Here is a 55,495-nt window from a genome sequence, read left to right on the forward strand (position 1 = left end):
TAGAAGATATCAGAAAATTATCAAAATTTAGTTAGCAAATATTATTATCCTTTTCATAAACATGTTAAGAAATTGAATGTTTAATGGTGTTGACAAGATAAATCGATCCAACCCACAAAAGTATAACTAAATTGGACAAGATCAAAGATCATGGTTTACTCAGATTTGTAAGCATCCTGACTGAGGCCTAAACATATCAACGAAGACCTCCGTATGTATGGACTTCTTTTATTGTTTTTCAATTTTTTTTTCAAATAATATAATTATTATTATTATATTTGTATAAATAAGTTTAAGATATGCATATTTAACTATTATAATTATATATAACATGTAAGTGTGATATAGAAATAAAAAATTGAAAAATGTAAAAAAAAAAAAATCATATTATTATATGGTAATATATATTAAAAACAATATATCTAGACATTTTTCATATTGAAATGGATAATAAGAGTTAAATTGGTCCATGATTATGGATTAAAGAAATTATTTTATATAATGTTTGGATAAATAAATGATTTAAATGAGTATTTGTTGTGATTAATGTAACAATCTTTTCCGTTGCCCTTCACCATCTCTCATTCTTGACTGTTCGTTTCTTTCATCCATGGAATGATAGTTTCTGAGATTATGTTTGACCAATGCAAAAATGTTCTAGTGATAAAAAACTTGTCTATGGGCTAAAGTCTTACTCAATTAGACTCACAACACCAAATGATAAAACTATTATATTATTATGTTTTATCAATGCAAACATGCATCTTAATGAATAAATTTAGTGACATAAAATTTACATGTGGACTAAAGTCTTACTCAATTAGGTTCATCTAACCAAAAGATAAAACTATTATACTATGTTCCTTTTCTATATTTCTGTTCAAACTTTGAGAAATATAATCCAATATTTCATCCTAATTAATGATATAGATATTAGAAAATTCATGTAGGTAAAATTTCATGATATCACATATAAATTAATGTTTATTACGTGAGTATAAATATCAATCAATAATTCATTAAAATATATCCACCGTTCAAACCTTTAAATAAATATTTACATCAAAATTATTTATAACACAATAATAATATACAAGATATAATTTATATATTAAATACAAAAATTGATAGTACGTACAAAAATTTATATGGATAAAAATTCATCACATCACATAATGTTTAGTACATGAATATAAATATTTATCAATAATTCATTAAAATATATCCACCATTCAAATATTTAAATAAATATTTACATCAACATTATTTATAATGCAATAATAATATTCATTATATAAATTAAATATACTATAATTTAAACATATAATTCATATATTAAGTACAAAATTTGATAGTACGTACAAAAACAAATAGGAGATTGTTTTCTTTGATTTAGTACTTTAATCAAAAGGATTTAAAAAAAAATCATATGTCAAAATTTTTAATGAACCGGTACAGTAATTCAAATAAAAGGATTATTTGATCATCAAACCATAAAATTTTTGCCGTTAACATATGGATATAAACAAAATTATATACTCCTCATTTTTTTTTATTTTGACAAAATAAAAGGTACATTTTTAGTTAATCTTCCACCTCAAAATAATCAACATACCCACTGTCTAGAAAATATGGTGTCAATTGTCATAAGCAAGTGACAACGTTCCACATTATATCAGTACACAAAACAAATATTACATTCCTTATAGCGATTCCGATAAATTCTTGAAGGGCCACAATGTCGGTGATCCAATATTTTTTGTACTTATTACAACAACGACCAATAATGGTTAGTGTCACCTCATGACGACATCTTCAACATCAATAATATTAGGTTTGACATCAAACACAAAGAAAAAACACAATAAAGAATCCAAAAGGATAACCACGATAGATTCAAAACAAGGCAGAGGTATTGAACCTTGCTCTGATACAAATGTAAAAGTAATATGGAAAAGAAATAAGGACTAACATTTAGTCATTGCCATTGTCACGATAATCCTTTGATGTGTTTTTTTCGTTTCAAACCCTCACTTTCTAAACTTTGATGGTATAATGCAGAAGAGAGAAGATTTGATAACTAAAAGAACAAAACACATGTGAAGTTTATAAAGTTCTATGCCCATCATAGAAGAGATGCCATAATAAATTGTTCCCAATTATATGGGATTACAATATAAAAAATTATGCAACAATTATGAATTGATTGACAAATAGACCACATCTATGGAATTAATTGACCATGTCAATATCTCATATTATCCCACATATCACATATTTGAAAATTTTCCAACAAGTTATACATTGTATATTCTTCACTTTTTTGTATCGTCTATTCTTTGAATTTTGAGAGAGTTTACTTAACAATTAAGCTCATCTTATTTTATTAAATAGTCTATTGTTTACATTTTTCTACATTCTTTAAACAATGTTTCTCTTAAAATTAAATTTAAATTTCTAATTTTGATTAACTCAATCATTACTTAAAATAATTACATACAATGTATTTTATTTCAAATATATATAAATAGCTTAAATACATTTCTATTATAAAAACAACCAAAATATTATTATTTAATTTTATAAATAAATTTTTTATGTTAAATTGTATTTATATTTTTATAATCTCAAATTAATGTAATAAATATCTTATAATTTTTAAAATTCATATACATTACATGTGGACAATTTATGTAACAAACTCTATAGTGAAAATAAAACAACATTAAGGATTATAATTCTAGATTATGATAAAAATGTCAGTACAACTACAAAAAGCCCATTATCATTTTGATATTATTATTGTAACATCCCAAAAATAGAGAGAAATTTTATCTCTAACGATCATACATTAATGATTCTTGAGAAAAGATTGATCACATGAATACAGAAGACATACATAAACAAATTTCATAGATGTAGGAATAGTCCACATCTAAAAATTTTCATTATAGAAGAAAAAAAGAAGAAATTCAATACAAAATTTAATGTTGTCATAAATAGACTAGATACACAACATGAAATCGCTATTATACATAAGACCAAACACTCATATACTTTGTCTCTCCTTAAGAGTCTATCATTACTATAACCTGCAAGTTTGTTTGCTCACATCATAAAAGAGATCATCGCAAAATAAGTGTAAACAACCAACAAATAAGGAGGGTAAACTAATGCTAACATGAACATACATAAATACTTTATAACCCAATATCTCAACCAACCAAAACATAGCATTTAATGATCCAGTCATCAAACCATTCATAAATACATAAGCATAATATAATACTAGACTCGATATCCAAAATTATTCATTAACTCGGACTCCAAAAGTCATGCACATGTCACTTAATGAAATTAAAACCCTTAAAATGTCAAATGTTACATACAAGTAATAGAACTTGGTTTGCCCCTCTTCGTGATAGTGTAAATTCTCTATAGTTTCAAAGAAAAGAGGTCCTCGATCTTAGAACTAGCTATATGAACCTCCTTTTCACCACTTAGATCCCCTTCCTCTACACGAGTTTGTGAGTCTAGTAAAGTATAAGAATGACTTCAAGGAAAGTTCAGACCATTCTAGGAGGCCTGCATCAGGCGCCAGTTGTTGGCAAAAGCAATACAAGTCTAAATGCTGAAGCAAGATTTTGATGATGATAAAAGAAGCCTGAAAGTCATCTGGAAGTCAATATGAAGAACATGTGTTGTTGTGTTTAAAGCTATCTTGTAAAGTGTAATTAGAATAGTTAGAATCAATATTGTACAAGGAAATTCTGGTATTTCTCGAAAAATCAAAGTGATAATCGATTATCCTGGTCAGTTGGGTGCGACTGTTCATCTTTTTGACCTAATTTCTGGAACCCCTATTTAAGGAACCTCAGAGTTACTTCTCACTCACCTTTTTGAGAAGCTAGAGTGCTAATGTTGTGACTGCAAGAGAGTTCTCTGAGTGTTCTCAATAGAAGCTTTGAAAAACCTAGTATGGGTAGAGCGATAACTTTTCCTGAGAGGTGTTCTAGGAGATTGAGTGTTGCTGGTGTTGCTAGGAGATTGAAGTGGTTAAAGGCAAAAAGCAAAAGGAAGAAGAAGATTCGGATGACGATGAAAATCTTAGTCTTATGATTAAGAAGTTTACAAAATTCATGAAAGCCAAAGGTAAAAATCAATTCAAGAGCAACAAGAAGGATAATCAAGGATCATCCTCAAATTTCAAATGTTACGGATGTGGAGAATTTGGACACGTCAAGGCTGATTTCCCAAATTCAAAGAAAAGTGAAGAAAAGAAGGGCAAAAAATTCTTTAAAAAGAAGGCATACATAGCATGGGAAAATAATGCCTCAAGCTCAACAAATTCCAGCGATTCTGAAAATGAAGAAGCAAATCTATGTTTGATGACTAATCACTATGATTCTGATAGTGAGGTAAATTCTACTTGCTATGAAAATGACTATGATGATTTGTATGATGCTTTTCAACAATTACTTGTTAAATCTAGTAAATTGGATACTGCTCATAAAAAGTTAAAAACTGATTTTAATTTGAAAAATCTCTTGAAGAAGAATAATTTTTGAAAAATAAAATTTCAATATAAGAAAATAAAGAAAAAGAAACTGTTGAATGTGCTTCATGTAAAAGTTACATGTTTGACATATGTATTTTGGAAAAACATCTTGAAGATGCCTTAGAGAATAAAAACTGTGAAAAGTTTGATCTCAAGAAATATCCAAATAAGACCAAGCATGCTCATAATCATAATTCTAAAAATAAAACTAAGAGAACTTGTAGAGTTTGGGTAGAAAAAGGAACATATCATTCTATGAATACATATGCATGTACTGCTACGTGTTTTTATTGCATGAAAAAGGGTCATACTTCAAACAAATGCAATATTAAACATTTTGGTGTTCCTAATGGGAAGTATAACTGGGTGCCTGTTCATAAGTAGATATTTTTTTTCTAACCCCAAGGACCCAAACTAGTTGTTGGGGACCTAAATGAATTCTTTCCTTATTTTGCATATGACTTCTAAATCCAGAAGATCAATGTGGTATCTTGACAGTGGTTGTTCAAGACACAATACTGGAGACAAAAAGAAGTTTAAGAACTTTAAAAGAAAGGAACAAGGTTTTGTCACTTATGGGGATAACAAGGGAAAAATACTTGGAACATGTGATGTGGATGGAGGAAATACTTTAGAGATCAAGGATGTACTATATGTGGAAGGACTAAAGCACAATCTTCTCAGTATAAGCCAATTATGTGATAAAGGACTCAAAGTAATATTTGAGAGTGACTAATGCACTATTCATCAAAAGGACTCCAAAGAAGTAACCTTAAAAGGTATGAGACACAATAACATTTACTTGATTGATCTTGATAATGCATCATCTAGTGATATAACTTGTTTGGTTGTTAAAGAAGAAAATCCTTGGTTATGGCATAAACGAGCTGCTCATATTAACATGCAACAATTAAACAAACTAATTTCTAAAGAATTAGTAGTTGGATTGCCAAAAATAAAGTTTGAAAAAGATAAACTATGTGATGCATGTCAAAAAGGAAAAAAAGTAAAATCTTCATTTCATTCAAAAAATGTGATTTCTACATCAAAACCTTTATAACTTTTGCATATGGATTTGTTTGGTCCTTCAAGGACAAAAAGTTTTGGAGAAAATTAATATGCTCTTGTTGTTGTTGATGATTACTCAAGATATACATGGACCTTCTTTCTCACACTAAAAAGTGAGGCATTTAAAGTTTTTAAGAAATTTGCAAAAGTAGTTCAAAATGAAAAAGATTTGAAAATTAAAGTTTTAAGAAGTGATCATGGTGGAGAATTTCAAAATGAATTGTTTGAAAACTTTTGTGAAGAAAACGGAATTATGCATAATTTTTCTGCACCTAGAACTCCTCAACAAAATGGAGTTGTAGAAAGGAAAAATAGATCTTTAGAAGAATTAGCTCGCACAATGTTGAACGAATATGATGTGCCTAAATATTTTTGGGCTGATGCTGTGAGCACAGCATGTTATGTATTAAATAGAATGCTCATTAGACCAATTTTAAAAATTACCCCCTATGAATTGTTTAAAGGAAGAAAGCCTAATGTAGCACATTTAAAAATATTTGGATGCAAATGCTTTGTTCTAAATAACGGAAAAGAAAATTTGGGTAAATTTGATTCTAAAGCCGATGAAGCTATTTTCTTAGGATATTCATTAACTAGTAAAGCCTACAGAATTTTCAATAGAAGAACCTTGAATGTGGAAGAATCTATGCATGTATTTTTTGATGAAATTGTGGACCTTGAGGAAAACCCTCTTGAGTCAAATAAAACAAATGCAGGTGATGAAGAATATTTTAAAGAAGCTCTTGATGAGATGTATCTAAATGAAAATACATTGACTGAAGATCTTGCCAAAAGCTGGAAATCACCTAGAGCATTGTCTCTGGAAAATGTCATTGGAGATATATCAAAGGGAGTAGTTACTAGAAATATGTCAAATTTCTGCATGACTGTTGCTTTTGTTTCACAGATAGAACCTAAAAGTGTAGAAGAAGCTCTTCAAGATGATCAATGGTGTATAGCAATGCAAGAAGAGCTTAATCAATTTGAAAGGAATGAAGTTTGGGAACTCATTCCTAGGGATGATTCACACCAAGTCATAGGAACAAAATGAGTGTTCAGAAACAAGCTGGATGAAGATGGAAACATCACTAAAAACAAAGCCAGACTTGTAGCAAAGGGATACAGACAAGAAGAAGGTATAGACTATGATGAGACATATGCTCTGGTTGCAAGGTTAGAAGCTATACGTTTACTTCTTGCCTATGCTTCTCTCATGAAATTTAAACTATATCAGATGGATGTCAAAAAGTGCTTTCCTAAATGGATTTATAAAAGAAAATGTGTATGTTGAACAACCACCTGGCTTTGAAGACTATAAGTTTCCTAATCACATTTATAAATTAAAGAAAGCATTGTATGGATTAAAACAAGCACCTAGATCTTGGTATGAACAATTAAGTACATTTTTGTTAGAAAATGATTTTGAAAGAGGTAAAATTGATTTAACTCTGTTTATTAAAAGAGTAAATGAGCATATTTTGCTAGTTCAGATTTATGTAGATGACATAATATTTGGGTCTACTGATAGTTCACTATGTAAAGGCTTTGCAAGCATAATACAGGGAGAATTTGAAATGTCAATGATGGGAGAATTGACATTCTTTCTGGGTCTACAAATTAAGCAAATGGAAAATGGAACTTTCATTTCTCAATCTAAGGAAGCAAGTACTCCTATGGGAACCTCCCGCTACTTAGACAAAGATGAATCAGGAATAGAGGTAAATTAGACTATGTTTAGAGGCATGATAGGTTCTTTGTTGTATCTTACTGCAAGTAGGCCTGAGATTATGCAATCTGTATGTGTGTGTGCTCGTTTTCAAGCCAATCCAAAAGAATCACATCTTACTGTTGTGAAAAGAATTTTAAAATACTTAAAAGGAACTGCATGTTTTGGACTTTGGTATCCTTCAGGAGCATCTCCTAATTTGATAGGCTATTCAGATGCTGATTATGGTGGTTGTAAAATAGATAGAAAAAGTACCAGTGGTACTTGTCACCTCTTAGGAAGTTCATTAGTCTCTTGGCACTCTAAGAAACAAGCTTGTGTGGCTTTGTCAACTACAGAGGCTGAATACATAGCAACGGGAAACTGTTGTGCTCAAATTCTTTGGATGAAACAACAATTAGAAGACTATAATATCTTTCTAAACCATATACCTCTGAAATGTGATAATACTAGTGCTATTAACTTAACCAAAAATCCTATAATGCACTCTAGGACAAAGCACATTGAAATAAGGCATCATTTCCTAAGAGATCACATTAATAAAGGGAATTGTGAGATACAATACGTAGATACAAAGCATCAATTAGCTGATATCTTTACCAAACCTTTAGCTAAAGATAGATTTTATGAACTAAGAAGAGAGTTAGGCATATTAGAGATCTCTTAAATTACCAAAAACTCAATTTCTTTAAAAAATCCGAAAAATAGCGTCAATAATCGATTATAAGTGTCAATAATCGATTATCAGTCACTCTTAAAATATTCCAAAACATTCTGGAATAATCGATTATTTGGGGCAATAATCGATTATCCTTAATTCTGAGCCAAAATAAAAAACTCTCTGGAATAATCGATTATCACTTAGGATAATCGATTATCAGCTCATCAGGATTTATATTTTTCCCAGATTTTGAACCAATAATTGATTATCACCTTCTGATAATCGATTATTACACGTCGTTGGACCAAATAAATCCAAAAACTAGTCGTTGCAACGGCTAGATTTGCATTAAAATTCGTGTATATGGCCGTTGGAGACACTTCTCTATAAATATTAGCCATTTTGGTCGCTAGAACACTCTTCTCTCACCTTCCGCGCTCAAGAACCTCTCATTTTCTCAAAATTCTCAAAAACTCTCCAAGCTTCCCTCTCCTTTACCTCAACAATGGCTGAACCCTCTCGTAGGAAGATTCCTACCCGCAGAAGGACTGCATCTCGTGCCTCTCAACCTTCAACTGCACCTAGGACTACTTCCATTGAAGGATGGATTTCAGATGAAGATAGAAGATCGAAATTCATCACATTATGGAAAGACAAACCCCTTATCACTCCGAAATTCATCCAGTCTCAATGGTTTATCAATCGCCATTTCACAATTCCTACTTTTCTTGCTGAACAAGGAGTCAAATTCTTCACAGAGATGCATGGCACCTACTACCCTTATTTGGTACGATCTTTCTACTTCAATTACAAATTCAGAGATGGCGTGAGTTTTACAAAGGTGAAAGGTGTTGACATAATTCTGGATGATGATATTTGGGAAAATGTTGCTCAATTTCCCATTCATGATGGCACATCTCCAATCCTTACTGCTGGTATTGAAGGGTTCAACAGAATATTCGCTTATAGATCCTTTATGCGACGACCAGATCAAGAAATAGGTCGCCAATTGCTAGCAGGACCCCTCAAAGTTGATGAGCGTCTACTTCACTATCTTATTGTTTGGATTTTATGTCCACGTGGTACAAATCACGCACGATGTAGTGAAGCAGATCTTATGATCATCTATGCTATGCTCAATTACATTCCTATCCATTGGCCAAGCATCATCCTTGACACCATGCTCAAAGCCAAGATATTGCCTCAATATCCACTCCCATATTCCTTGCTCATCTCTCGTATTTGTGAGTACAAAGGGGTAAACGTCTTTGATGAACAATCTCATAAAACCACTGAGGCAAACAAAATTGCAGAAAACTCCTTGAAGCAGATGAAATTTATTCCTTTTGGGAATACCTACATTCACAAGGATGATATGCCTTCCTCAGACAATGAAGAAGAAGATAATCCTCCCACTGCTCCTATTCCTCCTGTTGACACAAATATTGGAGCATCCAGTGGTGTTGGTGGCTCATCCTCTTCTTTAGAGGATCACATTTTAAACCTAAACCAGAGACTTGAAGAATTCTTTCTTCTCTCCACTCGCCGACATGAAGAAGTCACTAACTTAATTAGAGGACTAGATTCTAGGATTTCTAATTTAGAACATAAGTTTGATAAATATGATGAAGATGATGACATGAGTCAAGACTTTTAAAAGTCTACATCATAGTTATTTTTTTATTGCTATTGTAAAATGTTTTCCAGTTTATTATTTCTTAATAAAAGTCTACTTTTATTGTTTACAATTGTCTAATTGAGGGGGAGCTTCTCTATTAAAATTTTTTTCATATGATCAAAACAGGGGAGAAAAAGTTTAAAAGTTTAAACCAAACAATGCTACTAACAATTCTACTTGTAAGATATTTTGATTGCAGATACTTTAAACATATTGTTTTGATCATCATCAAAAAGGGGGAGATTGTTGGCAAAAGCAATACAAGTCTAAATGTTGAAGCAAGATTTTGATGATGATAAAAGAAGCCTGAAAGCCATCTGGAAGTCAATATGAAGAACATGTATTGTTGTGTTTAAAGTTATCTTGTAAAGTGTAATTAGAATAGTTAGAATCAATATTGTACAAGGAAATTCTGGTATTTCTCGAAAAATTAAAGTGATAATCGATTATCACTTAGGATAATCGATTATCCTGAGCTGAAGCATTTTTTTCAAGAAAGCACTGGAATAATCGATTATCACCTCTGATAATCGATTATTTGTTCAAAAGTTTGTTTTTCATAAAACACACTGGAATAATCGATTATCACTAGTGATAATCAATTATCTTGGTCAGTTGGGCGTGACTGTTCAACTTTTTGACCTAATTTCTGGAACCTCTATTTAAGGAACCTCAGAGTTACTTCTCACTCACCTTTTTGAGAAGCTAGAGTGCTAGTGTTGTGACTGTAAGAGAGTTCTCTGAGTGTTGTCAATAGAAGCTTTGAAAAACCTAGTGTGGGTAGAGTGATAACTTTTCCTGAGAGGTGTTCTAGGAGATTCAGTGCTGTTGTTGTTGCTAGGAAAGCTAAGGTCAAGGTTCTCTGTGTGATTCAGAGAAAGGTGTTCATCTCTTTCATCTCTTGTGTGATCAAGAGAGGTGTTTTCTTTCCTTACTCTTTTACTATCTGATTGTAAATCTGTTATTTATTAGTGATTTAGTTAATCTCGTTTTTGAGAGATTAACAACTGGACGTAGGGTCTTTTGATCCGAATCAGTATAAATACTTTTGTTCAATCTTCTTCTCTATCTCTTTATTTCATCTATTATTGTGTTTAAAGAAATCAATATTTGATTTAATCAATAAATTTTGTAAAAATTTTAAAGTATTAATTTTATTACTCAAAACCAATTCACCCCCCTCTTGGTTTTTGTCCAAACGCTTAAACATTCCGCTGCGCTATACCAACACCAGATACATGGGGTCGGGGGTTGCTTCTGCTGATATGAAAATTTGCCCTATTTCAACTTTATTTCTTGAAGGAAAATGGATCTTTGGCAGTTTGGGACGTGATTCTCACTTTTGGAGGTCTGCTAGAGCTTGTGGGAACCATCCCTTCTTCCTCCTTGTATCTTCATCTTCTTCCATCTTCCATTTCCTAATCTTAGGCTCTCCATGACAATGGAGAGCTAAACCTATTTTGTTGAGGGTAGATGTAACCACTAAACTCTCTTATATTTTGAAAATGCTTTGAATATATATATGCCTATTCCATTAAATGCTAGTATTCTTATTTCCTTGCTTAAAGTTTGCTTTGTTTGATCACCCATTGCATGATACTTGGTTCATTGGGTGTTGGAAAATATCTTTTGAAACCTAGAAATGAAACAAGATACCTAATGGAGCTTGTGTCTAAAAATACAGCTTAATCCATTGGTTGTCTTAAACCTAAGTTCATAAAGCAGGTTTGTTTGTTAAGGGCTTAAGGAATTGACTCTCAATATGGAAACATATGTTAATTCTACTAAGGGATTAGAGTAGACTTGTGGGTTGCAATTAGTATATTAATGGAGAGGGGGTGAGTTTTTATATGCATAAGAGTGAAGTTGGTGAAATCTAACCCTAACAATAACATTCCTATAATTTCTTGTCTTTTCCACTATCTAAGTGTCTTAACTATCAAAGTTCACCTTTCACTTGTTTATACACAAATTTACTTTCTTGCAAAAACTAAAATTATGGATTTATTCTTTATTTTAAAGTAGTTATTAATTGTGTGATTATTTGGTACACGAGTCTCTTGTCAAATAATATCCTAGTCTTACCGGTTACTACTTAATGCAATGAAAAACTATTTTGTTTCTATATACGGATGTAATCAGTGGACAACGTCTTTTGAATATCCTCAAGGCATATAATGACAATTTTCAACTCATAAAGTCTAATACATTTATAAGGATATATATATATATATATATATATATATAATTAAATGTGTTAGGGCCATTATAGTATTAGCTAAAATATTAAAGTGATCTAATTAGTCAAATTTAGGGCTAAGAGCACACACACACACATTCTAATTTGATGAGGGACCAATAAAAAAATAACCAACAAAGGTTACATAAAGGGTTATGGCTCGATCTGTAAGCATGTACGTTATATTCCTCTTTCGTTCTCTTCATCCACATCAGAAGAGAAAATCAAGAGGGAACCTTCAGGTGTTTTACGATTGGAAGATCAAATACTAATTTCATCTCCGTTGTTCTCAATGGCCAATCCAATATGCTTCTGTATATCGTTCTTTGAGGTTGTGGGAATTATTCTTTTGATTAAAGAGTTTTGTTGCTCTTTTATGATTAACATTATTTGATTCATATTATAATAGAGGACTTGTACAACACCTCAAGTTATACAAAACTTGCGTTGAATGCTAAGATCACAATTTTGACAATATTTATTACACTATTTGACACATTTTTGCTTCAATGTTAATTAATAAATATGATTGAAACGTTAAATAAAGTTAATAAAATTTGATTAAAAGAACTAAATTCATACATTTCTAAAGTTGAAAGACTTTATTGGGCCAAAAGAAACTAAAAATATATTTAACACTAAAAATAAAGACAAAATAGTTAATTGTATTCTTTTGCCGTCATGTGTGCATTAAGTCATGTGGACCAATTGATTTACTTTTTTTAGCTTGCTTAAGTTGATAAAAAATAACATGTTTACTCTTGAAGAAGAAATATTGAAAAAATAAATAAATAAACACGCAAAAAAGAATGAAATGTTGGTAAAATTTTGTCTTCTAAATTGCATAAAAAAACGAGGAAAGTGAATAAATATAACAGTTTACTTCATTAAATATATAAGTATAAAATAATATTTTCAAAGATACTCAATTTGTAAATAAATATTTAAAATAAATATAAAAATAATAAATGAATAAAATTAACTAACTTAAATTTTAGGTTTAAACATTATTTTGATCTTTTTATTTTTCGGTTCTTACCATGTATTTTTAGTTTTTTTTTTCAATCAAGTTCTAATGTTTATTAAGCTTATTGAATTAAGTCTTTTTTTTCCGTCGTTTAAATGGTTAACGACATGTGAACAATATATGTCATGTATTAGTTGGTGAAATTTTTGTTATTTTTTAATTTTTTCTTAATTTTAAAAATGATTGTTCGTTTGGATTGTGTCACATGATAGTGACAGTGTCACATGACAATGTCAGTGCTTTATATTCAGTTTAGTCCTAATTTTCTTTTAAAATAAAATAGTTTTTGTAAGACTTACTTTCTGTCTTAAAAACATTTTGGACCTAGTGTTATTAAATGGCCTAGGGTCAGCCCATTTCTTACCCCCAAGACCCCCCTTCCAGCCATTCACTTCCTATTCTGTCTTCTTTTTCAAACAGTTCACCTTCCTTCTTGGTGGATGTCCTTGGTGGAGAAGTGGAAGGAGATCCATGGAGAATGCTTAGGATGAGTGGAGAGGCAGCGGAATTGGAGAAGGAGATGAAGCTTGCTCTCGAAAATGGAAGATTGGTGAAGATGAAGAGAAGAATTGGAGCTATGATATGCAAGGTGGCTAAAGGAAATGAAGGAGAAGGATAGCCAAGTTTGCTCTCAAATAAGAGTGCTCAGAAATAGCCATTGTACTCATTGCAATTTTGTGCCAAATTAGGGAATAAATTCCACTTCTAATGAAGGAAAACTCAAAGCAATATAGAGTACACAATTAAGCAATCAATTAGAATAACAAAGAGCACTTAAAAACAGAGAAAAACACATAAAACAACAATGAAATAGTGGATATCAAAAACTACAGTTCCAAAAAATGGAAACATCAGCCTCATCATTCACGATTTATCATTTTTTTATATTGAACATTTTTATATGCTTTTTTTTCGTTTGGATGTTAGCTAAATGAGGCAAAAATCAGATTGAAATTTGGTGCACGCAGTTACTAACGATAAATCAAAAACAAAGACTGTGCGTTCAGTGATTTAATGGAAAATAGAGGAAAACTGGAGCATAAATGCTCTCTGAAATTATGTAAGATGTTCTATGGAAATTCAAGGTGAATGAACTTGATTATGATCTAAAATCAAGTATGAATCATAGAAGAACATCTTAAGCACTCAAAAGCACAATCCAATCAGTGAAATGGAAGAAAAATAGTGAGACAATTGCCTTACACATCCACAAGCATCACTTGAAGTTCATAGCTCATTTTGTGTGATGTAGGACTTGGTTCTCATCAAGCAAGTACAAAATTCAGTAATATGAACGAAAATAAAAATGAATTAAAGTGCTTAAACATGACTTTAGACAAAACACAATATAATGAACTAAAAATTAAAAGATGCATTGATTAAAATGAAGAAAAACAGTAATGAATCAAAGAACAAGTGTTGGAAAACAGAAAATGGAACCTAAAAACACATTTACACCAATGAAGCAAGGAGTACTACAAGATGAATCAATGGGGATTCATGTAGTCTCAATGTTAAACGATGGAAAACAATAAGAACTGAAAAAAACAACAACAAAATTTGAAGAAGGCAATGGAGAAGAAGAGAACAACATGGAAATTAAAGAAAAACACAAATATGGACCAAGAACCTTACCCAAACCAAGAGATGGATGCAGAAAAGACTTGGATGGCTCTAGATACCAATTGATGGATGTCCTTGGTGGAGAAGTAGAAGGAGATCCATGGCGAATGCTTAAGATGAGTGGAGAGGTAGCGGAATTGGAGAAGGAGATGAGGTTTGCTCTCAAAAATGGAGAATTGGTGAAGATGAAGAGAAGAATTGGAGCTATGATATGGAAGGTGGCTAGAGGAAATGAAGGAGAAGGATAGCCAAGTGTGCTCTCAAATAAGAGTAGAAGGAGTGGAGTGCTCTCAACAACTATGCTTCTACTTTGCAAATTCAAGAGTAACCCTTACATGTGCATAGGAAGCTATCATTTATAGTAGATTAGCTTCCTTAATGCAATTCAAATTAAGCACAAATGTAATGGAGATGTAGCTTGAAGAGTAAGCTGAATTCTTGGTCGTGTGATATAGGTGATGAGGTATGATGGCGCCAAGTGGCATGTCACACACTCCTTGCCATTGTCACACTCTCCTTGTTGTGGTCATGCTTTGCTTGCTTATCTCCATATTTAGAACATTACCAAGGATTCTCGACCAAGAAGGAAATTGGGCTTGGCCCAATTTTATGCACCATGTAATCACAAGTGTTCTAGCTTATTTATTGAAAGCAAAGCTTAAACAATGGCCCAATTTAAATCTAGACTACGTCTTCCATGCATCAAGTCATATTTTGGAGATTTCATTTGCCCATGTGAATAAAGTGAAAAGCCCATGATTGACTTGATCATCTTATGAGAGGTCCATGTGGATCTTCTTCATATGCTTCTAGTGATTGGGCCTCTAGGTAGGCTTGGGCTTGTTGATGCATTTGGGCCTTGAGCCTGATTTGGGCCTAGGCGTTGGCCCAAGCTATAAGCCTCGTTGGGATCACATCACTTCTCCCCCTCCTGAAACAGAAGCTTTGTTAGGGCTTGAGCTACGACCTCCTCCGAGCTTATTGAACGCTTCTCCTCCATGTAAGTTGAACTAAACCTCCATCCCTTTATCTGTTTTGTTTCTGTTTCGAAGTTTTGGCATGATTTTGTCTATGGTCATGGCCTCATTGTTCCTTTCTTGATCATGGTTGTCAGTTCCTTAAGTAGTAGTCATGTTGTGGTGCTCTACTGTTGGAGCTTGTTTGGCTGAGTTAATCTTTGTCTAAGGTAAGGGAAGCTAGGACTTTAAAACTTTTTTTAAGTGTCTTGTATGTTTTTTGTCTTGAATCGTGCTTAAAATGATGGTTTGATGTTCGTGGTTGTGTTTTTTAGTATTGTTGTTTGTTTTTTTTTTTTTTTTGCATGCTAAAACCAGTGAAAACGTGTTATTTTAGCTTAAGCGAGAATTTTTAGCTTAAGCGAGATCAGTCTAGCTTAAGCGAGAATTTCTAACTTAAGCGAGATCAGAGTAACTTAAGCGAGAATTTCTAGCTTAAGCAAGAATAGTAGAATTCCACTTTGCTCTCTGTTCGAATTTTAGCTTAAGCGAGAATTTCTAGCTTAAGCGAGATCAGTCTAGCTTAAGCGAGGATTTTTAGCTTAAGCGAGACAAGTTTAGCTTAAGCGAGACCAGTATAGCTTAAGCGAGATCAGTCTAGCTTAAGCGAGAATTGCTGCAGAATTTTAATTCCTTATTTTAACTTGTGATTGACTGAGTTAATGTTAAAAATATGATGTATGAAGATATACATGAATGATATAACATCATTTCCCAAAATGCAGGAAATTTAAAATTTTTTATTATGTCAACAATAAACCAACAACCATAATTATAAACACTATTATAATATCCAAAAGTTGTGTAATAAAAGAATTACAATTTATTTCAAAATCATAAAATATAAAACTCCCAGGCTATCCCCGCTTCGTAGCTAAGCCTCACCAGATCCACTTGCAACAACATCATCTGCTAACGTGTACCGCGCACACGATCATTGCCAAACACAAACAGATAGGGTGAGCTTAACAGAATAAACATATATATATATACATATATAAAACACTTATATATTTATATCATACAATCAGACCAGAATTCCCTCCTTTGATTCCTTACCACATGGCCACAACCATGTTATTCGTGCTCTACATCTTCGAGTGAGTACCTCAAGGTGTCTTGCTGCTCTACCTATCAGCCACAATCGATAGAGCACGTGCGGAAAATCATGCTATGGATCACACACCGTAACGCAGGTGGAGTTCCCAAATATGAACATAGTTCGTAATGTCCCAAGACTACCAAACTCGTTAGCTAATTACTCAGGAGGGAAATCTATCTAGACCCATCCGTATTGGCCACAACCAGCACACTCACACTGGTAACACTCGCCAACCCGAGCTCAACTCAGAGGTTCCTCGTGTTCATCCGCCATCTTGAGCTTAACTCGAGGGATGTCATTCTGAGCTCAACTCGAGGAATGCTACATGCTTAACCCCTATCCCGAGCTCAACTCAAAGGATACGTTCTGAGCTCAACTCAAGGAACACCAGCAAACCCACTGTTGAAGTATCACTAAGCCTTATAGATCACGAAACCAAACAGCAAAACACCTCATTCTACTGCCACCAGATCGCCTAGCGCTGCTCATGAGGCACCAGGCGCTACCGCTTCCAGATCGCCTGGCGGGGGACGCATATCGTCAAGCGCATAGTGCCTCAGAATCACCAACACTTGCAGACACCGCCTGGCGGGACCTCCCCTCACCGCCAAGCGCATAAGCTCCGAGATCCCACTGTTATCCTTACTATCGCTTGGCGGTCCAGCCCCTACCGCCAGGCACTATACCAGTATCTCGAGTTGTACCGGTTTAAACCTTTCATACTTGATTTTAAAATTCTTTAATTCTTCCAAGGTCCACTACATGATTACCAATTCTGTTGTTTCCTAGATTTCCGAACTTGCTTTTCTTGTACCTTACTATCACAATTACTCAATTCTGAATTTCACTCTCTAGATCATACACACTCTTCCAAATTAACTAAAGAACAACTATGTTACCCTACTTTAGGCTAAAGGCACAATCCCTCCTAAACTTACTACCATTTCTCTTTGCTGCCTCAATCCAAAGCACTAACACAGATCATTTAATAATAGAACTCTAAGTAATTCTTCCAAACTAGCACCACACTATTCTCCCTTCCTTAATATTAAACATACTCTATGTTAATCTAATTATCAATTAGTCCAAAATACTTTAAGTCAACCCTCAACTTGGCTAATTATTCTTATAAGGACCTATACCAATTGTTGTGATATCCTAGACTTCAGCCACAATCTCATTATAATTAATTCCTTCAGCATTACTAAACCATTCCAATTCTCCCTAGTGTAACCCATACATCAATCACCCTAGGTCTCTGTTCAATCACGTTTCCTAATACTAACTTAGTATTACTTTAGTTTCCACAGACCCAGTGCCTCATATGCACCTTCCAGCCACGCAGATTACTTATCCTGCGTTGGCGCCTGGCGGCTCATTATGTACCGCTAGGCGGTGCATAGCATTTTGGGAATTTCCCAGAATTTTCTAGCACCCTCGAAACCCCAACAACTCCCAACCTCACATCTTTGTGTTTTTCATCCAATTCTCAATTGAAATCACTCATCATCATAAGGATTCACATTCCACTTACATTATTGACATTTTCCAGTACAATTAACCTACGAATTTTCCTCAGAACAACAATCCCAATTTTTCCAACCCTAAGAGCATCCCTCCATTGTTCCATTCAATTACGCTCTCTATGACATGAAATCAATTGTCGTTTGACATTAAAACATCATTTAACAATTAAACTTAGTTTTACCTCCGATCAGAATCAACCCAAATCACACAGAACATCAAAATTGAAATAAAAAGGCTTGCGTCGCCTGGCGGGTGTTCATCACCGCCAGGCAGTTCAACAAAAACCCAGAAACTGGGTGAATCAACCACGCGTCGCCTGGCGATCGGGATTTTACCGCCAAGCAGTTCCGCTTTAGAAACGCAAAATTATGCAGGAATTGATGTGTTGCCTGACGGTGGTTCATCACCCCCTAGGTGGTTTCTGGAAAATTCCAGAAATTCGAAAATTACATGAACAAACATAGTATACACATCCAATTTATCATACATCACATGCAATTAACATCAAGAATAGGATTAACAGAGCCTAACTCCCTTAACCTGCAATTTCCTTGCTTAAACTTGACTATTCTTCACTCTTCTTTGCTCCCCAAATGGTTTGCCTTGGTCCTTTCCTAATTCTATACTTCACTCTAAACACCAATTCCACTCTAAATTCTCATTCTTAAAGTTGCAGATCAATGGTAGCTCACAAAACCTTTCTCTCACTCCCTCATTCCCTATTTAATTGCACCTTAATTGGTTAATTGGTCCAAAACGAAAATAGCTTAATGCATGTGATAATTGCCATTAAATGATTAATTATGGACTATTTTCCAGCCCCTCTTGGCTGCTATTTCAGCTAGGGTTTCCTTTAACTTTTCACATTCAAGCCAAAACTAAATTTAGCAAAAATAAAGTTTAATTTGGCTTCTCCAAGGCTTAAACCCACAACCATGTCAATGCCAAATCAATGCTCAACCATTCAACCAACCAATTCATATTTCATGATGACTAACATAGTTCAACGATTATCTTATCTCTCAAGAGGATCAACATATATTTAAAATAATAATAAATAAATAACACACAATTGCCATACATAAGACTCGAACCCAAGTCCTCTCACACAATTAAGTACTCTCAACCACTTGAGCTAGTACTTTTTCACGTCACATCAATCAATATTTAATGCCATAAAGGCTCTGGTTACCCGCATTTATTAATTATTTATTTATTTAATTAATTAATTTTCATGGGTCTTACATTTCCCTCACCTTAAAAGTTTTCATCCTCAAAAAAGAGAACTTACCAGGGAATAGGTGAGGATAAGATTTCCTCATGAGATCCTCCATCTCCCATGTCATCTCCGGGGTTGCCTCGTCCCAGAGAACCTTCACAGTTCGAATATCCTTCCCTCTGAGTTGTTTAACTTGAGAATCCAAGATTCTCACTGGTCCGACTCCAATCGTCAGGTTTTCCCACACCTGAACATCGTCTTCCTCTAGCACATGAGTAGGATTCGCAATGTACTTCCTCAACTGCGATATATGGAAGACATTGTGTAGATTCGCCAGATGTGGTGGCAAGGCAATCCCGTACGCTGTAGGTCCAATTCTCCTCGTGATCTGGTATGGACCGATGAATCGAGGAGTCAACTTCCTCGACTTGAGTGCTCTCCCAATACCTATTGTAGGCGTAACCCTGAGGAACACGTGGTCACCTGCCTCAAACTCAAGCGGCCTCCTCCTCTTATCTGCATAGGATTTCTGCCGACTCTAAGTTGCATGCATCCTATCTTGTATCACCTTCACTTTCTTAGTGGTTTGCTGCAGAAATTCTAGTCCAAGGTATGGGATGATAATTATTCTGAGATATTTATGGCAACCTTAATTAACTTTTGACTTTAATTAGTAAAATTATGGAAGATGTTGAATGAAGATGAGTTTTACTGAAGTTTGTAACAATGCTACATGTTTCTTCACGGCTAACACTAGCGAAGAAGGCTTACACAGTTGAGAAATATTAATTTTTTTACAAAATTATAAAAACTAATATTGTAAATTTTTTAGCTTTATGTCAAGTACAATATTTTTTATATTATTCAATAGTTATTCCGTATTAAGATACTACTAACTGCTATGCTGACTATGTTAAAAATTAAAAAAATTATAAAAAAATTAAATTAAATCAATTTATTTTTAAATTATAAATAATTTATTATTTATTATTATTATTATTATTTTTATATATAATTTTTTTATATATTGTAACGTCCCATTTAATAAAGAAGCTTATTTAAATGAAACATCACTTAGAATATAATATAAAAAGCAATGACATGGAGTATAGGGTCACTCCTTACAAATATCCAAAATACTCGAGACAAAACTAAGACACACCACGATGCCATTAACAAAAGAAGAGAACAAGAATAAACTTTTGACAGTTATCCAGAATACATTCTCATAGAGCAAGATAGTACATAGGCCACAGTGCCTTGAAGAGTACTTGGAGTAGGGAGTCCAACCCAAGATTAGCTATGCAGCGGAGTTTCCATCACCCTGATGACCACCAGGGGTTCCCACATCTGCTCACATCAATAAATTGATGATCATCACGAAAGGGGAAAACCACACACAGAACACACAAGCAAACAGAAAGGGTAAGCTAGAGTAAAAAGGTTTTATCATACATTTGAGCATGCAATTTAAAAGTCAAGAATACATGAATTAACTAAGCATGCAATAACAACCCATAAGACTTTAAGACTCAATTATCCGGATACATATAATCAGTCAGATTCACTGGATGCTTGCACTTGTGGTGGCCTCTACTGCTCTGCATAGCCATTGCCAATGGGTTTCACCCTATCACACACAAGGTTAGCCTTCAAGCATCTAAGGTCATTATCCTGCCAAAGACTAGGGTCTCCTGCTACCACTACAAGAAAATTACATATTAGCGAGGGAATAATCCCTAGTGAATCCCTAGCTAATCTCTCGCAAACCGATTCAGCGAGGGATTAGCGAGGAAATAGCGAAGACACTATGCCGTAGCTAAAATAGAGGTAGCTAAATAGCTAGAGAACCACTTTGTCGCTAATCCCTAGCTAATGCCTAGCATATCGGTTGTAGCTAAATCCTAGCTAATCCCTAGAAAATCGGTTGTAGCTAATCATTGGCTAATCCCTAGCAAATTGGTTGTAGCTAATTCCTAGCTAATCCCTAGCAAATTGGTTGTAGCTAAACCCTAGCTAATCTTTAGCAAATCGATTGTAGCTAATTCCTAGCTAATCCCTAGCAAATTGGTTGTAGCTAATCCTTGGCTAATCCCTAGCAAATCGATTGTAGCTAATTCCTAGCTAATCCCTAGCAAATTGGTTGTAGCTAAATCCTAGCTAATCCCTAGCAAATCTATTGTAGCTAATCCCTAGCTAATCCATAGCAAATCGGTTGTAGCTAATTCCTAGTTAATCCCTAGCAAAGTTGTTATAGCTAATCCCTAGCTAATCCCTAGCAAATTGATTGTAGCTATTCCCTAGCTAATCCCTAGCAAATAGGTTGTAGCTAATCCCCCGCTAATCCCTAGCAAACTAGTTGTAGCTATTCCCTAGCTAATCCCTAGCAAACTTATTCCTAAATCCCAGTTGAAGCATGTACTAACAATATATGATGGGCTGCCAAATATGGTTTAATTGAGGAATTTCCTTTGCAGTAGTTGGATAAAGAGGTAGAACATCGCTGAGGTGGTGAGATTCCTAAATCATAGCCAAAAGCTGCACATGCATTGGCCTTATTCACTTTAGTCCAACGTTTAATTTGTCACCAAATTCTTAAAATAATTGATGATAAACTTAGAGTAACTTTTAAGAACTACTCTAGATTTGCTGCTATAAGAACTATAGAGCAAGATAATCATCAAATTTCAAGCAAGACCAAATATCAATTACGGAGGTCTGAAAATGATAATTTAAAAAGAGGACAAAATAACCACTAAATAACCACAACTAAAACTAACTCATCTCTAAACTAAACTACCTTTAACAAACTTTCTATTTCAAGGAACAATCATATAGTGTTGCAAATTAATCACTGCACCTAAATCATGTCTATTAAGCAAACTCAAGGGAATGTTGTTAAGGGTATTGATATATGCATATGTTTTACAGCATTTGACCACAAAGACCGAAACTAAAAAATCAATCATTGCAAGCATCTATAATGGATGATATTACCAAACAAAAAACAAGCATCAGAAAATATTATAAAATATTTCATTAGATTCATATCTAATAATATCTAATAATAATCACAATATACATAAACACAATCCATACACTATAGTTTTGGAGGATGAAAAGCAAATGCAGACCCTTACTCAGCTGCTATCTGTGGCTACTTCAACTAACTGATGGGTGAGGCAGTCTTTTCGCAATTTCCTGTCAAAACCAAGGTTTTAATGGTTAAGCCTAATTGGGAATGCACAAAACCATGTATCATAATATTAACAATCATATCTAAAAAAATAACAGGTTGTACACAAATGATGAACAAAACATCAGATCAAGTTAAGACATCATCATAAATAGAGCAATCCACCAAAACAAAAGGGAGAAAAACTGTCTATAGGTCAGAGATTGCAAGTACTTTAGAAAAACACATCAATTTTTTTTTTTATTAATAGTGTTGTTATTTTCATTTCAATGCAAACTGAACTTTTTATCTTTTCTTAATATCTTCAGTTTATAGTTAGCAGAGGTTGTGATCCTTTTCATATATAGGAGGCTACCTAGAAGTTAGTGCTTTCTGGAAAGATTGTTGAACTTCTCTACAAATACCAATCTTGTGTAACCTCAAAATATAACCCTGGCCATTTTATTATGGTTTCTCTAACCTAAAATATTTTTTAGTAGTTAACTTAACTCCCTTATGTATTCCAAGACCAAGATATTACCTTTGATGGAAAAGATGCAATCTTGGATTTTTGTAGGACGAAATTCCTATTTCAAGATCATCTTTAGCCCCTCCAATAGGTCTATATGAGTTTGCTACAACTACAACTATCTTCAGGCAGCAAGAACATCAGGGGGGAGCTTGCTAGTGGCATAATCAACAATGTCCTAAGAGACCAAAGATCAAAGTTAAAGCTGAAAATTCACTACTAGCATAGCCTCTGGAAAATCCTAAAGATCTACAAGTCAATATCAAACAGTATTCCTATACTTCCTAACACTTGATCATTACTTAAGCATTGTTGCCCCTACAACAAAATTAAACAGGTTAGACTTCAGATCAGATGACCAGCACCAAAACAAGATCACATATATTATTTTGGCACCTTATACTCAATCCAAAGAGACATTCATTCTCAAAAGTAATTGCTTGGGCCATATTCCCCTGTTTGGGCAGATTTTGCAGGTCTATATTCAAGTCATTTTTCTGAAAGCAAGTATCCAAGTCAATTTGTTGATCTTAAAATATGAAAGTACTTTTATCAGTAAACATAAGAACTACCAGAGATTATCTAAGTATAGAGCATTCAAGGTAGATTACCTCAGCAACCACAGCTTCATTCTCAATAGGATTCATTGAGCAGGTTGAATAAACCATTCTTCCACCAATTTTGAGTAAAGATATACCTGAGAATATGAATATTTGGTGATAATATTGTAGGTTGTTACCTCAGCAATGAAATTATGACTAGAAGAAGCTGAGAGTGTTGGCACTATGTCAGAACCATTTACAATGGAAGTGATAAAGGGTTTTCCTAACTCAGCCAACTCCAATGTCACACAGGCAGCTGCAAAAATTACAATTATGAAACCATATTGAATTAGTTACTGGACTGAACATATATGTGAATTAGAGAGTTTGTATACCTAAGCCAAACGTGACACAAGTTGGCCTTGTCGAAGACAACTCTTCCATTTCTCTAAGCTTATGAGTCAATAATGCAGCAGTACCACCACCCAGCGAGTGTCCAACAATCTATATGAAAATATTTTTATTATTATTATTATTATGATGATGAGAAACATGGTAAATAACACTAACTAATAAATACCTTGATTTTGAAGTGGGGGTATTGACGAAGAGCTTCAAGTAGTACAGGAATGCAATGTTTGCTAATCCAATCAGCCACAACAACCATACCACGATGTGCATGTCCTGAAACCATGTTGTGATCGAAGGAGACATAAGCACACAGTGTATCTATGAGAGTGTCTTTTATGCTACGCGTTCCACGGATGAACACCAACAAACATTTCGATTCTTGATCACGTATAACAGTGAAAGCAGGCTTCAGAAACTGACATGCAAAATTCATTTTCAGTTCAAATGCCCAAACAAAAACTCATCTAATTAATCAACGTACCCTAGATGTTCTCTCGCTATAGAGCACATCATCCTCGTGGAATTCAGCAGCACATAGAAGTGCTGGAAAGCGTTTGATGCGGCTGCAAATCATGGAAAGCGTTCTCTCCCTATTACTATCACTGCTCGTGATATGTAATTCCTACTCTGTTTATTAAAATGTACAAGAGTAGAAATACGTACTTAATTTTCTAAATCAAATTCTTACCAGAACTTTTCTTTCCTGAAACACTGTCATCAAAAAAACCTGGTGGAAGCACTAACGAAGATTGAGGCTTAGACACTTCTCCTTAACCTTCTAGAAGTTTTGATTGCAAGCCCAAAGGATGTTCTGGTTTAGCCTTGGGAATGTTGGCATCTGAAACAGGCTACACATTGTTTTGTTGAGTTAATCCAGCTGCATTAGCTTTCATATTACTTATTGCCTGCCCAAAACAATCATAGTCTTTTAAGGTAAGTTCATTTTGGAGTGGGGATAGATGTAAGAGAGGTTGTGAAATACAAAGGGAAACAAGCCTTAACAAGAATCCTAAAAAATGATACAAATAAGAGTAGCTAGACATGGCCTGATAGAATTTTTACATGAAAGAAATAACATTTACTAGGAGTTTAAAAATTTTGTTGTCAACAAGGTATGAATATGATAGTTTATGACTTATCTTCTTCAATCTCAGGGGCTTCCATTTACTTGGAACCTAATTTAGTTTCATGTTGATCAAGAAAACAAACTAGAAATAGGAGTTTAGATGTTGCTACAGCTGACATCTTATGGATAGAGACTCTTAAGAAGCTTTCAATTCCTCACAATACTCCTATTGTTCTGTGTGACAATTTGTTCTTAATTTGGCTCATAATCCTGTTCTTCGTGCTAGAACCAGGAAAATGGAGCTTCACGTGTTCTACGTTTTCAAAAATGTTAATACCAAGCAGCTTGATCTTCGACACATTCCTGGTCAATATTAGTGGGCAGATCTTCTCATAAAGCCTATCTCCTACTAGATTTTCCTTTCTTAGGGGCAGACTCACGCAGATACCTTTGGTTTCTAAGCCCCCCGTGAGCTTCTGGGGTAATGTGACTGTAATACTATGTTTGCCATACATCGAGCCTGAATTGCAACACAAGCACATTGCAACATTCATAATTGCAATAGAAGCACATTGCAACAACATTATAAAAAACTAAACCAAATTCCTGAATTAGATTATTAATTAATTGAAGATTAAACATTGTCCTTGTGATGCGAGTGCCATTAATTCTCTGGCTGCTAGGTCCACAGCTTTTTTCATAAAATCAGACCTCTAAATTGACACATGGAAAATAGCTAAAAGAAATACTCTATCGAAAATTCCAAAGAACTTAAAAGAAGGAGGAAAATGAAGAAGTAATCGATAAAAAGAACTAGTTTATGTAATTTATCACAAAGTAATCGATAGGAAAACATCAGTCAAATGCGGCGTCTAGAACGGTCTTTAGGGTTCTTCGTCCCCAAACAACGACCTCTGCCTCTTGATTGTGGTGCAGCCTCATCATCTCCATGGATTCAGGTGCAGTCGCTGCTAGATTTAGATCATCCTACCTGACATAGCTAACTGTGCTCATTGTTGATCAAAGGAAATTTAATGGAAAATTGAAGTGAAACGTTCAACGGAACACGATTTTCATTTCGAAAATGGTACGGTATAGAAAATAAGGGTTCGAAAGATAACATAGATTAAGTACTTAATAAAAGTCAAAAAATAATTTCTGACGGTTAACTAAAATTAAAAAAAATTAAAACAATTCTAATGGTTTTATTTAATCGCTACAAAATAACTGCTACTAACACATAGTTTTTTTGTAGTGTTAAATGGAAAAAAATATTGTGTTAGTTAAATGGTAGTTATTATTTAAAAAAAAAAATATATATATATATATATAAAATAAAAATAATTTACAAATAAGGGATTAATTTATATAATAATAAAATATATTTTTGAAGATTTTTAAATACATCGATAGTTTTTAAAATTTCTTTAATAAATTCATATTTTATAAAATAATTTGTATATTATTTTTTTTAATTAGAAATTTTATTTACTAGTTTTGGATTAGCAATAAAATTATTTTATAATTAAAAGCATAGCTAATTAGCTTCAACTTAATTATCATATTATGTTGTATCTAATCCCTAATTATTAGCTACAACTTAGCTGCTATATTATGTTGTGTCTAATCCCTAACTAATTAGCTTCAGTTTAACTACCATATTATGTTGTGTCTAATCCCTAACTAATTAGCTACAACTTAGCTACAATATCTATGTTGTGTATAATCTCTAACTAATTAGTTACAATTTAGCTACCATATTTATGTTGTGTTTAATCCCTAACTAATTAGCTACAACTTAGCTACCATATTTATGTTATGTTTAATTCCTAACTAATTAGCTACAACTTAGTTACCATATATATGTTATGTCTAAGCCCTAACTAATTAGTTACAACTTAGCTACCATATTTATGTTGTGTTTAATCCCTAACTAATTAGCTACAACTTAAATATCATATTTATGTTATGTTTAATTCCTAACTAATTAGCTACAACTTAGTTACCATATATATGTTATGTCTAATCCCTAACTAATTAGCTACAACTTAGCTAGTTGTGTTTTGTCAACACCCAATTTTGTCCGGGTTATTTTTATTATTTTTTTTTTCATCTTATTTTACTTTTATTTTATTTTATTTTTATTTTTTGTTTTATTTTTTTATTTTGTTTTATTTTATTTTTATTTTATTTTGTTTTAATATTATTTTATTTATTTTTATTTTATGTACAATTTTCTTTATTTTCCTTTTTTACTTTTTATTATTTAAGAAAAAAATAAAATGAAAAAAAAGAAGACCAAGAGGTTAACGTAAGGTCTCTGATGGTTATGGGTGGTAGCTAGCTAGCCATGGTCATGATGGCTGAAGAAGGAAGGAGCAGGAAGCAACATCTGCTTTCAGCTTATCCCACGTCTCGAGGTGGGAAAGGAACAAGGCAGATGCACAACAAATATCATCAGAGATCCCTTCATTCAGCAGATTGGAACTTCTTCACTCATGTAGGCTTTCCCGCATTCTGTTCTCTAAAAAACAAAAACAACACCTTCATCCTGACATTCTCAACACCACATAACCCAGCCCAATACCACCGTGAATCATCATCACCTCCATAGCCTGTCAATACCACTTGCATCATCACCACCTTCATTAACCATCATCACCGTCCCCACTCTTCTCCATTATCATCTTCCATCACCTTCAACCTGCAATCAGAAAAATCAAGCAAACCCACTTCACCGCCACTCTTCATCTTCTTCTGATCACATACATCAAATCAAAAATGGAGAAATAGGAAAAAACAGAAACGGCGGCGGCGATGCTGCCGGCGAGTCAGAACTCTGAACGGTGGAGTGTGATCGCGTGACGTTTGCGGACCTAGTCACAATGTGACTGGCACGGTGGTGGCGAGTGGCAGAGGCTAGGACGCCTTTCTCTCTCACGAGAAGAAGAAACAAGAAAAAGTGTTGATTCGGGAAGCTTGGCAGCACCGGCGGCATCGACATTCACGGCGGTGGTCACATACGCTTCGTTAGCGGCATCTTGAAGGAGAAACAACCTCTGTCTCGCGCGTTGGAGAAAAAGGGCGAAAGAGATGCGCCGCCGATTAAGCTCCTGGCGGTGGTCGACGTTGTCGCTAGGGCCCCCTCGCCGGCCGGAACGGGTGCAGCGTAGGTGGGTTTGTTTTGTTGGTGCTGTGAGGCAATGAAGTTGTCTGGCCGTGAATGAGGGTTGGTGTGAAGGAGAAGAAACTCTCTTTAGGGTTTTGCTTTCTATGTTTAAGAGTTATTTTTGGGTTTAGGTTTAAATCTGCTCCCATTAACTTCCTGCACCACCATTTTTAATATTCTCACCCTTATGTGTATTGTTTCAGGTCTTATTCTGTGCACCCCCTTTTTTCCTTTATCTTGCACCACTGTTTTAATTTTTGCTGCGAGTACCCCTGATATTTACTAACCTCGCACCCCTGCCTCACTTGTTTCATACTTTACTCTGTGCACCCCCTTTTCCTTTACCTCACACCCCTGTTTTAATTTTATCTACGAGTACCCCCTAATTTTACTAACCTCGCACCTCTGCCACCCTTGTTTCATGTTTTACTTCGTGTACCACCATAGTTGATAACCTTGCACCCCTATTCATGTTTATCTTGTTTTGGGCCTATGTTTTATGTTTACTTCATGCACCTCACACATTACTTATGCACCCTATTATTATTATTATTATTTCCTTTCACTTTTGTCCTTTTTGTTATTAAATTTTATTTTATCCCTTTTTTTGTTATTTATCTATTATTATTTTTTCCCTCCAAAAAAAAAGAGAAAACAAAATTTTTTTTATTATAAAAATTACAAAAAAATAGAAAAAAAATCTAAAAAATGAAAATATTCTCTTTTGATTTATTGTGTCTGTTCGGTCGCCCGCACCGTGTGACACTCATTTTCACAAAAATAAAAAATAGTTTTCTTTCTCTTTCAGTGTCAGTCCGGTCGCCCGCACCGTGTGACACTTATTTTCTAAAAAATACCAAAAATAATTTCCTTTCCCTTTTAGTGTCTGTCCGACCGCTCGCGTCGTATGACACATATTTTCAAGTAATTCAAAAATACCAAAAAAAAAATACAATATTTTCAAAGTACAAAAATATCAACATTTTCAAGCAAAAAGTCTTTTTTTAAGAACTACGTGATCCTTGATTCTCCCCTGTGAGATACGTAGGAGCAAGGCCAGTCCTTGTCAGGTTCACCTCCAAAAAATTAAATCATTTTCCCAATTGTTTTCCAAATCGTTTCTCTTAAAGAACTACATAACCCTGATTTCTCATTTTGAATGAGAATACGCAGGACCAAGGTCAATCCTTGTCGGGCCCAAAAACTTAAAAAATATTTTTGTTTCTTTTTAGCATTTTTGTCTTATTATTTTTGGGGAAATTAATATTTTGAAAACCACATCAACTTTGCTTTTTTAATTAAAGGTACCACCCTCGGGCGGGCGGGGTAGGGTGCTAACACCTTCCCTACGCGTAACTGACTTCCGGATCCAAAATCTAGTTTTTCGCAGACTTGTCTTATCTTTATGGTTTTCCATAGTTTTCCAGAATAATTATGGTGGCGACTCCCAAATCTCTTTTCAAACCTGTTTTCTTTTTCGGTTCGCCTTCCCGTTGCGATTCCGGTTGCGACAGCTGGCGACTCCACTGGGGACGCTAGAGAGTCAAGCCATTTAATTAGATATGCAAACTTGATGTGATTTTTCCTAATGTTTTCTTTCCCCCTTCTTTTATTTGTATATTCTTGTCTTCATATGTGTTTGTATATATTTTCTTTTTGGGTAAATTGTGTGTGAATTATTTTTGCTTATGTTGATAGATGTTTTGGAATTGCTCTATTTGCCTGGGAAGTTTCTGGCTATTCTGCAGGTGGGGTTTTGGTATGCATCAACCTCCCTTCACACACACATTGTGCATATCATGAGTGGGGCCCTATACCTGGGTCTGTGTAACTTAGAATTAGAGGGGATTGTGTAGCAGTGCGACAGTGGATGAACATACCAAGTGGTCATTGTGAGAACTCCAACTAGAGTTTGTTTGTTTCCTTGGTACGCTCACTCCTTATTGTATACCAACTGTTGTGGGAAATATCATGAAGTGAGCCATAACTCTAGTGATCTTGATCCTTAAGTTTAGGGAACCATCCCGGTAAGCGCATGTACTTCACCCTAGACCTTAAGCGCCAAACCTCTATTAAGCACAAAGGGAGATTGCTTGCTTTAATCATCATCTGTTTGTGTGCTTAATGTACATGTGAATAAGTGCCTATTTAGGCGCAATCACGCATAACATTTTTATATCATACATCACATCTCATGAAAATAAGCGCCTCTTGAGGCATAAACATGCATTTCATTATGTCACTCTGCATTCATGCATTTCATTATGTCACTCTGCATATCATGCATGATGTTTCCAAATACTTGTATCACATTTCATCATCATATCATGGGAACAAATGCCTCTTGAGGCACATGCATTACATCTCATGTAGGTTTTTGTTTTTAATTAATTGCATATCATGCATGGTGCTCTTTAATCGCATCGACATACAAGTGAGTAGGTGCCTCTTGGGCACAAACTTGCGTTGCAATTGTTGTTTTTAGTCATAGTGGCATTTACATAGTTTTTTTAATCCATATCATGCATCTCACCTCATATGAATAAACCGACTCTGCAAAAGAGAGGAAGGAAATAAAAAAGGTTGTCACATTTTGAGTCACTTATTTTTCTCGCAAGTCATCAAATTCACTTCTTGAAAACAAAAGAGAGAATAATGGGGTGTCACGCTTTTCTGGGGTCAAATGTTTAATCAAGAATAACGACTTGACTTTTTCTTTTGAGATGTTCGTGTGCGCATGGTTTGAAACAGTCCATCCTTCGGCTTCCCTACAATGAAGGATTTGTCCTATCAAAATTGACATTACCCAAGTTGATAAACATAAACCCTTAGAGTTTGCAAATTTTCTAAGTTTATCCTTGTCTACACTTGTTGGGTGGTCCTTGAATCCATCGAGACAAAAAAATTTCATTAAAAAAAATGGAAAATGAGAAAAGAAAATAAAGTTTGCTAGACTCAAAACCAAAAAAGGCAGTTTTGGCAAAAAAAAAAAAACATGCTTTGGTCAAATCAGTAGGTTGAATGAATAGATAATGTTTGATATCATATCTTTTGAAACATTTGTCTAATCTGCATAGCATGAGATTTTCAAACTCATTCTTTTTTTTTCATTACATTTTCACCATAAAGCCTACATTTTGAATTTCATGGAGGATCAACATAAAAGGGGCACGCTGGCCTGGATAGACTGCGAGCAAATCTCTTAGCTTGAAAATAAAAATAAAAAATGTCTGCTAGACTGAAAACCTGAAATGGTGGTTTAGGCAAAAAAAAAAGAGAGAATAAAAAAAAGAAAAAAGCAAGGGACAAACTTTAACATGAACCATTTTTTTTTCTTGAGTTAAAATTTCTTGAAAGAAAAAATAATCATGTTTTGGAAATGATGTGTCGCCATGTTTCTTTATCATAAAACACAAAGTGTGATCCTTTGTTACCCCTTTGAGACTTAAAAGAGCAAATATTTTTCTTACCTTGAACAAGGGTCACCTCACATTGATGGTTTGCACTCTTGTTTGACAGACGGTTCACCCATAAAAAAATCCATCAGAATCAAAAAATTTGAAAAAGACAAAAAAAATGATGATGATGATTTGGTTACATCAAGAAGAAACAAAAAAAAAAGGAGAATCGATGTTTAGAAAAAAAAAAGAGAAATGGTGAACACATAAGAGGCAAATGAATTTATGATGCATCATTATTCAAAGATCATTCTTCCAAGATACCATCACATCTTTTTGAGTTTTTACTATCCACATTTGCTTTCATACCCTTAGCATTGACCACGATACAAGCATAATAAAGCCCACACAGATCCAAGACTGATTGTCGATACCTTTCAAAAAGTTTAAGTCATGGAAATCATTTTGACGTGCTGAAAGGTTTGTCCCTAATCAAAAAAAAGGGAAAAATAAAAATTGAAAAATAGGTTTTGAGATTTGCTTTCAGTGATTCAGACAGTTTTTCATTAGAATGTGCCTAAAGCTCCTTAAAATAAGCCTGGTTAATCAATTAGATAAGGGGCATCCTCCTTCGTTGTTTCATTCTCACCCTCTTCATGGATTTCATCTTCATTTCCTACCATATCCTCTCCTCTCAGCCCAAACCTTGTCCAACCTTTTCATACAATTGTCCAACCTTTTTCTCTAAAATCCAAACTAGACAGTTACTTCATTTCACCATTCATATGACTTGTCATTTATTCCAAGATAGGGCAATTTCACCCTAACCATCATGGGTACACTAGGGGCAATGTCTAGAGTCCTTATCACATTTTAACCTCTTCATGCCTTACTATAACTGGGGCAGATCAAACACAATCTGTGTGTCAATCCAGGTCCTCAAATCAGAGAAATATTTGAAGTCCTCTTAATTTGTCTAACCCTTTCATCAATAAATGGGGAAGTCAAACATATTTTGTACCCTGAAGCCAATCCATACTCTCAAGTTGGGCCAACTTTTGAAGTCCATATCATTTTCTTCATGTCATCAATAGTTGGGGCAAGCCCAAACATACTTGGTGCCCTGAGACTAAATCAAACTGGGTCAGCTCCCTAGTCGGTCCTCGTCATCTCATCCGACCCCTTCTAAGCCATCTAAAATTTCATACATGTTGTTTGGATAATGCTTCAAAAGAAATAAAATAAAAAGTTTTTCAATAAATTGATCAAACCAAAGAGTTGATTTCAAAAGTGAAGAAAAAATGAAAGAAAAATAATGTCTCGTGAAGAAGGGAACACCTATTATCTAACCGAAGGCAAGTGAAAGAAAAATAAACCAACTGGGGCAATCCTTTTCACCTAATCCCTTCCATTTCTACTACCCCTTTTGAAACAACAGCCCTCGTTCATACCCTTTTTCCATACACCAAAACTGGGGCAATTTTCGGGATTCTTGTGTTTTTCAACCTGACATTCACATATTTCTTCTCCTTTGAAGGGTGTGTGGAGACAACATGCCTGCACGACTATCTTAGTCCCCTGCACACTCTTTCCAAACATTTCTAGCTTTCACTCACTTGTGAATTCAAACATGCGTGCACTAATATCATAAAAGAGAAAGTCAAAGATGTACTCATTTCAGATGTTAGACCTCGATAAATGTGGCATTCCTCACTTTCATGAAACATTGAAAATAAATATGAGTTTGATGATTGCAAATGAAACAGTTGGCTCATACTTGCATAGAATAATCAAAAGACAAAACACAACCAACATTGTTTTCATCAAGCATTCAACTTTTGATGCATATCGGGGTTACGACACCCTGATCCCTGCACCAAGGTTACGACACCTTGTTTCTCATGCATATCACTCACTTGTGAATTCAAACATGCGTGCACTAATATCATAAAAGAGAAAGTCAAAGATGTACTCATTTCAGATGTTAGACCTCGATAAATGTGGCATTCCTCACTTTCATGAAACATTGAAAATAAATATGAGTTTGATGATTGCAAATGAAACAGTTGGCTCATACTTGCATAGAATAATCAAAAGACAAAACACAACCAACATTGTTTTCATCAAGCATTCAACTTTTGATGCATATCGGGGTTACGACACCCTGATCCCTGCACCAAGGTTACGACACCTTGTTTCTCATGCATATCGGGGTTACGACACCTTGATCCCTGCACCAAGGTTACAACACCTTGTTTCTCATGCATATCAGGGTTACAACACCCTGATCTCTACACCAAGGTTTTGACACCTTATTTCTCACGCATATCGGGGTTACGACACCCTGATCTCCGCGTCAAGGTTACGACACCTTGTTTCTCACGCATATCGGGGTTACGACACCCTGATCTCTGCGTCAAGGTTACGACACCTTGTTTCTCTTGCATATTGGGGTTACGACACCCTGATCTCCGCGTCAAGGTTACGACACCTTGTTTCTCTTGCATATTGGGGTTACGACACCTTGATCTCTGCACCAAGGTTTTGAGACCTTGTTTCTTGTGCATACCGGGGTTACGACACCTTGATCCCTACACCAAGGTTACGACACCTTGTTTCTCATGCATATCGGGGTTACGACACCTTGTTTCTCCTACATATCGGGGTTATAACACCAATCATTGCACCAAGGTTTTGACACCTTGTTTCTCCTACATATCGGGGTTACAACACCCTAATCATTGCACCAAGGTTTCAATACCTTGTCTCTCTTGTTTAAGTCAGGGTTTTTATGCTCTGCCAAGGTTCTACACCTTGTTTTCTCCTTATTAAGTTGGGGTTTCAACATTCTGTCAAAGTTTCAACAACTTGTTTCTTCTCTTTGAAAACATGGCTACCAATGTTTGAACGCCTTGTTAACTATCTCTTGCAATCATTACTGCATTTCAAAATAAGTTGATTTTCATCCTACATATCTCCACAACAATGAGTTTGATCATTGAAAAGAGAATAATTGACTCTAGCAAAAATTTTCAAAAGGTAGAGCATAACAAGTTTTTCATCATGCATTCATGCATTTCATGATCTTGATCTCTACAATAATGTTTTGATCCCTTGTGCTTAAAAATAAGAAAACATGCTTTCTATCATGCATAACCATTTGCATGTCATATCATCATGTCGTGTGTTGACACAAGATTTGAAAAGCAAAAACCTTGACATCGTGAATAAGCGAACATTTTCATGCAACATACATCTTCAACCATTGTTTCTTCTGAAGGAATCAATCTACAAAAATCATCTTGAGTTTTCTCAAATTAAGGATCATCTTCAAAGACCTATATATCCTCTAAGCCCAGTTTCGTACTGGCCCACCAAGCCCAGTTCCGTACTGGCCCATCAAGCCCAGTTTTGTCTGGCCCACCAAGCCCAGTTTCGTACTGGCCCATCAAGCCCAGTTTTGTACTGGTCCACCCAGCCCAGTTTCGTACTGGTCCACCAAGCCCAAATCCGTATTGCTCCACCAATGGAATGGTCATTGATTTTCTTATGTTTACAGCAAGACCCTCTCCAATGGAATGGTCATTGTTTTCTTTCCTTACATCAAGACCCTCTCGAATGGAATGGTCATTGATTTTCTTATGTTTACAGCAAAACCCTCTCCGATGGAATGGTCATTGTTTTTTTTTTCCTTACATCAAGATCCTCTCCGATGGAATGGTCATTGTTTTTTCCCTTACATCAAGATCCTCTCCGATGGAATGGTCATTGATTTTCTTATGTTTACATCAAGGCCCTCTCCGATGGAATGGTCATTGATTTTCTTATGTTAACATCAAGACCCTCTCCAATGGAATGGTCATTGATTTCTTTGTCACATTAAGACTCTCTCCAATGGAATGGTCATTAATTTTTTTGTCACATCAAGGCCCTCTCCAATGGAATGGTCGTTGAATTTTGTCACATTAAGACCCTCTCTTCTGGAATGGTTGAGTCTTGTTTTCACTTTCCATATCATGAGCCTCTTCACGGAATTGGTCGCCAGATCCGTGTGAATCGATTTTTACTCATCTTTTTCCTCTTGAAAATCTGGACAAAATTAGTGTCTTTATCTTTACTTATCTTTTAATGCAATAATTTGAAAATGTCACATTTTCATATTATCTAATAAAATCTAAGTAAAGAGGGGCAGCTGTCAACACCCAATTTTGTCCGGGTTATTTTTATTATTTTTTTTTCTTTTCATCTTATTTTACTTTTATTTTATTTTATTTTTATTTTTTGTTTTATTTTTTTATTTTGTTTTATTTTATTTTATTTTATTTTATTTTTATTTTAATTTGTTTTAATATTATTTTATTTATTTTTATTTTATGTACAATTTTCTTTATTTTCCTTTTTTACTTTTTATTATTTAATAAAAAAATAAAATGAAAAAAAGAAGACCAAGAGGTTAACGTAAGGTCTCTGATGGTTATGGGTGGTAGCTAGCTGGCCATGGTCATGATGGCTGAAGAAGGAAGGAACAGGAAGCAACATCTGCTTTCAGCTTATCCCACGTCTCGAGGTGGGAAAGGAACAAGGCAAATGCACAACAAATATCATCAGAGATCCCTTCATTCAGCAGATTGGAACTTCTTCACTCATGGAGGCTTTCCCGCATTCTGTTCTCTAAAAAACAAAAACAACACCTTCATCCTGACATTCTCAACACCACATAACCCAGCCCAATACCACCGTGAATCATCATCACCTCCATAGCCTGTCAATACCACTTGCATCATCACCACCTCCATTAACCATCATCACCGTCCCCACTCTTCTCCATTATCATCTTCCATCACCTTCAACCTGCAATCAGAAAAATCAAGCAAACCCACTTCACCGCCACTCTTCATCTTCTTCTGATCACATACATCAAATCAGAAATGGAGAAATAGGAAAAAACAGAAACGGCGGCGGCGATGCCGCCGGCGAGTCAGAACTCTGAACGGTGGAGTGTGATCGCGTGACGTTTGCGGACCTAGTCACAGTGTGACTGGCACGGTGGTGGCGAGTGGCAGAGACTAGGACGCCTTTCTCTCTCACGGGAAGAAGAAACAAGAAAAAGTGTTGATTCGGGAAGCTTGGCAGCACCGGCGGCATCGACATTCACGGCGGTGGTCACATATGCTTCGTTAGCGGCATCATGAAGGAGAAACAACCTCTGTCTCGCGCGTTGGAGAAAAAGGGCGAAAGAGATGCGCCGCCGATTAAGCTCCTGGTAGTGGTCGACGTTGTCGCTAGGGCGCCCTCGCCGGCCGGAACGGGTGCAGCGTAGGTGGGTTTGTTTTGTTGGTGCTGTGAGGCAGTGAAGTTGTCTGGCCGTGAATGAGGGTTGGTGTGAAGGAGAAGAAACTCTCTTTAGAGTTTTGCTTTCTATGTTTAAGAGTTATTTTTGGGTTTAGGTTTAAATCTGCTCCCATTAACTTCCTGCACCACCATTTTTAATATTCTCACCCTTCTGTGTATTGTTTCAGGTCTTATTCTGTGCACCCCCTTTTTTCCTTTATCTTGCACCCCTATTTTAATTTTTGCTGCGAGTACCCCTGATATTTACTAACCTCGCACCCCTGCCTCACTTGTTTCATACTTTACTCTGCGCACCCCCTTTTCCTTTACCTCACACCCCTGTTTTAATTTTATCTACGAGTACCCCCTGATTTTACTAACCTCGCACCTCTGCCACCCTTGTTTCATGTTTTACTTCGTGTACCACCATAGTTGATAACCTTGCACCCCTATTCATGTTTATCTTGTTTTGGGCCTATGTTTTATGTTTACTTCATGCACCTCACACATTACTTATGCACCCTATTATTATTATTTTTTTTTCTTTCACTTTTGTCCTTTTTGTGATTAAATTTTATTTTATCCCTTTTTTTGTTATTTATCTATTATTATTTTTTCCCTCTAAAAAAAAAGAGAAAACAATTTTTTTTTATTATAAAAATTACAAAAAAATAGAAAAAAAATCTAAAAAATGAAAATATTCTCTTTTGTTTTATTGTGTTTGTCCGGTCGCCCGCACCGTGTGACACTCATTTTCAAAAAAACCAAAAATAGTTTTCTTTCTTTTTCAGTGTCTGTCCGGTCGCCCGCACCGTGTGACACTTATTTTCTAAAAAATACCAAAAATAATTTCCTTTCCCTTTTAGTGTCTGTCCGACCGCTCGCGTCGTATGACACATATTTTCAAGTAATTCAAAAATACAAAAAAAAAAATACAATATTTTCAAAGTACAAAAATATCAACATTTTCAAGCAAAAAGTCTTTTTTTAATAACTACGTGATCCTTGATTCTCCCCTGTGAGATACGTAGGAGCAAGGCCAGTCCTTGTCAGGTTCACCTCCAAAAAATTAAACCATTTTCCCAATTGTTTTCCAAATCGTTTCTCTTAAAGAACTACATAACCCTGATTTCTCATTTTGAATGAGAATACGTAGGACCAAGGTCAATCCTTGTCGGGCCCAAAAACTTAAAAAATATTTTTGTTTCTTTTTAGCATTTTTGTCTTATTATTTTTGGGGAAATTAATATTTTGAAAACCACATCAACTTTGCTTTTTTAATTAAAGGTACCGCCCTCGGGCGGGCGGGGTAGGGTGCTAACACCTTCCCTACGCGTAACCGACTTCCGAATCCAAAATCTAGTTTTTCGCAGACTTGTCTTATCTTTATGGTTTTCCATAGTTTTCCAGAATAGTTATGGTGGCGACTCCCAAATCTCTTTTCAAACCCGTTTTCTTTTTCGGTTCGCCTTCCCGTCGTGATTCCGGTTGCAACATGTTTAATCTCTAACTAATTAGCTACAACTTAGCTACCATATTATGTTGTATCTAGTCCCTCACTAATTAGCTACAACTTTGCTACAATATTTGTTTGTCGCTAATTTGTCTCTAATTAGCGAGGGATTAGCGAGTAAAATTTTCCCTCGCTAATTTCCCTCGCAAATCAGCAAATTTCTTGTAGTGTACTCTCACCACTTGAGTCAATACTCTCTACATGAAACTAACTGACTCTTTAGGCTTTAGGATGTAATCCTTACTTGAATCCTTACTTAATTATATACTGAGGCACCACCATGAAACCTTACTAAGAGGTTCGTAGAATTACGTCCTTTACCTGAGGCACCACCATGAGCTCTCTCATAGAGGGTCATTGAATTACGTCCTTACATGAGCGAGACCTCCTCGCCTGAGCGAGATGTCTCCTCGCTCAAAATGTGAGGTCATCGTTTGAGCGACAACGCGAGCTAAAGCCTGGGAAGGTTCCTGGTACTCTCGCTTAGGCGAGACCTACTCGCTTGGGCGAGAATATTGGGTTCCTTCACTGTTCGCACAGACAAGCCAAGAAATCACCAAGAAAATAGTACTAGGCCACAACCAATTCAATCTCATACAAACATAAACATCAATCAAGCATTTTAAATCAAGAATAACAGTCAAACATCAACATATTACATAAATGCGAAAACCCTAACTTCCCTTACCTGGAAAATGCTAGCAAAGGACACAAGCGCCTAATAGAGGTTTACTGCAGCTCCAGGAACAGTGTTGCAAGCTGGGAATACTAACACCAGAACCCAAAAATGAGATTACTACAAGAACTCTAGTTGGAACCACGAAGGATAAGCTGGAGAATAAAGAGTATGAGTCGAGAACTAACTTACGTGGAGCAGAAAAGGGTTGAGCTAGCTTGACAAAGAATGAGAAAAAACCCTAGCAGAACTCTACGTTTCAGTTGTGAGAGGGAGAAGGGAAACTGTTTTCTGAAAAGTGGTAGAATGAGAGTGTTAGGACTGATTTAGGGGTTTTGAGCACCCTACGGGCCAACTTTTGGCCCAACTGATTAGGACAAACTCTTAAACATTGGGGCAAAAAAGTGGGTCTTACATATAGTATATCCAAAAAATTATTCATAATTTTTATTTTATTTTCATCATGTATTTGTTTATGAAAATAAATTAGAAAGGTAAATTTGAAGGAATTGTAGAAAGTACAACATAAATCTATATAATCTCATTTTCATTTTTTTCCTTCCAAATCCTCTCATTTTTATATCTTTAAATCCAAAGATAAAAGATGGACGAACAAGTAAGGCAATTTAATACTTTTACTCGGGGCAAGACAAAGAGCGCCCAGTGGTATAGTATATCCTAGAATTCAAACCCTTTCATCGATATCATAAATCATAATAATTCCTTAACCGCGTCGAGTTCCTTAGATTTTCTCTTTCCTTCACATTTGGACAAGACACGCCACATAAATTCTAAGTGCACATTATTACGTCATACCTTCCTTGCACTTTCCTATTCGGAAACCTTCCCACCCCAACATACCCTAATTCCTTAACCTTCACTCACACCATTGAACCTTCATAAAAAACCCCTCATACCAATCTCATTCAATCATGTCCAATCCAATTCAATTCCTCTCTTCTCTATCCTATGCAAAATCATATCCAAATAAAACCATTGTCGTTGTCAAACCCCTTCTTCGACAACTCATTCAAAATTCCAAAATACCCAACAACACCACCCAATTTAGTCTCACAATAATCACTCTTTGTTGCTTAACCAATTCCTCTTACCAAAGTCATACCTTCTCTAGGGCTTGTTCACTTGTAAAAACTCTTTTTTTCGTTTAAGTGAATTTTTTTATCTCCAAATTATACTATTATACAATTAATATAAAAAAAACACCATACTTTCAAACAAACGCGTACTTATATCAAATTCAAAAATCGAAGTTAAGCTTCCGAATATTGTCCTTATTAGAAATTTTGCTAAAATATTAACAAAATAATATAATATTGCAAGCAGAGATTTAGTCAACAACCTAGAAATGTTGAAAAAACTTAGACGCAAGGTTAGCACAGCCATCACAAGTGGCCTTAAGAAAGGGTCCAAACCCTATAAAAACCCATCATCACCACCACCAACACCTTCATCTCCATTACCTCTTCCATTACTGTCAGTAAGAACAATGTCTCATTCTAGAAAACATTCTCCTTTTCTGTTTCCGCATGCTGATTCCTCTGTTGTTCCTGATCCCTCCAACTTCTTCTCCCCAAACCTTCTCTCAAATCCACTCCCCACCAACTCTTTCTTCCAAAACTTTACCCTGAAAAATGGTGATCAACCTGAGTATATTCACCCTTACCTCATCAAATCCTCAAACTTTTCTCTCTCCCTTTCATACCCATCTCGCTTCTTTAACTCCTCCTTCACTTACCAGGTCTTCAACCCTGATCTCACCATTTCTTCCTCTCAAAAATCCCACCTTTCCCATTTCAACCACACCATCTCTTCCCACAATGATCTCAGTCTCACTTTGGACATCCCTTCTTCCAATTTGAGGTTTTTCCTTGTTAGGGGTAGCCCCTTTTTGACATTCTCTGTCACTCAACCGACCCCTGTTTCGATCACCACTATCCACGCCATTCTCTCCTTTTCCTCAAGTGATTCCCTAACCAAGCACACTTTTCACCTCAACAATGGCCAGACCTGGATTTTGTATGCTTCTTCGCCGATTAGGTTGAGTCATGGGCTTTCTGAGATCACTTCTGATGCGTTTTCTGGCATAATTAGGATTTCCCTGTTGCCTGATTCTGATTGGAAGCATGAGGCTGTGCTTGACAGGTTCAGTTCCTGTTACCCTGTGAGTGGTGAGGCTGTGTTTTCCAGGCCATTTTGTGTGGAGTATAAGTGGGAGAAGAAAGGGTGGGGCGATTTGTTGATGTTGGCACACCCTCTCCATCTTCAGCTTTTGGCTGATGGTGGTTGTGAAGATGTTAATGTTTTGAGTGATTTTAAATATGGGAGCATTGATGGAGACCTTGTTGGTGTTGTTGGTGACTCATGGAGTTTGAAAACTGATCCTGTTTCGGTGACTTGGCACTCTATCAGGGGTGTGAGAGAAGAATCCCGGGATGAGGTTGTTTCCGCGCTTGTGAATGATGTTGAGGGGCTGAATTCATCTGCAATAACGACGAACTCGTCGTACTTTTACGGGAAACTGGTTGCAAGGGCTGCAAGGTTGGCTTTGATAGCTGAAGAGATGTGTTTTCTTGATGTGATTCCTAAGGTTAGGAAGTATTTGAAGGAAACCATTGAGCCGTGGCTGGAGGGGACTTCCAGTGGGAATGGATTTCTGTATGATAGGAAATGGGGTGGCATTGTTACCAAACAAGGGTCCACTGATGCTGGTGCTGATTTTGGGTTTGGAATTTACAATGATCACCATTATCATTTGGGATACTTCGTTTATGGAATTGCAGTGCTTGCAAAGATTGATCCAGTATGGGGTAGGAAGTATAAGCCTCAAGCCTATTCTCTCATGGCAGATTTTATGACATTGAGCAGAAGATCAAACTCTAACTACACAAGACTAAGGTGTTTTGACCTTTATAAATTACACTCATGGGCTGGAGGGTTAACTGAGTTTGCAGATGGAAGAAATCAGGAGAGTACCAGTGAAGCTGTTAATGCATACTATTCTGCTGCATTGATGGGTCTGGCTTATGGTGACACACACCTTGTTGCAACTGGATCAACTCTCACAGCATTGGAGATTCATGCAGCTCAAATGTGGTGGCATGTGAGACAGGGAGATAATCTCTATGGTGAAGATTATGAGAGGGAAAACAAGGTTGTTGGTGTTCTGTGGGCTAACAAGAGGGACAGTGGACTATGGTTTGCTCCTCCTGAATGGAAAGAATGTCGGCTTGGGATTCAGTTGTTACCATTACTTCCCATTTCTGAAGTGTTGTTTTCCAATGTTGATTTTGTGAAGGATCTTGTGGAGTGGACAATGCCAGCTTTGAACAGGGAAGGTGTTGGAGAAGGATGGAAGGGGTTTGTTTATGCACTGCAGGGAATTTATGACAGTGAAGGTGCATTGCAGAGGGTAAGAAGCTTAAATGGTTTTGATGATGGAAACTCATTGACTAATCTCTTGTGGTGGATTCACAGCAGAAGTGATGAAGAGGAATATGGTCATGGAAAACACTGCTGGTTTGGTCATTACTGCCACTAGTATTGTTTATGATTTTCAGGTATTCAGAAAGAAATTATGATAGTGTCTTACATTGTACATGAATAAATCTCTGTATATGGCTGATGTTTGTTTCTTACAATTTCTATTTGGTAAAATCTGTGTGTTGTGTGGACTTGTGCAACCATTCTCTGCCATCCCTGATTGTGTCATGAGGACATTATGGTTTAAGCTCTTTAGTTTTTAGCTTAGCATCTTGCCTTCACTTTATCATTGTGATCTTTTGCATTTCCATTTTGAAAAGTTCAGGCAGCTGTTAGCTGATGAATGCACTCTATAGTCTAAACTTGAATGATGCACGGATAGATTCTGTGTATCGGATACGACAAAAATCTATGTATATGAAAAATGTAAAAAATTCTTAAAACATGATAAATATATCAAGATAAAAATTTCAAATTATTTTTAAAATATCTTAAAGTATTAGGCATATATACAGACACCTATACAAATTAAAATATAGGTGCATAATAGACTCTAAAAGCATCAAGGTTATCAGAAAATAACAATCTGTTTTTGACTGAAATGCATTTGGTTTGCTATGAATTTGAGTCTGAATAGGTTTGATATAGGAAACATTACAGATTTAGGCTTAAGATTCATTGTCTTACCATGTATAAAATGCAGCTGATTCTATGATGTCTGTTTTCAACAAAGATAACTAAGTTATATAACTTTTTTGTGACAACAACTTGTCCTCAATCTGTTGCTTTTATTCTTTTCATTATCTGTGTATGGAAATGCTAGATGATGTTCTTATCTTTCAAAGCAAAACTATTTGTTTGTGCATAATTTTTCATTACATCATTCTAACACATACCAGTTTGATCTCTTAATTGTATTCTTAGAAGTTGTAATCTGAATTGGAGCTTAATGATATGTTGGGATCCATGTAACCAATTTCAACTAGCTGATGAGACTTCATTGTTGTTACTGTAATCTTTTTGTTGTTATAAACGAAACTTCTTAACTAGGTGGTCTCTTCATCATTGGTACTGTTTCTTAGATCTGAAATTATTCTAAATTCAGTCATCATTATTTATGGGGATCAAAATTGAAGACTTCTAAGCACCAATTTTCAGCTCTATAAATAGAAAACGAAATTTTATTTGCGTATTGGTTTAAAAACTTCTTTTTGTACATAAATCACATTGATAATAAGGTTGTATATATTATATAGGTATAGGTTGGAAATAAAAACGAGTTAAGTTATTCCTATACTGTTTGACTTTTAAAAGTTTGATATTAAGGATGTTTGACTTTTACCACTTAATTTTAATATAAATAGCAGTATTTAATTTTGTAAAAATATTTATATTCAATTAGTTTTAATCTTATAAAAAATGATTAAAAAGATATATTTCAATTATTAAAAAAAAAGGACAATACTAAATCAAAGAAATATAAGTAGAGAGTAAATTGAATCAAAGAGACGTATATGAGAACTAAATTAAAATAAGACAATGATATTTGGTAGTCATATTGACGTGTGACATTGTCCTACCATGTGGCACTAACAATGTTATGTGTCACATTAGGGATCTGATGTGATAACCAAAATTTTTTGCAAAAAATAAAAATAAAAAAGTTAAAAAAATAAAAAAAAAAAAGAAAAATCACATATTGATACGTGGTACGTCGTTAATGATACTAGTAATTTTTTTTTAAAAGGACCTAATTAATATATTTTGTTAAAAGTAGTGATGTAATTGACACTTATTTAAAAGTGGAGACCAAATTGATAAAAACGTCTAGTAAAGTAAAGTAGAGACTTTCCATGTAATTAAACCTTTAAATACAAATTAAAATGGGTATAATGTTTTATGGGGTACAGGAAGAAAAAATGGACGTTTAGGAAGAAATGACCTTTCTACTAGTATCTTTCGGCCCTTGTGTATTTCTCAGACTTTATCACCCTGAATCATTTTGAAGATGGGAATTTCTTTTTGCACCTCCAATATATTTCTTCTGCAAATTTATAAATTCAAATTTTTTTAACCTTATTCTTAAAAAATAACTTTCAGAGTCTGTGATCCATAAAAATATTTTTTGGCATAGAAATGTTTTATTTAGATTCTGCAATTCAAAATTCATTTTTAACTTTTGGATTATACAATTGGATTTCTTGACTTGACTTCTAAATTATGTTATCTGAAAGTCATGAGTAGTGATGACAACGACAAGGAGGCTAGCGACGACTGCAATAAGGGAGTGACGACGTCAAGGAATTTCTTTCTCTGCATTCATGGTTTTTCATGTATTTAAACAAAGTATTGGAAAAATCTAAATTGTTCATGCTTTAAATTTTTAGATCGTAAAATGAGAAGTTGTACACTCTAAAACACATTTTTGAATCCAAATCCAGAAATGCATTATGAAACTTCAAATTAAGTAATTTAAAATATATTTTTGCATCTAGAAATAAATTCTTAATTTTTTGGTGAGATAAATTAGAATGTATCTCTAGTAATTTGGAAATGTATCTAAATAGTTGACAAAAAGAAGAAGAATATGGACATCTTCTTTCAATAAGGTATTTTGATGATGATAATAACTTATGAAGAAGTATGGATGACTTAATGATGATACATGGAAAAATAATGAAGACATTAAAGACTTGTTGTTTAGTTGTTTAGGTTTCTGTATGTTATTTAAAGTATTTAAATTAGTATGTCAAGAGTCCAAAGGCAAAGCTCAAGTAGTAGAGCACTAAGAATTTTATTTATTAACATAACTCATTGGAGTAATTGATTATTCTTAGTGATAATCAATTATCTGATTATCTCAGTTGAAAGTGATTTTTGAGAAAAACTTTTGTGATGATCGATTATCACTACTAATCGATTATCACCTATTAATAATAGATTATCCTGGCTGATAATAAATTATCACAGCGAGTTAAATGTTTTTAGAAAAATTTATGTGATAATCGATTATCACTTATGATAATCGATAATGATAATTTGTTGCAGTTGTAACTTAACTTTTGATATATTTAACCTAATTTCTAAATAAGCTTCTATAAATAAAGTGATAGGCTTTCATTTCAAAATACAGAAGGTAGAGAAGTCTAAGATACTTGAGAACTCTTTATAGGAAGGCTTTGAAAAACCTAGTGTGGGTAGAACGATAACTTTCATCAAGTGAGATCTTGAGTGATTGAGTGTTGTTGCTATTACTAGGAGAAGTATCATCCTTTGGGTGATTCAAAGGAGGTGTTTATTTCTTGTGTGACTCAAGAAAAGTGTTTTTATCCCTTGTAAATAAGGGAGGTGTCTTCATCTCTTGTGTGATTCAAGAGAGTGTTTTCTAAACATTAAATTTTTTTATCTGTGATTGTATTTGTGATTTCTTTTAGTGATTGAGCTAATCTTATTGTTGAAAGATTAACAACTGGACATAAGATCTTTCAAACTCGTATAAATACATTGTGTAATTTTTTTTCCCTATTCTCTTTATTTTATTGTGATGATTAAAATAAAAAAATAATAATTTTAATTGATCTTTGATTAAGAGGGAAACTTTTGTTCAAACGATAGTCATTCCGCTGCTTAATTATAACATAAATTGTATAATAAAAATACATTTTCAAATTATATAATATATGATTATATTTTGGATTGTACCGTATGTTTTATTGTGTAATTTAAAAATATATTTAGATTGTACAATTTAAAATATATTTTTAGAGTATGTAATCTGAAAAAATATTATTATTTAAAATTGTTAAATCCCAAATACATTTTTATATCCAAAAACATATTCTAGATTATTTCTATAATTCATAATATATTTTTGAATTGCACAATTTAAAATATATTATTTTAAATTACTTAATTCAAACTAAATTTTTAAACATATAAAATGGAATAGATTTCAACTTTCTGCAATCTGAAATGAATTTTAACCAGTGACAAATTAAAAATTGTAGAAGTGAAGAAAATATGGTGTGAAGAAAGAAGTTGCCTTGCATATAGATAGGTATCTAAGACAAGTGTTGCTGGGTGTTAGTTTTTTTATTTTTATTAAACGATGTGATTTCATTTTAAAAAGAAATACATAAACTTTATCAATTATCATATGTAAAAGTGCTGAAACTCTGTTTTTTTTTTTTTTTTAATTTACCTCCTTGGTGATATAATGCATAATTGCATAGGAAAATATAAAGCTCTCAAACTCTCTTTTGAATTAATGTTCTTAAAAATCTTGAAAGAGTTATACGACTCAATTTTATTTTTTAAAATTTGTGTATTTTAACTCTAAATCATGATTGTATTACGAATAACGAGTATTTGATTAAGATTAGATAATCGATTATTGACTAAACCATTTTGACTAATCGAAGGGACCCTCGCCTCCTCGCCTAGGCGAGATCCTTCGGCCTGAGCGAGGTGCTGGGCGAGGCAGGGCGCAATGTGATTGTTTTCTTGACTTGGTTGGTGAATGTATGGCTTGAATTTAAGTATTGTGATGAGAGTATGAGATAAATGAGTATGCATGTGTGAGATAAATCATGAATTGTGAATAATGGGTTGGTACGAACTTAGCATGAACATTGTATGAGATGATTCATGAAATTGAAATGATGAGTTTGGTATGAATTCGACATGAGACATGAAAGGGTTGGTATCAATGTGGCATGGTAACGATATGAGATATTATGGGTTCGAGAATAAGGAGTTGGTATGGCTTGGTTGAGAATACGAAGGCGATGAATCATGAGAAACTGTATGAGATGTATGTATATATTTGTGTGTATGCATGTTGAATCTGTTTGGTTGATTAAGGAAGTTTGGTCCGTGTCAGTGCGTAATTCTTTGGGATTCTCTAGGTGGGATTCCCAGGGTCATGCTTCAGTGGTCGGGACGTAATTCCATGGCCCAATTCCATGGCCCCTGTTAGTAGGTGTCCATGGTGGTGCCCCATCTGTATAACTAGGTAAGGATTCAAGGTAAAGTTGCATCCTGACACTCTAAGGAGTTAGTTACTATCTTGTGTGACGTTTCTCTTAATTTCGCTTAATAATTAAATGAGACGTTACATATGAAATATTCAATAATTTACCTTCATTTGTTCTTTTATTTTCTTACAAGATTTGTTGAAATTCTAAAATCTTGTATGATCTATCATAAGTGAATTGTTAAAATTCAAAATTCTAAAAGTAGATTCTCCATAAAACAAAAACAACATTTTGTAAGGTTACAAAAAGAAAATACAAAGCTGAGTAGATTTTTTGTCTCGATATTTAAGTAGTTATTTAATGTGATTTTTCTTAATTTATTTTTCAATTCAAATCTCATTTTATTTTAAAGGAGTTAATGTGATATTTTTGTAAAATGTGTATGTAAACTAACCATGTTTATGACTTTGAGAGCTTCTCTAACGGCATCTGTTTCTACCCTCCTGAGAGACAATTATGGAGGTGGGATGAGTTGATATAAAATAAATCACATTAAATTATTTTTAATAAAAAAATAAAAAAATTATTTTGAATAAACTCCCTAAATATTAAAAAAAAAAACTATCAAGCAAAAATACAATGTACCTCATCAAATGCCAAAACAACCTCATTATTCCATCTCTTCCTTGCACATTCAATCACCAGAAACCTTAAACTATCTTTCACTGATCCCTACCCCATTTTCTGCACTCAAGCATAATAATGGAATCATTTCTTTCTTTTTGACATTTTTCTGTTTCTTTCTATGCACACTCATAAGAACATTCTTATATTCTCTTTAAACAATCCCTTTCTTCACAAATTTTCAAATTCCTTGCTTTTCCTCTCAGCTTCATTTTTCTCTTCTATATAAATCACAGTAACCAACCCTTTCTATTTCCATTTCCAACTAACATAACCTCCACTACACCCACTTCCAAATCTAACTCCAAACTCACCATGTTTAAGAAACTTGGAAGAAACATCGAAAGAAAAATTACAAAACCCTTCAAAAATAAACCACGACCAAGACCACCACCTCCACCTCCACCACTTCCCTCATCTACACCACCACCTCCACCGCCCCCTCCGCCGCCATCTACGCCGCCATCTCCGCCACCATCTCCTCCGCCACCTCCTAAGCAACCAAATGTTCCATTTCTCTTCCCTGAAGCTGACTCCACAATTCTCCCTGACCCTTCAACTTTTTTTGCTCCAAACCTTCTTTCTTCTCCGCTCCCTACAAACTCTTTCTTCCAAAACTATGTTCTTCAGAATGGAGACACACCTGAATACATTCACCCTTACCTCATCAAATCCTCAAACTCCTCTCTTTCCCTCTCCTACCCTTCTTTCACCTTCAACTCTTCTTTCATAGCGCAGGTTTTCAACCCTGAAATCACCATCTCCTCCACTGACAGCAAAACCACGCCAGGCTCACACGCCAGGCACGTGATCTCTTCCTTCAGTGATATGAGTGTTACCTTGGACATGCCCTCTTCAAACCTCAGGTTCTTTCTTGTCAGGGGAAGCCCTTTTGTGACAGCATCAGTGACATGTCCCACACCGCTTTCCATCACCACCATGCATGCCATTCTTTCTCTTTCACCCAATAACTCCCTCACCAAACACACCTTGCAGCTCAACAATGGCCAAACATGGCTCATTCACACTTCCTCCCCCATCAGTTTAAACCATACCCTTTCTGAGATTACTTCTGGCGAGTTTTCTGGCATAATTAGGATAGCAGTGTTGCCTGATTCCGACCCTAAGTACGAGGTAATCCTCAATAGGTTCAGCTCTTGTTATCCTGTCTCTGGGGATGCAGCATTCACAAATCCATTCTGTGTGAAGTATAAATGGGAAAAACAAGGGTGGGGGGAGTTGTTAATACTAGCTCACCCTCTTCACCTTCAGCTTTTGAATGATGGTGAATGTGGTGTTACAATTCTGCATGATTTGAAATTTAGAAGTATTGATGGAGAGCTTGTTGGTGTTGTTGGAGACTCCTGGTTGCTGAAAACCGATCCGGTTTCAGTTACCTGGCATTCCGCAAGAGGTTTAAAAGAGGAATTTCACGAAGAGATTTTTTCAGTGCTTTCTGAAGATGTGGAAGCTTTGAATGCGTCGGGAATAACAACAACATCATGCTACTTTTATGGGAAGATTATAGCAAGGGCAGCAAGGTTGGCATTGATAGCGGAAGAGGTGGCTTTTTTCGATGCCATACTTATGATTAGGGATTTCTTGAAGGAGATCATTGAGCCATGGTTAGATGGAACTTTCAGCGGAAATGGTTTTCTCTATGATGGGAAATGGGGAGGGATTGTTACTAAACAAGGGTCTCAAGATTCAGGAGCAGATTTTGGGTTTGGTGTTTATAATGATCATCATTACAATTTGGGGTATTTTCTTTATGGAATTGCGGTGCTTGCAAAGATTGATCCAGTTTGGGGAAGGAAGTACAAGCCTCAAGCATATTCACTTGTGGCCGATTTCATGAACCTGGGAAGAAGATCAGACTCTAATTACACTCGTTTGAGGTGCTTTGATCTGTATAAACTGCACTCTTGGGCAGGAGGGTTAACTGAATTTGCAGATGGAAGAAATCAGGAGAGTACTAGTGAAGCTGTGAATGCATATTATTCTGCGGCATTGATGGGTCTAGCATATGGTGACACTCAACTCATAGCCACTGGATCAACACTTGCAGCATTGGAGATTCATGCAGCTCAAATGTGGTGGCATATGGGAGAGGGACATAAAAATTTGTACGAGGAAGATTTTAGCAAAGAGAACAAGGTGGTAAGTGTTGTGTGGGCTAACAAGAGAGATAGTGGACTATGGTTTGCACCTGCTGAGTGGAGAGAGTGCAGGCTTGGTATTCATGTTTTGCCACTGTCTCCTATTACCGAGGCATTGTTCTCAGATGTTGGTTATGTGAAGGAACTTGTGGAGTGGACAGTGCCGAATTTGAACAGAAAATGTGTTGGAGAAGGGTGGAAGGGGTTTATCTATGCCTTGGAAGGAACTTATGATAAAGAAAGTGCATTACAAAAGGTAAGAGGCTTGAAAGTGTTTGATGATGGAAACTCAATGTCTAATCTGCTGTGGTGGATTCATAGCAGGGGTGAGGTGGAGGAGGAATTTGGTCAGGGAAAACAATGCTGGTTTGGCCATTACTGCCACTGAACATTCTTAACTTTAAACCATCACCAAGTGTTAAGAAGGTGAAAATTTTAGTGGCTAATGCTAAGATCTTTCAGAGGCACCAATGTTTTAGTGTGCAAGTATGTAACATTAAAGAGTGTAAAGATAGAGTTAAATGAGATATTTTGTGTGTCAATATGCAGCATATTAAACAATGTTGGTCAATTTTGGGTTAGTTATCATCTGAAAATATTTGACGTTATACTTTTAGGAACCGACTTTAGTTATATTTGTATATATAAATTTCTTTTGATGTTACACTCCTCTGTTTAAGCTTCAACTGATTACACCAAGAGGCTGTTCTACAAAAAAGAAAAAGAAAAAACTTCTAAGAAAGTGTTTTGTCTTAGAAATGGCTCTCCTCAAAAACTTCTAAGAAAGTGTTTTGACTTAAATATATAATTTACGAATAAATTTGAGTTTTCTCGATTAACTACATAAAATTAATCATAATTGTATAAACTTTTAAAATTTTATAAAATTACAAATTGACCCAATATGTTCAATAATAATTGAAAATTGGTGCTTAAATAATTTTTTTTTTTGTATTTTCAACTCAGTTCTCGAATATTTTTAATAATTGTAATTTAGTCCATTGCTAATTTTTTTAAGTACAATTAGGCCTCTGGTTAATTAATTATGATGATTTTTGAAAATATTTCATAATTTCAATGAAAATTATTTATTCAATATATAATTATTAAATTTATAATGATTCTTATTTCTTATTTGATTTCTATTATGTATTTTAAACTAAAGTTTTTAGTATTTTTGGATTTCATCAATAATTCTGTTGCAAAATTCATCAATAATAAAGTTCACAAAAACTTTTCTAAAATCTCAAAAAAATAAGATCTAAATAAACCATCAATAATCCATGGAGATAGACGTTAGAAAGTGTTAAAAGTAATTTGAAATGTTTTTTTTTTATTGAAAAACATGATTTTAGGTTTACTAAAGTGTTAAAATAGAAAATTTGTGTAATACAAAACCATGAACTCAAGCTCATTGTTTGGTCCTAATTGAAAGCAAAAAATTTCTTTCTCCACCCCAATATTTTCTTATTGCACATCCATATGAAAGTTAAAAAGTCAAATTTGCTCTCCTCTTCTTCCCTTCTCCTCCCTACAACACCTCCATACTTTCCTCCACCTCCACCTCATCTTCTTCTTTCACCTCCATCTTCACCCCATCTTCTCCCACCTCCATCTCTATCTCCATCTTTTTCCACCTCCACCTCCACCTCCACACCATCATCTTCTTCCACCTCCACCCTAATATGCACTCACAAGTATCCATTAAAACAAATGGAAATATCAGAATATATGAAGTGTAAGGAAGAATATGGAAATCAATGATGAAAGACGTGAAATGTAAGTTCTAGATTTCATAATATATGTGCATTTCGGACTATGAAATCCCTAATACAAAATTACATTACGGATTGTACAATCCAAAATGTAATTATACATTACTCATTGTATAATCCGAAATGAAAATTTTCGTTCCAGATTGTACAATTTGAAATATTTATGAATTACACAATTCGTAACTATAATAACAACATGAGTATCATTGGAATTTTAAAAAATATAGGGGTGCATGAATAAAATAAACGGGTGTAAGAAGAAATTCTCTTGAAACCTATATAAATAAGTGGACTGATAAGTCTCTAGTTCCATAAGTCTATACAAATACTTAGTTTTGCTTATTAATGCAAGCTAACCAAGGATCAATCCGCAAATATAACAAACAATTGAGTAATTTATGAGTATGTGATGTGTTTTGGGTGGAAAACTTAGTAACACTAATCTAAGACTACATAAAATGAATGCAACCTAAAATGGTGCTAGACAGAACACAAACTGTTTGATGAAAATTCCAACATATAAGACCTAGATGTTCAAATCTGTATAAAATTTCCTAAAACTCCTACTTCGAACTAAAACTCGAGAACATCAAACTATGAACACATGAAGGTGGATGCCTGAATCGAAAATGTAGAATTTGCTGCAATGGATGGCTAATTAATAATAGGATATGATGCAGAATAATTATATATGCACATGAACACATAACAAATCACATAATTCTATCTAACTCTAATCAAATAAAAAAATCCCCAATTGGAAACCCTAATAACGATAATAACGATAAAAATGCAATTCACTGAATTATGAGTTTTAGTGTCTGCGAATTAACTTCAAGAGATTTATGGAAGCTTATTAAGCATAGAACAAACTCGATTCAACAGAGAAAACACATAAAAGAATGAATCACAAATGAAATAGTACATAAACCCGAAAATTAACATCCAAATTAGTTTATGCTTTTTCTTCAAGTGAACCAGATTATCTTTTTATTCCTCAAGAGCTATTGTGCGCATCTTGAGCGTAAAAATGTGGCCACTGTATGCTCACTAAATCAAGGTAATGACTATGCATTTGCCTAAACTCTGTTTTTCCAAAAGCTCAATCAAATTCACATCGAACAAAAGTGCAAAATCTGACTTGCTGAAAGCATACAAAGACTAGACATGTTTAAACATCAATGGAAAGCGAATAAATCGTATAATTGATTGGAAACAAGTGAACAAGAGTTTGAATCACATAAATCATTAAATAAAATTTAAATCAGACAAATCAAAGAGGCACACTACACTAAAATATCTCATTAACAACTAATTTTAGTGACCAAAAGTTATTAATCAATATACCAATTTACAAAATAAAAAATTATTGATTACTAAAATAGTCCCTATTATGAATGAAAAATTATAATTGATCTTTAAATTGGTTTCTAAAATTTAGCTACAAAAGAAATTGGTCACTAACCATTAGTTACCAAGATTTTTGTTAGTCCCTAATTAATTAGTAACTAATTTAACGACCGATTATAATTTTTTATTTTCCTAAATCTGGAATAGGAGCAAATATGTTTCTCTTCAACATCATCGTGATCTGTTTATCGACCTTGCATATGCATGCAAAAGTTATTATGTTCATAACTATCTTGTTTTTTACATTACAACTCTTAATTGAACTATTACAATGTACTTTTATTTTGTGTTTCTGGTACTTTTCTACATGTTGTTTTCTATGGTTATTATTCTCTGTTATCACTAAATTGCAAAGATTTTATGTTGGTGGGGTTCTTTATAATATTTGTAAGGAAAAAATAGTTATGATTAGAAATTGCAAAAATATTAATATTTGTGTGTATTTGCAGATAAAATCTGTTACGGATGGTAAGTTGACTTCTCTAATAGGTATATGTGGATAACATATAATTTAATACCCGCTTATAAAAGGTTGAGTATGAGTATCATAATACTTGTATCTGTACGTATTCTTGTTCCGTAAAAAAAAGTAATTTATATTTTATTAGATTAAATTTAGTTAAAATTAAAATTTAATTTATATTTTATTAGGTTAAATTTAATTAAAATTAAAATTAACTTAACTTACATTATATTATATATATTTTTGTAATTTTATTTAAATTTTAATTTAAAAATCAATAAATTATTATTTTTTAAATATCCAAGAGTATCTATGAATTCTTTGTAACTTTTAAAAAACTAGCAGATATTTTGTTAAATAGGTAGATCAACATGTAACATGACAGACAACATATCTGATTTTCTGTTGCGGAACAATTAACATATAGATAGTATTTGTGGTTGACCAAACCCATTAGTTACCATCCCTAATTATAATTATAAAGTTGGATGAGGTGGCAAGTATTTATCCTAATTAATAATTGGGACTAAATGTTGACAATGGAAAATGGTATTTAGTTGTTAATCAAAGGGATTAAATATATTAGTTACTTCAACATTCAAAGAAAAAAATTCTTCAAACATCGTAATAAATCAACAAATAAACGATCATTCAAAAATCTTTGGGTGCCGACAAAATTTATATATTGTTTATCATTTCACTAACACAACAAAACTGAATGTATATTTTAATATAATTATAACTCTAAACTATTGCATATATCTAATACATAAATTGCTTTTTTTTTTCTCACATTATTTGAATTCATCAATAACTAAATAAAAACTAAAATTTAAAGTTATTTCTTTTTTTAAGGTAAATAATCATATTGTGTACATGAAATTATCTTCGGTTTCATTTTGAAGTCTTATTTATAAAAAATATTATAGAAAAAAAAATTTCAGCCTAAGTAAAATATATTTCCTATTCTTGTCAGATCGACATAATTCAAATATGATCGATGAATTCTTCAAATTTAAATGGTTAAGAGTATCAACGATAAAATATTCAAGTTGAATTTTTAAAATAATTTTCTCAAGTGAGCAAATAAGTAAAGAAATCATTATAAATATTTTCACATTACTTCATATTTTTAAATTTAATAGTTATTTGATTTTTATATCTAAAAAAATATTTTTTTAAACTCATATTTTAAAACAATAAAAATATATTATTATATATTAAAACAATAAAAATATATTTTATTATATATTATATTATATTATATATAAAA

At 34.3% G+C, this 55,495-nt stretch overlaps 3 protein-coding genes across 17 annotated transcripts; 2 read left to right on the plus strand and 1 right to left on the minus strand.

The window, feature by feature from the left end:
* Positions 1-16,316: 16,316 nt before the first annotated feature.
* Positions 16,317-26,271, minus strand: LOC114181984 (uncharacterized). Of its 15 annotated transcripts, XR_014994594.1 has the most exons (10): positions 26,080-26,271; positions 24,790-25,006; positions 24,583-24,703; positions 24,271-24,516; positions 24,086-24,194; positions 23,760-23,845; positions 23,545-23,645; positions 23,161-23,326; positions 22,579-22,645; positions 20,499-20,794 (listed from the first exon to the last, which is right to left on the minus strand). XR_014994594.1 is itself a non-coding variant. In XM_028068715.2 (8 exons), exons 2-7 carry the CDS (start codon positions 24,673-24,675, stop codon positions 22,585-22,587), a joined length of 696 nt encoding a protein of 231 aa, XP_027924516.1. In that variant the 5' UTR covers positions 24,676-24,703; positions 24,790-26,271; the 3' UTR covers positions 16,317-16,505. The 15 variants fall into 15 exon arrangements, 6 of the variants coding, with proteins under 6 accessions (XP_027924516.1, XP_085528815.1, XP_027924512.1 ...); XR_014994593.1 differs by lacking the exon at positions 20,499-20,794 and adding an exon at positions 16,317-16,505 and having other exon boundaries at positions 22,585-22,645; positions 24,790-26,271; XR_014994592.1 differs by lacking the exon at positions 20,499-20,794 and adding an exon at positions 16,317-16,505 and having other exon boundaries at positions 24,790-26,271.
* A 13,947-nt stretch (positions 26,272-40,218) lies between these two features.
* Positions 40,219-43,036, plus strand: LOC114181874 (glucan endo-1,3-beta-D-glucosidase-like). The gene has a single exon (XM_028068489.2). The coding sequence runs from the start codon at positions 40,621-40,623 to the stop codon at positions 42,811-42,813; it is 2,193 nt and encodes a 730-aa protein (XP_027924290.2). The 5' UTR covers positions 40,219-40,620; the 3' UTR covers positions 42,814-43,036.
* A 5,652-nt stretch (positions 43,037-48,688) lies between these two features.
* Positions 48,689-51,145, plus strand: LOC114181658 (glucan endo-1,3-beta-D-glucosidase-like). Its single transcript, XM_028068169.2, has one exon. The coding sequence runs from the start codon at positions 48,731-48,733 to the stop codon at positions 50,960-50,962; it is 2,232 nt and encodes a 743-aa protein (XP_027923970.2). The 5' UTR covers positions 48,689-48,730; the 3' UTR covers positions 50,963-51,145.
* Positions 51,146-55,495: the final 4,350 nt, after the last annotated feature.

The sequence above is a fragment of the Vigna unguiculata genome, chromosome 4 (genome assembly GCF_037176805.1).
Source record: "Vigna unguiculata cultivar grain cowpea cultivar isolate G323 ecotype 2 chromosome 4, ASM3717680v1, whole genome shotgun sequence".
In the NCBI taxonomy this organism is placed as follows: domain Eukaryota; kingdom Viridiplantae; phylum Streptophyta; class Magnoliopsida; order Fabales; family Fabaceae; genus Vigna; species Vigna unguiculata.

Excerpts from the sequence above, each read along its gene's own strand:
- LOC114181984 (XM_028068715.2), bottom strand. The coding sequence starts at position 24,675 with ATGATTTGCAGCCGCATCAAACGCTTTCCAGCACTTCTATGTGCTGCT. Across the intron at positions 24,517-24,582 it reads ATAGCGAGAGAACATCTAGG|TTTCTGAAGCCTGCTTTCAC; the intron begins GTACGTTGATTA and ends TTTGCATGTCAG. Across the intron at positions 23,646-23,759 it reads ATGAAGCTGTGGTTGCTGAG|AAAAATGACTTGAATATAGA; the intron begins GTAATCTACCTT and ends ACTTGCTTTCAG.
- LOC114181874 (XM_028068489.2), top strand. The coding sequence starts at position 40,621 with ATGTTGAAAAAACTTAGACGCAAGGTTAGCACAGCCATCACAAGTGGC.
- LOC114181658 (XM_028068169.2), top strand. The coding sequence starts at position 48,731 with ATGTTTAAGAAACTTGGAAGAAACATCGAAAGAAAAATTACAAAACCC.